Source organism: Capricornis sumatraensis, chromosome 17 (genome assembly GCF_032405125.1).
Source record: "Capricornis sumatraensis isolate serow.1 chromosome 17, serow.2, whole genome shotgun sequence".
Classification (NCBI taxonomy): domain Eukaryota; kingdom Metazoa; phylum Chordata; class Mammalia; order Artiodactyla; family Bovidae; genus Capricornis; species Capricornis sumatraensis.
The window spans coordinates 50306225-50378313 of record NC_091085.1 but is presented as its reverse complement, the minus strand read 5'-3'; the positions used below and the strand labels follow the sequence as shown (position 1 = coordinate 50378313).

The window sequence follows — 72089 nt, the reverse complement described above, 5'->3', positions numbered from 1 at the left end:
CACCTAGTGGGAATGGGGTTTGATTTTATCATGATTGTGCCCATCCCTTCTTTGTCTCTGGACATGGTATATCTTTTCCCACTAGCTGCTGCTGCTGCTGCTTCTAAGTCGCTTCAGTCATGTCCGACTCTGTGTGACCCCATAGATGGCAGCCCACCAGGCTCCCCTCTCGCTGGGATTCTCCAGGCAAGAACACTGGAGTGGGTTGTGATTTTCTTCTTCAATGTGTGAAAGTGAAGTCACTCAGTCGAGTCCAACTTAGCAATCCCATGGACTGAAGCCTACCAGGCTCCTCCATCCATGGGGTTTTGCAGGCAAAAGTACTGGAGTGGGGTGCCATTACTTTCTCCTTCCCACTAGCTATATATTAAATATTTCACACATGGTAGTGCAGTTATGTTAAACATAATCTCCCAGTTCATCCCACCTTTCCCTTGACACCGTGTGTCCAGATTGAAAAAAAAAAAAAAAGAAGCCTTGCAGAATCTAAGCCTGCATGCATACAGCCAGCATTTGATGACTGAAACCTTTATTTTGATGACTGTCATGAAATCAATGAGGGTAATTCTGTCTCAGAGTCCCACTAAAGTGATGTGTTGAAACTGCAAGGTATTAATACAGCTTCATATGCTGTTCAGGGACTCATAACCCTCAATGAAACATTTCCTGAGAGAGATGAGTCCTGGCTTAGCCCCTCCCCCAGCAGCTTCCTACCTACACCAGGGAACCTCTGTTTACTAGAACAAAGGGCATTTCTCTGTTTCATTACCAGGACTGTTTGTGGATTTCCCAAATAACCGACTTATCTTTATTTTAACAAAACTGTGACTTGTGTACTTATCTAATTTCCTTCTTTGCATTGGCTACTAGAAAACTTAGAAGCAAATTTTGGCTCCCTTTCTAAAAAACTCTAGATTCTTATAGCTTGCCTTATGATAATATCATTTCTGGCTTAATCTTATTTCCCTATATTCATTCTCTTTTTGCCCTGTTCTCTGTTTAATTTTAGCTATCTTTTTCATGCTCATTGAATTTATATTATAAATTGCCTGAAATTTTTTTTTCTTTTGGAATAAGGGAGGTATAAACACATAATAAATAACTATATTTTTATCCCACTTCCTGCATGTGCTTTGTTTAGTTAACCCAGTCTCCTTTTAGAGAAGCAGTGTAACATAGGAGAATGATTATTCCCTTCTTGGAGGCAGAAGATTTTTAAATGGTTTTACTCCAATCCTGTCTCTATGTAGATGTTTCGTTTAAGCCATATTTTGAAATTCTCTGAGCCTTCATTTTCCCACCTGTGAAGTGAGATGGTTAGAAATAAATGGCCTAGGTTAAGAACTGCAAGCCAAGGAGTTTGGCTGAGAGGGAAAATGCAACTTGCACAGCCCTCTGGAGAAGAGAGAGAATGAAGTGGCCCTGGCACTTGTCTGGTGTCGTGTAGAACCGGTGCTGGTCTAGGATATGTGGACAACTGGAGTTAGCTCACAGTGTGGTGGCCATTTAAACAGACATCTCTTACAGAGCTGTTAAGAAGAAATTTTCATTTAATCAGAATTATTGTTTCTAAACACAGACTCACTGATGATTCAGTTCCAACATCTGAAGTGGAATGAGTAGTTTGAAACAGATTTTTAAATTCTTTCAAAAAAGTTTTCTTTTTAAAATGGTATCTTCATTATACTTCTATATCTTAAATTCCTCAGAAAATAGCATGCCAAGGGATTGAGAATATGTTTATGAAAAGCAAGTTATTTATTCCCATTAAACAGCAATAGTTTTGCATTCTTTCTGTTCAGAATTCCAGCTAACTGTCCTGCACCTGCACATGGAGAGAACATTCAATTGTGATAGGTCAGGCTCTTGAGGAATCTTCTTACCCCTCCATCCTAGCCTTGAAGATACTTCCTATGCAAACAGAGGAAGGCTCTGGTCACATCTCCCCCATGATACAGGGAGCTGTGCATTCATGTTTATATTCATGTTATCACCCATAACCCTACATCTGTCCCGGGCAAATGAGACAAGAATGCAGGTGAACTGAATGGGTATCTACTTGTTCACACCAGGCACATAGGGAGTGTCTCAGCCTCCTTACCTGGTGACTAGGGCACTGTTGAGGTGCTTGCTACAACACCATCTGTAGCTGCAGGGGGCCGTGATGGAATAAGAGACAGCACTTCTGGACACTGTGGACATCTAGTCATCTGGAACACTGTATCATGTTGGTGTGAAAAAGTCAATGGACGCAGTTATGTATGACGTGTGACTCCAGTAAAAGAGAAAAAGCTAAAAGAAAAAAAAAAAAGCCATCCCTGTGCTCTGCTGGAACAGATCTTTCCCAATTGTGTGAACAGACAGAAGTGCTGGCAGGATGGCAGCATCACACAGCCCCGTCACTGTTGACAAGCAACACTCAGGAAGACCTGCCTTGAAACAAGTGTAAGCAGTCACCTGGGGCCAAGCACATGCTATCAACAGATATTAAATTACCTGTGTGAATTTAACTTTTTTGGATATCAACAGTCTTATGTGAAAGTTTTTATAGATTTGCTTTGGAGATAAAATATACAAGAGTCAAGCGTCCTTACATTTATTTTGTCCATCCAGATCTGGGCCTGGCTGACTCCTTGGTACCATTTGGGTTCATAGATGACACCTCTCGGATGGCCTTGCTTTATCAATTAAATGTCCCAAGCCCTGTCTCATGATGTTGTTTTATTTTATCCATTGTGATCTAAAATTTTCATCTTTCTTAATTTGTCTTAATTTTTATTTTCATTTTTTCTTACTAAGGGTATTAACATTATTATATAGATATTTTCTATTCTGCTCATCACTTTAACTCTTGAGCTTAGAACACTGTTTATTACATAATCACATAGTCACATATAACATAATTGTAATATAACATATTATAATTTTAAATAAAATTATAATAAAATAGTTTAAGTTAACACTTAAGATTATTTCTATTTTGGTACACTATTTTAAAGGATTTTCCACTGTTGGACAGATGATAAACTAAGTGATTTTAACTTCTGAAACCCAGGCTGTATTTTAAATACCTAGGATTTTATGTGATAAAAATTCTGTGTAGAAAATACTTTGGGTGTTTGGATGCATTACTTTTATTTTATTTAATTTTATTTTTTTACTTTACAATATGGTACTGGTTTAGCCATACATCAACATGAATCCACCATGGGTATACATGTGTTCCCCATCCTGAATCCCCCTCCCACCTCCTTCCCTGTACCATCCCTCTAGGTCATCCCAGGGCACCAGCCCCAAGCATCCTGTATCATGCATTGAACCTAGACAGGCGATTCATTTCATATATGATATTATACATGTTTCAATGCCATTCTCCCAAATCATCCCACCTTCGCCCTCTCCCACAGAGTCCAAAAGACTGTTCTATACATCTGTGTTTCTTTTGCTGTCTTGCATACAGGGTTATCATTACCATCTTTCTAAATTCTATATATATGCATTAGTATACTGTATTGGTGTTTTTCTTTCTGGCTTACTTCACTCTGTATAATAGGCTCCAGTTTCATCCACCTCATTAGAACTGATTCAAATGGATTCTTTTTAATGGCTGAGTAATACTCTATTGTGTATATATATATCCATTCATCTGCTGATAGACATCTAGGTTGCTTCCATGTCCTGGCTATCATAAACAGTGCTGTGATGAACACTGGGGTACACATGTCTCTTTTAATTCTGGTTTCCTCAGTGTGTATGCCCAGCAGTGGGATTGCTGGGTCATAAGGCAGTTCTATTTCCAGTTTTTTAAGGAATCTCCACACTGTTCTCCATAGTGGCTGTACTAGTTTGCATTCCCACCAACAGTGTAAGAGGGTTCCCTTTTCTCCACACCCTCTCCAGCATTTATTGCTTGTAGACTTTTGGATAGCAGCCATTCTGACTGGCATGAAATGGTACCTCATCATGGTCTTGATTTGCATTTCTCTGATAATGAGTGATGTTGAGCATCTTTTCATGTGTTTGTTAGCCATCTGTATGTCTTCTTTGGAGAAATGTCTGTTCTTTGGCCCACTTTTTAAAAAAATTTTACATTATTATTATTTTTTTAATTTTTATTTTTACTTTATTTTGCTTTACAATACTGTATTGGCTTTGCCATACATTGACATGAATCAGCCATGGGTGTACATGAGTTCCCAATCCTGAACCCCTCTCCACCTCCCACCCTCCACCCCATATCATCTCTCTGGATCATTCCCATGCACCAGCCCCAAGCATCCTGTATCCTCTATGGCCCATTTTTTGATTGGGTCGTTTATTTTTCTGGAATTGAGCTGCAGGAGTTGCTTGTATATTTTTGAGATTAGTTCTTTGTCAGTTATTTTCTCCCATTCTGAAGGCTCTTTTCACCTTGCTTATAGTTTCCTTTGTTGTGCAGAAGCTTTTAATTTTAATTAAGTCCCATTTGTTTATTTTTGCTTTTATTTCCAGTATTCTGGGAGGTGGGTCTTAGAGGATCTTGCTGTGATTTATGTCAGAGAGTGTTTTGCCTATGTTCTCCTCTAGGAGTTTTATAGTTTCTGGTCTTACATTTAGATCTTTAATCCATTTTGAGTTTATTTTTGTGTATGGTGTTAGAAAGTGTTTTGGTTTCATTCTTTTACAAGTGGTTGACCAGTTTTCCCAGCACCACTTGTTAAAGAGATTGTCTTTTCTCCATTGCATATTCTTGCCTCCTTTGTCGAAGATAAGGTGTCCATAGCTGAGTGGATTTATCTCTGGGCTTTCTATTTTGTTCCATTGATTTATATTTCTGTCTTTGTGCCAGTACCAGAGTGTCTTGATGACTGTGGTTTTGTAGTAGAGCCTGAAGTCAGGCAAGTTGATTCCTCCAGTTCCATTCTTCTTTCTAAAGATTGCTTTGGCTATTCGAGGTTTTTTGTATTTCCATACAAATTTTGAAATTATTTGTTCTATCTCTGTAAACAATACTGTTGGTAGCTTGATAGGAATTGCATTGAATCTATAGATTGCTTTGAGTAGTACACTTATTTTCACTATATTGATTCTTCTGATCCATGAACATGGCATATTTCTCCATCTATATTTTTTTGTTTGTTTTGTTGTTTTTTTCATATTTTATTATTATTATTTTTCTCCATCTATTAGTGTCCTCTTTGATTTCTTTCACCAGTGTTTTATAGTTTTCAATATATAGGTCTTTAGTTTCTTTAGGTAGATATATTTCTAATTATTTTATTCTTTTCGTTGCAATGGTGAATGAGATTGTTTCCTTAATTTCTCTTTCTATATTCTCATTATTAGTGTATAAGAATGCAAAGGATTTCTGTGTGTTGATTTTATATCCTGCAACTTTACTATATTCATTGATTACCTCTAGTTATTTTCTGGTGGAGTCTTTTGGATGTATTACTTTTAATTTGGCTGTTTAAACAGACTCAAGCGTTGAAGCAAATTTGGAACTAGTGAAAGAAAACAGCATGGCTTACTTCCTGGAGAAACTAATAAACTTGCCTTACAGTTCAGACTCTGGATTCTGCAATTTTATCATGTAATATTAATATAATCAAGGTTAAAATCAAAGTCAAATCAGCAAATCATTATCCTGAAAACTGATTTCTTTATAGTATAAGATAACTAAAGATATTCCTAGATTTACAGAAATGAGAAACATGGGACCTGATTCTTGATAAAGTGGAGAATCAGTAAAGATATGTAAAAAGAAAAACCTCAGTGTTTCACCTGTTGTGTGTCCTTTACTTTTTTTCACAGAGCAGTTTACTTCCTGTCACCAACTGTGTACAGGTTTTTCCTCCACACCAAGCAGTTATCTTTTTTCCCTTTGGACTTACATAACTGGTGTTACATCAATGCAGACTTAAAACCCCACCTTGGATGTGGGGCCAGGACAGAAAGAGGGTGGGCAGCAAATTAACCTGAAGACCAAGCAGAAGGGAGGCAACCAGCCAGGGGTCAGGCTGTTTCCGCAGACGGGGCTGCTGTGGAGGGTGGCCCTCACAGGCAGAGTCTCTGTCCCAGAGAAACAGGTGCAAAGACCACCAAGAGCTCCCCACAAAAATCATGAGAGGGGCAAGGACAGAAAGCATCCAAAAGGAAGGAAAAGGAAAGCTGGATACCAGCAGGTGGCTGCCCTATGACTTAACTGGATTCTAACCCTGTCTACCTGGAGATCACATCAGATTCCCCAGGTTGAGACTCAGTCCCACAGGACTGCTCCCCACCCCTCAGACATCAATTGCAATCATAGTTCCTCTGGTCACCCACACCTTCTGTCTGATTTGACTACAAATTGGAGACTCCTATGACCCTGTCCTCAGGTTTGATTACTCGCTAGAGCAGTTCACAGAACTCAGAGACACACTTACTCATATTTACCAGTTTAAAAACACAGATGAACAGCCAGATGAAGAGGCGTATCAGGCACGGTGTGTGAGGAGGGGTGCAGAGCCCTCATGCCCTCTGAGTGCCCCCCACTTTTGCAGCACCTACCCGCACCTCCCCTCAGTCACCTACCTGCAGCTTCTCTGGATGCCATACTATGGGGTGTGTGTGGAGGCTCCATCACACTGGCAAGATCCATCTTTAAGCCCATTCTCAGCCATGCTACCTTCACAAGAGAATTGTGGGGGTGGGGCTGAAAACCCCAAGCATCTAATTATGGCTTATTCTTTTCAGTGACTGTTCCTCAACCAGGACCCCCCCCCAGAGTGGCCTTATTAGAACAAAAGACACTCCTGTCATCCAGCAAATGACAAGGCTTTGAGGAGCTGTGTCAGAGCTGGGTTCAAAGACCAAATATTAGAACAGAAGATGTTTCCAGCACCCTTTGACATGGACCATTTTTAAAGTCTTTATTGAATTCATTACAATATTGCTTCTGTTTTATGGTTTTTTTTGTTGTTGTTGTTCAAGGCATGCGGGATATTAGCTCCCTGACTTGAGATCGAACCTGTGTCCCCTGTACTAGAAGGTGAAGTCTTAACCACTGGACCACCAGGGAAGTCCCGTCCCAACACTCTAATCACTTAAGAAATTACAAGGGTTTCAAGAGCTCTGTGCCAGGACCTGTTATCTCCTAGGATGTTACTGAAGTCTACCAGCTGGGAAACACAAGGCAGGCTATGTAGGAGAGAGAGCAAGGACTTAGAGTGAGAGTCTGGGTTATACTTTGGCTCTGTCAACCACCAGCATGTGCAGCGTCAGTTCTTAGAGGACCAAAAACATATAAACCTTTGTACAGCCCTAGCATGGTGTTTGGCACATAGTGGACATTACAAAAACTACACAATTATTTTCTCTTTCTCTTTACTGAATTTTCTCTCCATTCCTGGAAATCATTTCACACATATTGGCCAATTATTTGGAAGTGACTGATTTAAACTTTGAACTGAGAAGAATTAAAAACACAGAAGATGATTAACTGCACTTGAACAACTTTTACTGAGTAGGTGCTTAGCAAGTTGTTGATGTACTTACCTGCCTATGTGTAAGTATTTGTTCTAAATATACAAGTCATGATACTTGAAATTCCTAATTTGAAAACAAAGTTCATTGACTTTCTTCTAAGGTTAACCATGTTTAGCCTCTCCTTTGTAAGTACTATCAATAGGCTCTTTCTCTGCTAAATAGCTAAGTTTTTAAATTGGTTTTTGACTCTCCTAAACAAAGGGTGATGGAAAGGGAAGTTAGAAACATTAATTGCATCCTTTTTAAAAAAATATTATGACTTAATTTTATATCTTCCTTACTATCATAAACAACTACTTTTTGTACAAATAATTGGGTTGAACATACATATATCATGGGCAGTTAAATGTTGAGAATCCCTTATGTCCATTTGGTGATTATTCTAGGAAAACTGATGCCTGGAACTATATTTTTTATGATTATATATATATATATATATATATAACCCAGATTTGATCCCTGGGTTGGGAATATCCCCTGGAGGAGGAAATGGCAACCCACTCCAGTATTCTTGGCTGGAGAATTCCATGGACAGAGGAGCCTGGTGATTTGTAGTCCATGGGATTACAATGAGTCAGACACAACAGAGTGATTAACATGTTCATATATGGGATTATAAAAAAATATAAATATATATTTTAATGATATATAGTTGATTTACAGTCTTGTGCCAGTCTCTGCTGTACAGCAAAGTGACTCAGATATATATATATATATATATATATATATATATATCTTTTTAATATTCTTTTCCTATATGGTTTATCAAAGGATACTGAATACCGTTCCCTGTGCTATACATTAGGACCTTGTCTGTCCATTCTAAATGTAATAGTTTGCATCTATCAACCCCAAAATCCCAGTCCCTCCTTCTTCCTCTTGCTCCTCTTGGTAACCACAAGTCTGATCTCCATAACTGTGAGTCTGTTTCTGTTTTGTAGATAGGTTCATTTGTGCCATATGTTAGATTACACATATATGAAATTATATGGTATTCGTCTTTCTTTGTCTGACTTGGTTCACTTAGTATGATAACCTCTAGTTGAATTCATGTTGCTGCAATATTTTCATTATTTCATTCTTTTTTGTGGCTGAGTAGTATCCATATATATTTATATATATGTATATACATCTTCTTTATCCGTTCCTCTGTTGATGGACATGTATGTTGTTTCCACGTTTGGCTGCTGTGAGCAGTGCTGCTATGAATGCAAGGGAGTATGCACTTTTTTGAATTATAGGTTTGTCTGGGTAAATTCTAAGGAGTGAGTTTGCTGGATCATATGGAAATTCTATTTTTAGTTTTCTAAGGAATTTCCCTACTGTTTTTTACGGTGGTTGTACCAATTTGCAATCCCACCAATAGTGCAGGAGTGTTCCCCTCTCTCCACACCCTCTCCAGCATTTGCTATTTGTAGACTTTATAATGATGGCCATTCTGACTGGTGTGAGGTGGTACCTCACTGTAGTTATGATTTGTATTTCTCTAAAAGTTAGTGGTGTTGAGTACCTTTTTCTGTGCCTACTGACCATCTGTATGACTTCTTTGGAGAAATGTCTATTAAGGTCTTCTGCCCATTTTTTGATTAATTTTTAGTTTTTTGTTGTTGGGTTATATGAGCTATTTGTATAGTTTGGAGATTAAACCCAAATATTATCTTTCATTCCATAAGTTGTCTTTTCATTTTTTAATCATTTTCCTTGCTGCACAACGGCTTGTAAGTTTGATTAGGTCCTATTTGTTCATTTTCATTTTTATTTCTATTACCTTTTGAGACCAATCCAAGAAAACATTGCTACAATTTATGTCAGAGGATGTTTTGCCTATGCTCTTTTCTAGGCAGTCATAGTCATCATAAATCCACACAGAGGGAAGAAATAGTTCCTTAATTGATCCATGATTAGCAACATGAGTACCCCTTCTCTTTAAATTGGTGTTCTAATAGTGTCTTTTCTGTTTTTTCTTGGGTCTGTCATAATAATTACAACTGAGCAAAATTTACTTATTGATAGCTTTTCCAAGTTTTACCAAACAAACTTTGCATAGTTCCTACTTGTATGACTAAATTTAAATATCAGCTAAAATGCACTTTAATTCTCTCGAGACTCCCATCTATGGGACTAAAGCAAAACATCAACAATAACAATACAAGAACAACCAATGAAAGACTACTTCATATAACAAGTGGCGATTTGTCACACAAAATAAATCAATGAAAATGGATTGTGGAATGGCTGCTATGTTTATAGAACTTTCTTTGCTTGGAAAGGAAAATGATTTTGACAAACAAAAAGGCAACTACTCAGTTCCTAAATGTTCTGCATCTCATGATGAATAAGAGTTTTCCATATGGCTTTGGTTTTCTCCAAAGCAGAGCCTGAGGCAAGGGCTTGAGCAGGGGGAGCTTATATGGAAATTGGTCCTAGGAGGAGGTAGTGAGGAGTGGGGGACATGAGACAGTCAGGGAAGGAGGAAAAGCCCAAACCAAGATTCCTTATGGAGGTAGATAAGTTGAGGTTCTTTTGCGGATGTTTTGAAATGGGTGCAGGGTACCTTTCAAAATTATCTTCTGAAAAATAAAATGCTGGGTCATTTATCCATGAGAATTTCTATTCTGACTCCCTATTTCCTTGTCTGCCACCATCTTTAACTGCTGAGCAAGAAAAATGGGAACAGGTGGTTTGTGGAGTAGGGTTGCGGGTGTTGTCCCAGTTCTAAGTGAAAGAAGGGAATGGGACATTCCACAGCAGATTACAGATGGTCTTTCTAAACCAATACTGCGATGGCTGAAGGAATAAAGGAAATTCTCTTCACTTTCTAAATTGAGCCCAACACCAGTTCTTGCCAATTATTTTCTTTGCTCCATCTCATAGGCTCCCTTTCTTCATCTAATCTTAGACCAAAGAAAGAACCTGAAACATTGGTTTTTAACAGTTCATTTTTTATGTACTTTTAATATTTTTAGGACACATGCTGTGCTGTGTTGTGCTTAGACCCTCAGCTGTGTCTCTTTGAGACCCCGTGGACTGCAGTCTGCCAGCCTCCTCCATCAATGGGGATTCTCCATGCCCTCCTCCGGGGGATCTTCCAAACCCAGGGATCAAAACCAGGTCTCCCACATTACAGGTGCATTCTTTACCAGCTGAGCTAACAGGAGAATGCTTTTAGGACATACCTGTGGACAAGGTTATTTTGCTTCCCAGGTTTTTAGTATTTTTTTTTTAATTTTTATTTTTACTTTATTTTACTTTACAACACTGTATTGGTTTTGCCATACATTGACATGAATCCAACACGGGTGTACATGAGTTCCCAAACATGAACCCCCCCCTCCCACCACCCACCCCATATCATCTCTTTGGATCGTCCCCGTGCACCAGCCCCAAGCATCCTGTATCCTGCATCGAACATAGACTGGCGATTCGTTTCTTATATGATAGTATACATATTTCAACGCCATAAGAGATGGGTGATTTGTTGGGATTCCTTTGGGTCAAAAATTGGGCATGATTCTTGTCTTCTAAGTATGGTCGTCACCCAGCTTTGTGTCCAGTGTTTCCCTTCTGAAATTCATGTGTGCAGAGAGTTACGTGTGTGAGAACACATGATGAGTTTGGAAGACTACCAGGAAACATTGTCTATTCCCATAAGTCTGTCTTCTCTTTTCACTTTCTTTGATGTCTGAGCTTCTCACCATGAGATTTCTTGGAGTTAAAATTATCTTTCTACAAGGTCTGTATAAACTATCCAGTACATAAAATATATTTGGAGCAATAAGTACTGTATTGATTATAGAAGTTTTAAATCTGATCATGAAGAAAAAATTTTCACTATGAGGTAAGCATCAGACTGACAGATTGATTTCCAAGTGGCAACATGTAAGTATTAACAAGACTCTGGCTAGAATACAACCAGTCCTAAAATTGCATTATACTTTCTATTGCAAAAATAAATAGGAATATTTGTGTATGAGGGATTGTTATTGTAGTTACTGTCCTTAGGTTAACTTATGTATTCTCTGATGCACTGAATTCACATCTTTGAATAATCAGTTCTCATGTTGCATCACAAGTAACTGTATTGATCCTACTTAGAAGATCTGAGGGCTTCCCTGGTGGCTCAGATGGTAAAGAATCTGCCTGCAATGCAGGAAACTCAGGTTTGATCCCTGGCTTGGGAAGATCCCTTGGAGAAAAAAAAATGGCTATCCGCTCCAGTATTCTTGCCTAGAGAATCCTACGGACAGAGAAATCTGGTGGGCTACAGTCCATGGGGTCACAAAGAGTTGGATGTGACTGAGTGACTCACACACACACTCATACAAGATCCAAGTGGAATCTTATTTTAAAAAAGAAGAAAATTTTTGCTTCTAAAATATCTAATTTTTCTAATTCATAGTGAAAGAAGTTTCCTTATTTCTTTCACTAGTGTAGGGACCAGTATGTGGAGAACACTTCTCAACCTTAAAGAGAATAGAATAAATGATTTAGCTGTATTCTTTGTAAACTTATAGCTAAACAACCACGTGGAGAAAGAGGAGCTATTAAATATTCTCATCTTCCAAACACTCCAGGCCAGGATACTGGGACCTATTTCTGTCTCTCTTGCTGACAAACTCCCGTCCTGGGAATAAGCAATTGCCAGATGTATCTGTAATAAGGGCTCTGTAATAATGTGGCTCAATGGGCTTCTCTTGTGGCTCTGCTGGTAAAGAGTCTGCCTGCAATGCAGGAGACCTGGGTTCAATCCCTTGGTTGGGAAGATCCCCTGGAGAAGAAAAAGGCTACCTGCTCCAGTATTCTGGCCAGGAGAAGTCCATGGACTGTATAGTCCATGGGTCACAAAGAGTTGGACACAACTGAGTGACTTTCACTCACAGGTGGCTCTGTGGATAAAGAATCTGCCTGTGGTGAAGGAGACACAGGTGAGGTGGGTTAGATTCATGGGTCAGGAAGATCCCCTGGAGAGGGGAATGTCAACCCACTCCAGTATTCTTGCTTGGGAAATCTCATGGACAGAGGAGGCTGGCAGGCTACAGACCATGGGGTTGCAAAGAGACAGCCACAGCTGAGGTAACTGAGCACATACACACACCTGTAAATCTGCAAAAACCCCAAGGGAATATGGGGGTCAAGAGGTGGCTTACATGATTTTCAAGTTCTTATAACATTTTCATGCTGTTTATCCTTCTGTAAAACTGCATTAATGTTACAATTTATTATAGTCTTAAAATCAGAATTTTACTTCCCTGGTAGCTCAGCTGGTAAAGAAGCTGCCTGCAATGAAGGAGACCCCAATTTGATCCCTGGGCTGGGAAGATCCCCTGGAGAAGGGAACAACTACCCACTCCAGTATTCTGGCCTGGAGAATTCCATGCTGTCACAAAGAGTTGGACATGACTAAGTGACTTTCGCTTTCAAGATCTTTGAAACTACAGTCAATTTTAAGCATCTTCATTTCTTTGGATGAAGTTGATACATATACATGTTAATTTTCCCCTATCACAAATTAGTCAGTTGTAGAACTATGGACAGAGGTTCGTGACATTGTACAGGAGACAGGGATCAAGACCATCCCCATGGAAAAGAAATGCAAAAAAGCAAAATGGCTGTCTGCGGAGGCTTTACAAACAGCTGTGAAAAGAAGAGAAGTGAAAAGGAGAGATAAGAAAGCCTTTCTCAGCAATCAATTCAAAGAAATAGATGAAAACAACAGAATGGGAAAGACTAGAGAAAATTAGAGATACCAAGGGAACATTTCATGCAAAGATGGGCTCGATAAAGGACAGAAATGGTATGGACCTAACAGAAGCAGAAGATATTAAGAAGAGGTGGCAAGAATACACAGAAGAACAGTACAAAAAAGATCTTCACGACTCAGATAATCAGGATGGTGTGATCACTGACCTAGAGCCAGACATCCTGGAATGTGAAGTCAAGTGGGCCTTAGAAAGCATCACTACAAATAAAGCTAGTGGAGGTGATGGAATTCCAGTGGAGCTATTTCAAATCCTGAAAGATGATGCTTTCAATATGCCAGCAAATTTGGAAAACTCAGCAGTGGCCACAGGACTGGAAAAGGTCAGTTTTCATTCCAATTCCAAAGAAAGCCAATGCCAAAGAATGCTCAAACTATGGCACAATTGCACTCATCTCACATGCTAGTAAAGTAATGCTCAAAATTCTTCAAGCCAGGCTTCAGCAATACGTCAACCATGAACTTACAGATGTTCAAGCCGATTTTAGAAAAGGCAGAGGAACAAGAGACCAAATTGCCAACATCAGCTGGATCATGGAGAAAGCAAGAGAGTTCCAGAAAAGCATCTATTTCTGCTTTATTGACTATGCCAAAGCCTTTGACTGTGTGGATCACAATAAACTGTGGACAATTTTGAAAGAGATGGGAATACCAGATTACCTGACCTGCCTCTTGAGAAACTTATATGCAGGTCAGGAAGCAACGGTTAGAACTGGACATGGAACAACAAACTGGTTCCAAATAGGAAAAGGAGTATGTCAAGGCTGTATATTGTCACCCTGCTTATTTAACTTATATGCAGAGTATATCATGAGAAACGCTGGGCTGGAAGAAATGCAAGCTGGAACCAAGATTGCTGGGACAAATATCAAAAACCTCAGATACGCAGATAATACCATCCTTATGGAAGAAAGTGAAGAGAAACAAAAAAGCCTCTTGATGAAAGTGAAAGAGGAGAGTGAAAAAGTTGGCTTAAAGCTCATCATTCAGCAAACTAAGATCATGGCATCTGGTCCCATCATTTCATGGGAAATAGATGGGGAAACAGTGGAAACAGTGTCAGACTTTACTTTTGGGGGCTCCAAAATTACTGCAGATGGTGACTGCAGCCATGAAATTAAAAGACACGTCCTCCTTGGAAGGAAATTTATGACCAACCTAGATGGTATATTAAAAAACAGAGACATTACTCTGCCAACAAAGTTCTGTCTAGTCAAGACTATGGTTTTTCCAGTGGTCATGCATGGATGTGAGAGTTGGACTGTGAAGAAAGCTGAGCACCGAAGAATCGATGCTTTTGAACTGTGGTGTTGGAGAAGACTCTTGCGAGTCCCTTGGACTACAAGGAGATCCAACTAGTACATTCTAAAGGAGATCACTCCTGGGTATTCTTTGGAAGGAATCATGCTAAAGCTGAAACTCCAGTACTTTGGCCACCTCATGCGAAGAGTTGACTCATTGGAAAAGACTGTGATGCTGGGAGGAATGAGGGCAGGAGGAGAAGGGAACGACAGAGGATGAGATGGCTGGATGGCATCACTGACACGATGGACGTGAGTTTGAGTGACCTCCGGGAGTTGGTGATGGACAGGGAGGCCTGGTATGCTGCAGTTCATGGGGTCGCAAAGAGTCGGACATGACCGAGTGAATGAACTGAACTAAACTGAACTGAACTGAACTGAGAGCCAAGACTGGAAATGAGGCTTTTGACCTCTAGTGACTGGTGAATTAAACATAAACTGACCATTGAGATAAATAGGAAAAGCCATCTCTGTGTGGTTCTTTGTGCACTGCAGTGGTGGATAGGGAGGATGGAGTTTCTGCTCTGGCTCCATGGACCCCAAAGCAACAGTTAGAACTTAAGCCAATCAATAATATTTTCTAGAAAGAATACTTTCTCATGGACATGCTTTGGACTCCAGTTATGTGATTCCTGTTTTAAAATTACCTGCAGACAAAGTGGGTTGACTCCCAGTGCCCTGTATTCAGTATGCCCAAGTGTCAGTAAATTAATAATACGCATTTAAGTTCTAATACAGTAAGCAGCCAGACTGCTGCTAATTATTAAATGAGATTCAGACCAGGAAAACTTTGAAGAGGGGCTGAAATTTGGGTTTAAGTGTGAATCCTGTCTCTGTTGAATAATGGATTTCTTTCTCCAGAGACACTCAAGGTCCATCTTTGGCTTTGGCGTTGTAAAAATATCCAAATCGAAGACCAAGAGAATAAATGTTTGTTTTTTAACAAGCTCATCCTCTTATACATTCTAACACTATGCAAATGTGTTCTTGGAATAGAATAGTTAAATCTTCGGGTTTTAAACTTTGCCTCTCATCGATTTATTTACTGCTTGTTGCTTTGGATATGAAAGCAGAACTTACCAAGTCAAATACTGTTGGCAGAATACTCAGGTCTATAGCAAACAAACTGCCCCAAACATAAATCCACTCTACAGTCTGCCAAAGTTCAGCTTCTGTACCAACTGAAATGGAAGTCCCACTAGGAGATGCAAAGGGGCTGATTGGCTGGGGCAGGGTGGGCAGGGTACATAAAAGGCAGCTGTGGACCATCTGGGGAGGTCAGTCTCATCATCCAGCTATAGTCAGCGCTCTGGGCTTCCCTGACAGTCATCATGAGTGGGTGCCCCTTCTTAGGAAACAACTTTGGGTGAGTATTTACCTCTATCCTGAGTATGGTTAAGCTCTTAGGAAGGTCAAATATGAACAATGATTTCAGAATTTCAAGAGCAAGAGTGAAAACTGTCAGCCTTCTTCCACTGTTTAATCATCTACTTTGAAAAGTTAAGAATAAGAGAATTCTCGTTGCTCCTGTTATTCGGTACTGTGCTTTCTCAAACTCTATTTTTTCCCCTTTTACTTCTTTCACCTGCAGATATACTTTTAAACCTCTCTCTGCACAAGGCAGTGAAGAAGACAAATCACAGGCCGGTGTGAATAGAGCCAGTAAAGGAGGACTTATCTATGGGAACTACCTGCAAGTAAGTGGCAGGGTCCTTACAAGGCTTATCTTTCATTTTTAGGCCCTAAACTCAGCTACATGACATTTTCATGTTTGGGATTGTTTTGTGTTTGTTTTTGCAGTTGGGCTTCCCTGGTAGCTCAGCTGGTAAAGAATCTGCCTGCAATATGGGAGACCTGGGTTTGATCCCTCTGTTGGGAAGAGCCCCTGGAAAAGGGAATGACTACCCACTACAGTATTCTTGCTTGGAGAATTCCATGGACCGTATAGTCCATGGGGTCGTAAAGATTCTCAGTCACCCAACAGTTTTATGGATCTAAAGATATCTCTTTTTATAGAAATGTATGCTTTTTAGAGCATATATTTTTGTTAGAAAATTCTAAAGACTTGCATGTAAAGATTCACCTGCCCAACAAAAGTACAATAACGGTAGAGAAAGCATAGATAACTGGCTGGCATTGCATGGCCTGTTCACGTGAGACCTGGTTACTAAATCCCAGCCTAGAATTGTAAATGTAGCCAGACAATTTCTCTTTTAAATTATTTATTGTGAAGTGGAAATGTTGAAGACATATGTTTAGATGAAAGAAGGGTGCTACAAAGAGGTATTTGAACATTATTTTTATTTTATTTCTCTCTCTCTCTTTTTTTTTTTTTGCCACTTGGCATGTGGGAACTTAGTTCCCTGACCAGGGATTGAACCCTCACCTCTTGCAGTGGAAGCATGGAGTCCCAACCACTGGACCACTAGGGAAGTTGCTGGAGATTATTTTTAAGATGTGAAATGATTAGAGTCCTTGGTGACTTTGTTGATGGGTTTCTAAGGATGAGCTGATAGGCAATGTTAAGACCTTCTTAGAACTGACTCTTTAGGGAATGAAAGAACAGCAGACACACAGTAGGCTAAGCAAGTTATAGAGCTCTTATGGCACTGGCTTCAAGAGACGGAAGGGATGTGATTTCTCAGTGAAGGTAATAGTATGTTTTAGGATAGATTTCTGGGCTTCCCCTGTGGCACAGTGGTAAAGAATCCACCTGCCAATGCAGGAGACTCTAGAGACTAGGGTTTGAACCCTAGGTTGGGAAGATCCTTTGGAGGAGGGCATGGCAAACCACTCCAGTATTCTTGCCTGGATAATCCCATGGACAGAGGAGCCTGGTGGGCTACAGTCCATTTGGTCGCAGAGAGTCAGACATGACAGCACACACACATACACAGATATAATTTCTTCTGAAAAGAATAAAACTCATAAATTCAACCCACTCCTTGTGAAGAGACATTAATTGTTTAAAAGACAGTAGATTGGTTCCTGAATATTTGGGAGACATTTTTTAAATCATACCATTTTCTATTTATTAAAGTTGGTAAAAATCAAGTTTTGCAATTTCAGTATCAGTCTTTTTGTAGTATTTTTTTCCAGTTTTATTGAGATATAATTGACATATAACTTCACATAAGTTTAAGGTGCCCACATGTTGATTTGATTACACTTACATATGGCATAGTGATTACTACCAGAGCATTAACTAATGCCTGCATCATGTCACATAATCACTTTTCTTTTTTTTTTTTTGTGGTAAGAACACTTAATATCTAGTATATGGTGCATTGTCGTTAACTACAATCACTATGGTGTACACTAGATCCTAACTGTAACTTATTCATCATGTAAATAGAAGTTTCTACAAAATCAGTTTTTCTATTTTTTTTTTTTGTTTGTTTGTTTGAAGTTGGAAAAAGTTTTGAATGCACAGGAGCTTCAAAGTGAAATAAAAGGAAATAAAATCCATGATGAACATCTTTTTATCATAACTCATCAAGGTAAGTTGCACACAGGGTTGAACAGTAACTATTCGTAATAGTTTCCCACTAGTAATGAGGAAAGTTACAATGCTTTAAACTGTAGAATGATGGAAGAGTAAAGGATCACGTTTCTTAGGATGCTTGCAAATACTTTGCCGTCAGATAAATTATCATAGGTCCTCCTTTTGGGATTTATTACAGTCTTCTTTCTGTTACCTCACTAATTGGATCAGGTAGGACTTTGTCCTTAATCCAAAGAGACTTTTTATCTCTTGGAATTCACAAAGAATCTGAAAGTTAAGATATCACTACTTGTCAACTCAGAGCTATTTTCAAGAAATAGATCACTCACATTTACTGTAGCTTTACATGTCCTACAGAAATCTGGTACTAAACAGGACTATAAATGTTATCTAAAATGTGCTTTCATTCTCTCCAGACTTCTAACCTCTGGGTAGTGGTTTTTTAATGTAGGAGTCCATGACTTTGGAAGTTTAGGAAGTCTCTGAACTCTTTGAATTTTGTGCAAGATTTCACAAATATGTGTCTTACAGAAGTCTGTTACCCCAAAATATTAAGACTTACTCTAAATCCTTTGTGTCATAATACTGTCCTCTGGTTGATCATTGCCCCGTGTCTCATGCTGATCAGTGATGCATTTCTAGATGTTTCTTTGTTTTATCCATTCTTTCTGTCTTTTCCTCAAATGATTGTTTTCTTCACTGACTGGCTAATATAACCAACTTCTTTGAGAAAAAAAAAAAGGAAAATAATTGGCTTAATATGTTACTTCTTCTGTTTTTTATGTTGACATTCTGTTGGTGGCTTATACCAAGACAAAATCAATGAGGGCAGAATGACAGCAGGTCAGCATACATCTAGAATCAGAAATCTATTTCGAATCCCATCTCTACCATTAAAGATGATGTAACCTCAGTCTGGTTTCTGGACCAGTAATTCTCTCCATTTCCCCATCTGTACAATGGGAAGAATGATTACATCTTCTCATTCACAGAGCTCCTGTGAGGATGACATGAGATAAGGTGTGTTACACACTTAGTTCAAGGTACAGCATGCAATGAGCTCATAGTAAATGGCAGCTTGCATCATTTGATGGAGAAACTTTCCTTCCATCAGAACACAAGGTCAGCAGGTCATGGGACCTGCTACCCAGAGTTAAACTTGAAAAATTGATAAATAAACTGATCAAAAAATATTTGATTTGCTCTTTTTGTCTAAAGATGGAAATTAGATTTCTAAAGTCTCCTTAGCTCTAATTTAAAGGTATAATTTTATTCCTTTCATTAGTACAGAAGCATAGCCTTTGCCCAAACAGAATGCATGAGCAATCATTAAAATGATTCATTTCCATGTTCCCCTAATGACTACGTTTGCTGTTTAATTTATCTATTTATAAAACAATCACCCAGTGTTTATCTTATCTCAAGCATTATGCCAGGAGCTGAGGGAAACTGATGAATATGACAGAGTTTCAGCCTGTTCATAACTTGTCCTCCCTGTAAAGTCTAAATCTCTAGAAACAGAATGTTGTCATACTCCTTAGGTTGTGTGCATGCATGCTTAGTCACTCAGTGGTGTCCAACTTTTGCAGTGTTATGGACTGTAGCCCACCAGGCTCCTCTGTCTGTGGGAGTATCCAGGCAAGAATACTGGAATGGGTAGCCAGTTCCTTCTCCACAGAAGCTTCCCGACCCAGGGAACCCTTATTGCAGGGATCAAACTTCTGTATTGCAGGCAGATTCTTTTCTGTTTGAGCCACCAGGGAAGCCCATTCATTAAATTAATGAATTATTAATATCTCACTTTATAGATATTCAGTATTACTTCTGTTTCTCCAGACACTTCCAGCTTCCACATGGGAAGATAAGATTATTTGCTGTATCCCAAAAGACATTTACAATATTTTGTTGAAAGAAATCAGTTCAAAAATAACATAAAGCATATAGATAACATACCTGACATATTAAAACATTCATTAAAATGAGGCTATTTTAACTTGATCACTAATACTTGTTTGTAGCATAATATAGGGCTATGTTGGCATTTATAGACTTTTAAGTTACATTTTTATTTCTCTTTCAATGTGTTAGCTTTGTCTTTCATATAATTACAGTCAAAAGGCTCCCAACCGATGATGATATTCTCTTTGCAGCTTATGAACTCTGGTTTAAGCAGATCTTGTGGGAATTAGATTCTGTTCGTGAGATCTTTCAGAATGGCCATGTGAGTTGCTATGTCACAGTATTGCTTTCATACTTTTCTTTGAGAGTGTAGAAAATATTATTAATGGGAAAAGTTTAACACCAAATGGTGGAATTAGTATTTAAGAGGAAAAAAAGTTTCTAGTGTAGAGAGTTTAGTCTTCCAGGGTAATTATCGCCATGCCCTTGCTTTAAGATGCCTTTCAAATTTTATTTTCAAGTCCCTTGTTTAGAAATCATTTTTTTCCGCTGCAAAAAAGTTGTTACAAATGACATTGGATTGCCAGGACAGCTAATGTAGATTCTTTAGTCAATAGCTACCAGAATTGTATTTCTAATGAAAGTTTGCTATGGGAAGATAGGAGCAATGATGAGGGAGGTTAGACAGGAGGAGAGGTGGAGATAGGGAAAGAGAACAGACAAGATGAGGAGGATGAGTCAGAAGAGGATGAGCAGGAAGAGTCAGAATCCTGGTGACGTTCCCTCAGTCTCCCTCCCAGCTCAGAGCCCCTGTGCCAAGGGGGCTGGGAAGGAGAGAACATCCATCCTCAGACAGTGAACATCATCCCCATCCACCTCCATGGCAATTCCTGCCCTTGGTACAGAATAGAGGAACCCAAGTGTCTGCTTAATCCTTAGCCACAAGTTTCCACGTTCTCCTAACCTTTATTTCTCAGAGCAAAACTAAGAGAGACATTTGCTTTGAAATCAGTGGGAGCTGTGTTCTAGAATTTACTTAAATTGTCCTTCCATAGAATCTCTCTAGTTTTAATGAAAAAAAAAAAAAGATTTTAATGTTGCAGACACTCCTTGCAAACAATTCAGAGTTGCCATTAGTTTAGCATCTACCTAAGGCACATTTTAATGCAAATGTTCCTCTTTAAAGTAGAGATAACATCCACAGGAGTGTATTGTTACTTTTACTCTATTTAGTGTCTCCCAGAATTGAGGATTGATTACTCAGTGTCCTGTCTCCTAACACCCAGGTCAGGGATGAGAGGAACATGCTGAAGGTGGTCACCCGCATGCACCGGGTGGTGGTGATCCTCAAACTCTTGGTCCAGCAGTTTTCCGTCCTGGAGACCATGACAGCCTTGGACTTCAATGACTTCAGGTGTGCACGCGGCTTTGCCAGCATGCAGGGGTTACCCTTCCCTTCTGATGGGCTGGAAAGAACGTGCCTGCTATTTTGTGTGGCGTTAAGGAGTCAGTCTTGCTGACAGTCTGTCACTGTGAGCACTTGGGAGCCGTCATCTCAAAGCATTTGAGTAGCTATTGAAAATATTTCATCTCTTCCTTTTGCATATGAACATAACAGGATCCATTAAATTCAATTCAACATGTGTACCCTGGTTTTATCCCAAAAGGATTTTAGACAGTTTAGCAAAATGGCTTAAAAGGCTGATATAATACACATACTAAATTTTTTTTTTAATTAATTTTTTTTATTTAATTTTAAAATCTTTAATTCTTACATGTGTCTTAAACATACTAAATTTAAATGATTAAAAACCAAAAATACAAGAGAAACAGGAATGATATATAAAGAAGCATGTCACCAAAACTGACAGTATAAGTTATGGGTTGAACTATACATTTTATTTTTTATGTGTTTTAAAATTTTTATTTTATATTAGACTACAGTTAATTAACAACGATGTGTTAGTTTCAGGTGTTCAGCAAAGTGATTCAGTTATACATGTACATGTATCTATTATTTTTCAGATTCTTTTCCCATTTAGGTTATTATGGAATATTTAGCAGTCAAACTATAAATTTTATAAGAAAACTTTTTCATAACTAAGATTTGAGAACAAATTTTAAGAGCATGGGGTGCAGAAGCAGTGTCCTCTACATGGTTGGTAATCAAATGAAAAGAAGTGGAATTCCTTTTTAGTATATACTTAACAAATTGAAGTCTTAGTACCAGTTATAGAGAGAACATATAGAGGGATGTGAGGGTTGTGCCTGGTGGGAGTAATCACATTTTGTGATGCCCTGTTTTGTGCTAGGCAACACTCCAATCATTTCACTTGTAAAGTCTCGCAGTGCTGAACTTTGAGAATTGAACTTTAAGGAGAAACTGAAGAAAATTTACAAAGGAACTTTTAGCACTACTGAATAAGAAGTATTGCTCAATGTTCATCTGTCTTTGCCTTAGGAGAAAACTTAGTATACACACATGCATGTACATCTATGCATGTGTATATATAAGTACACATGTGAACACACATACACAGATATAAACACACATTGGTACACATACGACCCTTCACAAACTATACAAACATCAGCCTGCAGAGAGGATGATGGCGAGGAGCTCGTCCTGATTTGGATCAAGTCCAAGTCATGGGTTCAGCCCTGGGCTGTTGTGTCTGTGCCTGGTGACACCTGCAGAGTCACATGATCACCACCTTCCCCCCTCCCCAAGAAGGCAGTGTTACAGTGATTTACGATGTACACCTCCCCCTGCTCTTCTCTCCCGGGACCTGTTCTCAAAGAGAGTACTTATCCCCGGCGTCCGGCTTCCAGAGTCTGCAGTTCCGCCTGTTAGAAAACAAGATAGGGGTTCTGCAGAGCTTGAGAGTCCCTTACAACAGAAGACACTACCGCGACAACTTCAGAGGGAAAGACAACGAGCTTCTGCTGAAGTCCGAGCAAGAAAGAACGCTTCTGCAGCTGGTGGAGGTGCGTGCGCAGACGTAACGTTTCGCTCAGCACGTGTCGTTCACTGAGCTTCTGCACGGTCCGAACTACAAAACTCCTGTCGAAATTGGGTTGCATTTGTTGTAAATAAGAGAAGAATGAATTTATAAAAATACTTCAACTGGTAAATTCCACTAATTAAAATATTAAGAACTCTCTTGAGAATTTCAGATATATTTCTATAGTCAATGATAATGTTAACATTTAATAACCTCTATATCTTATTAAAGCAATCCTTTTAAACATTCCTGCTAAGCAACTAGCCTTGGGTTAGTTGATTTTTAAATTGGGTATGGTTATTTAGTGAGATTTACTTTAAAATATTCCATAATTGAAAAGTTCCGCAAGTTGAGTATGTTTCTTAATTAAACTACATCACTAAGGTTCTGTCCTTCAGAATTTCCCCCAGTCATATCTAATTCTCTGTGGGTCTGTACATGGTCCTGAGGAATTATTAGTTTCTGCGCAAGAAAATTATTAAATAAGGATTTTACAGTCTTGATTTCCTGGACAAAGGCTTTTACTTTGCAAATTAAACCTTTATTTTAGCAAATTATGCTCTGCTCACTAATCCCCTGGGCATTGTAAACACAGATTTAGGTTAATATACTGTTAATGCCACTAAAGAGGGCTTCCCTGGTGGCTCAGACAGTAAAGCATCTGCCTGCAATGCGGGAGACCCAGGTTTGATTCCTGGGTTGGGAAGAGCCCCAGGAGAAGGAAATGGCAATCCACTCCAGCACTCTTGCCTGGAAAATCCCATGGATGGAGGAGCCTGATAGGCCACAGTCCATGGGGTCGCAAAGAGTCGGACACGGCTGAGAGACTTCACTTCAATGCCACTTAATGGCTATAGAAAAAGAATCACAAAGTTAAATTCAAAACTAAGAATAGGATACATGAGAGCTCACAGAGATGCATGGACTCATTTTTATTTCTAGATTAAAAATCCTGTGGAATCTTGAAATAATTGAGTAGCTAGCTGATTTCAAAGTTGCTGAGTACAAAGTATCCTTGCATTTAGATCAAATCAAATTATATATGTTATGATTCCTTCAGCTCCTAAGACATAAACTATTTTGAGAATAAAGCAGTATACCTCATTAAAACAACATATACATATGTTCATAGATCTATAGAACAAAATTGGAATATCTGTAATAATTTGTTAATAAAAAGTAAAATTTTAATATGATTGCCTTCTACATTAGGAGAAAAAAACACTGCCTGTTTTATAAATGAAGAAATTGAAGGGGAGAGGGGATGTAGCTCAGTGGTAGAGCATTTGACTGCAGAAATTGAAAGGAAAGAGACATATTTACATACAAAAAGATTAAGGATGTACTGACATTTTCCTCAATACCAGGAAAATTTTCTATTTCAAGTTCACAGATGTATGTTACAAAACATTTACATATTTTAAATTTTACAGTGTATTCACTTGAAAAATATTTACTTCAGGCATGGCTGGAAAGAACCCCAGGTTTAGAGCCACATGGATTTAACTTCTGGGGAGAGCTTGAAAAGAACATTGTCAAAGGTTTGGAAGAAGAATTCACAAAGATTCAGGTATTTGTGAAATCATAAGTAAACATAAGTTTACTATAGGAGAAGTTTTGGGAATTTTATTTTAATTTTATTTTCTTTTAGTCTTTCATTTTCCTTATATTCTTTTTCTTTTACATGTGCATCTGCTTGGAATATATTGCACAAGTGATTTAATTTTATTGATGCATAATAAAAAAATGAAGGAGTTTATTGTAGGTAAGATTTTGAGGAGATAAGACTAACAGACATTTTTCATTTTTCGTGAAAGTTTCTTGTTATGATTGCTTTTAGACAGAAGTGGGCTCATAAAGGACCGGTCAACCAATACATTAAGTCACATAACTTCCCCTTCACTTGTGTGTGCTGAGTTCTTCCTATTGGCTAAGTTCTTCCTCAGACAATGGCAAACTTCTCTCAGTTAAAACAATACTGTTGATTCCTCAGATTCTCTCATGTGGCGGGCCCTCTTGTTTCTTCATGACCAAATTTTTGGAAGAGTTGTTTCAGTTCTACATCTTGAGAGGCTGTGTGCACCATGCAGTGTTATCACCGTCATGGGTCAAATTCCCCTTCCCTTCTTGGTGACCCTGCAACATACCCTTCTGCCGCCTAGTTCATTTGCTTCTCTCCCTTCATTGGCAAAATGTAAAATATGAGTATTTACCTCACAGGGATATTGTGACCATTACATTGGATTCATATTTGCAGGGTATTTAGAACAGCAGTGAGGGTAATCATTTCTTTTTCTCCATCTAGTTCTCACCCTGGTTCAGTCTGTCTTCCTGTCATTCACAAATGACCCCCCGTATGTAAATCCAATGGCCATTTTCTCTTCACGTTATTTCACTTCCTACTGGCTTTAATACTAATGACTACCTACACTTTCTTGAACATTTCCCCCCCGCCTCCCCCCTGTGGTTTTGGTATCAACAGATTGTCCTCACCTAGCTTTCTGACCCTTACTTCTCCAGCTCTTTCATGGATTCATGTTTCTTTCTGAAACCAGTAACTGATGGGGATTCACAGTACATGGGCTCAGGTCCCTTGTATCCTCTTTTTCCTCTTCTACCGGGTGAACTCATTTACACCTGCTGCTGCGGCATCTGCTTAGACACCAGTAATTCTCAACTGTTTATCGCTAGCTTATCTGGCTCTTTGAATTTCAGATTCCATTCTTCTTTCCCAGATAACTCTTTCCCAGTCTTCAGGTCTTGGTTCAAGGAAAACCTCAGCAGGAAGGTCTTTCCTGACTTCTCTGCTACTATAAGTTGTGATGGTATGACGTTGCTCCTTTACTTCACTGCCCGTGGTTGCAATTATTTAATTTTTTTTTTTCAAAAAATTGAGGTATAGTTGTCTTACAATGTTGTATTAGTTTCTGCTGTAAAACAAACTGAATCAGCCATATGTATACAAACATCCCCTCTGTCTTGAGACTCCAACCCCCTGCCCCCTGCCATCCCACCCCTCTAAGTCATCACAGAGCACCAATCTAAGCTCTCTGTGCTATACAGCAGCTGCCCACTAGCTATCTACTTTATAGTAGTGTATATATAAGGCTTCCCAGGTGGCACAGTGGTAAAGAATCCACCCGCCACTGCAGGAGATGCAAGGGCAGTGGGTTTGATCCCTGGGTCAGGAAGATTCCCTGGAGGAGAAAATGGCAACCCACTCCAGTATTCTTGCCTGGAAAATCCCATGGACAGAGGCTACAATCCATGGGGTCACAAAAGAGTCAGACATGACTGAGCGACTGAACACAAACATACATAGTGTATATGTAATCCCAGTCTCCCAATTTATCTTGCTCTCTTGCCCTCTGTTTCCAACTCTCCATGTCCACACATTTGTTCCCTACACATTTATCTCTATTCCTGCCCTGCACTGTTTATAATAGCCAAGATCTGGCAACAATCTAAATGTCTATCAACAGAAGAATGGATGAAGATATGGTACATTTAAAAAATAGAGTATTACTCAGCCATAAAAAAGGAACGAAATTAGGTCATTTGTAGAGAAGTGGATGCACCTAGAGTCTTTCATACAGAGTGAAGTAAGTCAGAAAGAGGAAAAATAAAGTATATTAATGCATATATGTAGAGAAATGATACAGATGAACCTAGCTGTATAGTTGTAATTTAACAAGTTTTCAGTGTTTCAGTCTCACCAGATAGAGATCAGGGGACTCAGTTTTTGCTCACAATTTTTTCTCTATCACTAGCCTGACATTTACTGAATAAATGAATAGTCCATTGGCCATAGAAGGCACACACATTCTGACCACATGATATGCTTGATTTGGTAAATGGAAGTCAGCTGGAGTAACTGATTTTTGCTCCTAGTAATGAGTTCTAAGTAGTGCATGTGTTGAAGGCAGGAAAATGCAAATTTCCTTAAACAAATCAATAAATATCAAGTGAATAAAAATATAACAGTGAAAAATATCTAAGGAATTGTATTTATAGAATATTGCACTGAAGATAGAATTTCAGTAGAATTAGTAGTTTCTCTGACTAGGAATTCTTAACTTTTACTAAGTGGAATTAGTTTACTCCCTGTATTAAATAATTGTTGTCTAAAATTAGACATTATTGACCCCTCATAGTCACTCTAGTTTTGCCCAAGTTCATTTATCATAACATTTATGAAAAGAGTATTTGAGTTTAACAAAACATTTAAACTTAAACAAAATGGTAGAAGCAGTGGGCATGAGAGAGGGCCTGGCTCATAACTTCCAAGCTGTAGTCTTAGATGATACAGTGCATATCCTAGGGACATCTTTTCTGCACCTGGGCTAGTCTATTTCTCACAAGCAGTATTTTCTAAAATAAGAATTTATTTTCTCTTGGGAATATTAATGCAGCTTTTCTCCCAAAGGCTAAGGAAGAGTCAGAGGAAAAGGAGGAACAAATGGCTGAATTTCAGAAGCAGAAAGAGGTATTACTGTCCTTATTTGATGAGAAACGTCATGAGCATCTCCTTAGTAAAGGTAGGCATTTCTCTTCAGAGGATCCTTTCCTTGGAACATAAGACTGTGAGACCAAAATACCAAATCCTACTTTGGGGGGATAAAATGGATGATATTTCCATTCATAGAAGTAAGGATTTAAAAATTTATCTTGCAAGTTATCTTTATCAATTTTTTCTTTTTTAAAAGTGACAAAATATATTTAACAAACTTTATAATTCTATAATTTAGTTGCATTATTTTCAATGAGATATTCATAAATGATACAGGAACTAAGTATTTAGAGGAAAAAAGGTCACATCCTTTTGTTTGTGGCTTTTTATTGCATGATTTCTAACTCTATTTAAAAGTTTTGAGAATTTAAAGTGTGTGTGTATATACATGTATGTATTATTTTGTCTTTTAAGATCTAATACTAAAATAATGTTTTAAATGATAGTTTTCCAAATTCAAGCTAAGGGATTAAATATTTAACTAACATTCACATTATTTTCTAAAAACATGAACAATTACTTACGGTGATGATGCCAAATTAACATGAGTGCCTTAAATTACCTATTAAATTAAAACTTGTTCCATGTCTTGCAGGAGAAAGACGGCTATCATACAAAGCACTTCAAGGGGCCTTGATGATATATTTTTACAGGTAAAAACAAGCCAAAAGAAGAGAATTTGAAGCAAAAAATTGAGGAATAGATATAGATAATGTATCCAGTATAAAGCTTATACATTGCAATCATAATTTTAAAAAAGTCATTTAGATTTGGGGAAAGCTTAGAAAATAATTGTGAAGTTTCATGAGGTTTTTCTTTATTTAAATAGTAAGAGTCCAATGTTATCCCTGTCATGGGTTAAACACACACACACACACACACATAAGTTAATCAAATATCCTTTTCATTAAATTCTGTGACATTGTGTCCTAAGGACCCGAAGTTGAATCTGTCTCAGAATCTTAGCCATCAAATAGCTTCTGTCATTTAACGACATTGTTATTCCTGTTTTATAAAATGACAAAGAATGAAGTAGAAGCACCATAGAAATTGCTGTTCTGTTTGCTCTGCAATTTCAAGTCTAATTGTCATCACTGCCCACCATGTCTAAGGCCCATCTGTGTTTCATAAATTGAATGTGTCAGAGCAATAGATGCCATGCTTGTATAAAGCAAAAAATAAAAAATAAAAAATCTATGTTTACTGCATGTCTTACTTGAATTCATTTAGTTTTTTAATCCTCTCTCACCTATTTTTCAGACTGGCAGCAGCATAAAAAACAGTTTTGACTGTTTTCCTCAATTCTTAGTGAATATATGCTATTCAGGCTTATGTATCCTCTGCAGAAAATACACCGAGAGAGTTGACAAAGGAGATGAAAACTGAAAAATATATATAAATATATATAATTTTATTTTATTTATATATATTTATTATGTATATATGTATTAGAGGAAACTTTAACAGGCAGTCTGTGTTTTTACAGTTTAATATCCTTGCCTGGAAGAAGTTTCTGGCTATATTGACTAGAAAACCTTAGATGGTGTTTGTGTCTGCCTTTTATGAGAATGGGGGTGAGGTGTGACTCTGGTTATTTCATGTACTTCAAGGAATGTTCTAGAATCTTTAAACATACACTGCAAGATGAATTGTGTTATCCCCTAAGCCTGGGAGGGTTATCTAAGCTGTCACAGCTCCCCAGAGGCATAGGGGATGTTGGTTTGGGGCCCAACAGATTGTAGAGTATGTATTCTTTCTGACACATTGGACTTGGCTGGACATGTTTATGGTCCAGATGATGGTGGTTTTGTTCCCTAGGGAAGAGCCCAGGTTCCAGGTCCCTTTCCAGCTGCTGACTTTCCTCATGGACGTGGACTCACTCATGACCAAGTGGAGATGTAAGTTCTTCCCCCCAGCCTGACCCACAACCCTGCTCCCCTTCAAGTCCCCATTACCCCTCTGTCCTCCACTTGTGTATGTGTGTGTGTGCATGTGTGTGTGTGTGTGTGTGTGTGTGTGTGTGTGTGTTGGGGGGGATGGGATACATTGTGAAAAAACAGCTCAGAAATTTCTCTGAGGGCCACCCAGCCAGTGCACATGGCAGGCAGTTTTCAGGGCTCATATGTCCTTTGGGGGCCCAGGAAAATGTTGTGTTTGATCAGGAAGAAAAGTGAAGTTGCTCAGTCGAGTCTAGCTCTTTGCGACCCCATGGACTGTAGTCTACCAGGTTCCTCAGTCCATGGAATTTTCCGGGCAAGAGGACTGGAGTGGGTTGCCATTTCTCTCTCCAGGGGATCTTCCTGACCCAGGGATCGAACCCGGGTCTGCCGCATTGCGGGCAGACGCTTTACCGTCGGAGCCATCAGGGATCATCAGAAGGAAAAAGTAAACTTTAGGTCAAAGAAAATGTTTCAATTTATAATAGTAATGTATTCATCTTTGTGTCAATACAATTTGAAAATATAATGCCAATAGTTTTGTTTTAATGGAGGAAGGGCCCCATGAAGGCGATAGGAACAAGGGCTCATAGAAGTCACCGTGTGCCCTCACCCCCGCCCTGGCATCCAAAAGCTAATCCTAGGGAAGAATGGATGCTCCGCCCAGCCTGGACCAGGCAGAGTGCCAGGCAACCTCCCCTTGTGCCGCATCGGCTGGCACGTGAACCTCCCATATGGAACGATAAAGGGGAGCCTTTGCTCAGAGGCAATAATCGTTCCGACCCATCCCCCTCAGCTCCCTGGAGCTAATGTGTGTGTTCACCTAGATAACCACGTGTGCATGGTGCACAGGATGCTCGGCAGCAAGGCGGGCACCGGCGGGTCCTCGGGGTACCAGTACCTGCGCTCCACCGTCAGGTAAGCCGGCGTCCCCCTCACCTCCGCGGGGCCACCAGCACCTGTTTCTCCACGGAGATGTGCCTTATCTAGGCAAGTTATTTACACTTGCTCCTGTTGCTCCTGTCTGAACTGCTGGCAACACATTTATCCTTAAATTAAGGAATTCCTACAGGAGCTTTTGGAGATCATTGTAAACATCCTTATTTCTGGAAGGTCATCAATTGGATCCTGGGATGAGATGGGGCACCATACCAATGTCATCACCTGTGAGGGAAGGAACCAAGTTAACCCAAGGAGAAATGTTTTCAACTCATTCACCCTCAGGTTTGGGCTAGACTAAAATAGGTATCATTAATGTCACCGATGTCCTCTTGGCCAGATGAATGACACAGCTTGTTTACTGAAGTGACTTTTATAGTATTAAAAACCTTTACGTCTCCAGAGTGCCCTTTACAAGGAAAGAGGGCAGTATTAACTGAGCACTCAAAACATGCTAGAGAGATTTCAAGGACATTCATTTTCTTATTTAGTATTCCCAATGTTATAGATAGATGCTGCTGCTGCTGCTGCTAAGATAGATAGACACATCTGAGAACTGGAAAACTTATATGGCCCCTTGGGAAAGGAGAATCAGCTCAAGAATAAATGAGGTGTTCACATTTAATCTCTAAAATTCTTAAAAAAAATTGTAGTTTTTTGAGGTATAGTTGATTCACAATGTTGTATTAATTTCTGCTGTACAGCAAAGTGACCCTGAAATTCTTTGTAGTTCACCTATTTTCATCCCTAATCTTACCACCTGATTAACTAAATTATAAAATGCACAGTTTCAGTTTTCATTATTTTTATACATCTTCATTTTCCCAGGAATAAAAGTTAGATTGAATGATTCTAAAAATTTATTAGTTTGAATTTTTATAATCATTACACATTTTCTCCTTTCCTGGAAATAAATTCTGTGAGCATGAAACCATAAATGATCACAGAAAATGAGCACACCCATCAGTGGTGATGGGAATAGTGAACACAAACCATCTTCCTAGTGTGTCACTTTCTCACTTTAAATCATCACAAATTCCTGGTGAGAAGAAGGCATTGTGGTTTTTATGTGATGAAGTTGGAAACCAAAACACTAAGCTTTGGACAACTTGACCAAGGTCACATGAGTTGCAAATTACAGCAAGATATGAACCCAAATTTGATTTTAAAGACAAATGTTCTTCTGCAAGTGAAAATAGTTGGCTAACAAACACAAAAGCAATTTTAAAGTGAAACCCACTCTTATAGGCATTTATTATATAATCTAAGATGGTGTTTCAATATATCAATGCACTCATGTCTGTTACTTGGCAGCTACTTTACAGGTGGCAAATATTTTCCTATGAACAACTGGGAATTTTATTTGCTTTCAATTAATTATTTTGCATCCCACCCTTTAAAAATCAGAAACAGGAATACGTCTTTATCTTCATGAAATTTGCATGACAGTAATAACTCTAGGTTTTGTTCTGGCCCAGTCTGGTCTGGATTGCTGAAACACATAATATTGCTTTATAGACATAAACTTTGGATATGGAATAAAAAAGAAGCAATCAATACTAACATTATTTGATATATATAACATGTAACATATATAATATGATAGAATATAGAAATTTATTTGAAACTTTTAAAAATCTTTCATATCAATAATTCTAAAACATCTGTATATATGTGTTTTTTCAGTGACAGGTACAAGGTATTTGTAGATTTATTTAATCTCTCAACATATCTGGTTCCCCGACACTGGATTCCGAAGATGAACCCAGTCATTCACAAGTTCCTTTACACGGCTGAATACTGTGACAGCTCTTACTTCAGCAGTGATGAATCAGATTAAAATCATCTGCAAAAATCTGTGAATTTGCTTCCTCAGTCCATTTAAAAAATTTTCTATGAATTTTCATGACTATACAGAGTCCTAATGTATTATATGTACTTACCTATATATACATATATAGCATATATTAAACATATAGCACTGTAGCACTGATTCAAACCTAGAAATAATTTTATCACCTCATGTTTGTGATAACAGACTAAACATTAAGATAAGAAATTCAGTTAAATTATAACATTGTACATAGTGTGTTTTCCTGTTAAAAACAATGTCCTAGTACTTATCTTAATGTAACCATGTAATGTAATGGTTATCTCATTTCAAACATTGTAAGCTTGTAAACTTCAGCTGTTTCAAATATTTTATGCAATAAAATGTGTCATTCTGTACAAAGAGGTGTTCAGTCAAACATTTTGCAAGTATTAAGATTGTTTGTTGACATATATTGTTTTGGAAACATTGATTGCATCTGTTAGGACTCTTGGTGACCAAGGACAGAAATCTATCTGAAACTTAACTCAAAGGGGTTCACTGGGCAGTTACTCCAGGAGACCCTGTATGTGAGAAAAGCTTGGGAAGCTTGGAGCCCCCAAGGATGGATGCGGGCCCTGGAGACCTCAGTTCTTGGCACCTGGGGGGAACTGGGTCTCACCTCTCTTTCTCAGTAGGGGTTGGCCTTGCTCTTCCCTGTTATGGACCAGTTCTGTCCTCAGGCTGCATCCATGAATCAGCACCTCTAGACTCCCAGAGGGTAAAGTGCTCTTCCCAGCCCCAAGGCTCATGGTCTGGGAGGCAGAGCACACCCTGAGGCACGGCAGAATTGAGATGACCAGGGGTATTCTTTCTAGAAGACAGGAGACACAGATAAACTAAGAAATGACCAAGTTTATTTGTCATGAAAAGTGTGAGACCCAGAGTTTAGATCAGACAGGAGTTCCTTTCTTCTCTTTCTAGCATGGCCTGGCAATACTTGGTAGAATTTCTGTTATGAAAATATTATAAAAAAATTTGGGATGTAGAGTAATATTGACCAAGTGATTATCTCTGTAAGAAGCAGGTTCTTGATTCTGAACTATTCTTTGGTCTCAATTGCAACTTTTTCTTATAAAAATCATACTGTCCAGTTTATCTCTAAATTACATATAATTGCTTTTGCCTATATGTGTGTGTATATATATGTAGTACCTGATGGTGGTTAAGCTGAAAAATCCAAAGACAAATAGCATGGTGGCTGGTGGTAGTCCCTTAAGTTTGACAGTAAATGCACCTATTAATTACCTATTTTGATACAACGAGGTTAATCCCCAGTTTCCTATCTGTTTAATGGGGATAAAGTTTACAATTTTTGCTTTTTCTCATGAAGTAATGAAGAAATATGTTAATGGATGTTCTGTCACCAAGATGCCTTGGAAGTTTGAAATAAATGTTGTCAAGACTTATTCTTTTAATAAGTAATCTTATTTAATTATTTTTATCTCATTTCTTGGTGTGCTAGGTTATACAGCTGTAAGGGTTTTTTCAAATGATGTATCACTAATTCTTATGTAAATGTCAAATCCACTTATGTACTATGTCTGCGTACAGTTGTGTCTGACTCTGTGCTACCCCATGGACTGTAGCCCACCAGCCTCCTTTGTCCATGGAATTTTCCAGGCAAGGACACTGGAGTAGCTTGCCATTTCCTACTCCAAAACCACTTATAATGACCCACTTAAACTTGCTTTAGTTTCCACATTGCACTTTTAATAATTCTTAGATAAATCAAGAAATCAAGGCTGCCCAATTCAGTATTCACTCTGAGATCCCAGTGAAATCACATTCAGGAACATATTGATGTTTTTCATTATGACTTCTACTAAATACATGATGATTTCATTGCTCTGCTCTTGGCCTCACTGGGTGAATGCCCAGCAGCTTGTCAGAGCTAGACCACAGCACACACCCACGTGGAATAGCAGCTGGTGAGGCTGAGAAGCCAGTGAAAGAGTTAACGTTTAGGCAGGCAGTCCAAGGCCCTTTAAGACGTGGTCTTGCTCAGGCTGTCCTTAAGCCTTGTGCAACAATGTATCTTGCCTGAGATACATATTTAGGTCTGGAACTAATGATCACACAGCACAATGTCTTACTCATGGAAATGCTTTTCTTAGGCTCTAAGTTAATGATTATAATTGTGACAGATCTTGCCTGGGAACCTGTTTCTCAAGACTTATACCCCTGATTGCACAGCAACAGTGTATCTTGCCTGGAGACATTGCAGGGAACTCTTCTCCCTGGCTAGCTAATCTTGTGCCAAAGTTATTTCAGGATGCGTGCCTTGGGAAAGGGTCTGGTGAACTCTTGCAAACTTGAGGTATTCTTTTTATGTATTCTCAGCAGGTAGTTGAAAAGTATATAAGGTCCTGCTTAAACTAGTGAGGCAGGTACTCTCCTGCCCCCTTCCATTGCCTCTTCCTGGAAGCTTTCTTTATCCCTGTTACTTTAATAAAATCTACACAAAGCTCTGAGTGAGTGAGACTGTCTTTGGTCCCAGAGTTAAATCTTTTCCTTCAGAGACCTGAATCCAGCAGCACCATTTACTGTGAGCTATCAACAGGAAGTGGCTTCTTTGGGAAATCTCTTTCAGAAGAGTTGATGTGTGATCTTTTAGGCATGAAGAGACCCTTAGAAGGCTTAAACGGGGGTGGGGGGGGATAACATGATTGTGGTGTCTTTTAAAACTGTCAACCCGGGAACACAGAGTAGATGGATTCACATCCTGTCCACCACAAACACCTTGGGGGACTGATGAAACAGTTTCCCATCCTCAGGTGATTCCTGGTCTGGGGACCACACTTGAGAAGCCTTGGATTAAAGGACACGGACTTAGTGGGTCAACTCCTGGGCAGTGGGGGTGAGAGATGCTAAAGAATATGCACTGAGGGGAGGATGGAGAGAGGAGATGGAGAAGTGGCAGGTGATCAGGTGATGGATCAGGTAGAGCCGAACTGGTAGAACACTCAAGATTTCCCTCAATTTTATTGATGGGTCGATGTATAATGCTCATGATGTTACCAAAAACAGAGACTCTAAGAGGTGTGGGGAGTTGTTTTGTTTGTGTGTGTGTGTATGTGTTTCTCTAAGGAGGGAAAGGAGATGGTTTACAGACATTTCAGTTAAGGTGTCTATGTGTATGCATGCTAAATCGCTTCAGTCATGGCTGACTCTTTGCAACCCTATGGACTGTGGCCCACCAGGCTCCTCTGTACATGGGATTCTCCAGGCAAGAATAGTGGAGTGGGTTGCTATGCCCTCCTCCAGGGATCTTCCCGACCTAGGGATAGAACTCTTGTCTTTATGTCTCCTCCACTGACGGGAGAGTTCTTCACCACTAGCACCGTTTGGGAAGCCCAACATGTCTATAGGAAAAATTTAAAAATCAATATATATATGGATTCAGAGCTGAGGAAACTCCTGTGTGAATATAAAACACATGAACACTGTGTTCACAAAATGTAAGTCATACAAAAGGACAGAGTCTTCTTAAGTCCGTCAAATATAGATTGTTTCACTATTAATTTTATAAAAATCCACAAGAGCTGAAAAGTGTGCATCATTCTGTAATTAAAGATATCATTTGTAAAAGAATATCAGAAAATCATTTACATTTTACAAGAATTAGTATATCATCACAAACTAGGACAATCAAGACATATTCCTTTCTGGTACAGTTGGATATTTACAATATTAATCAAATAAAATATCAATTTTCATTCTGAAGCATTTCTCAACCTGAGTCAACACATATTCACTTGAAATTGTTTCTGTCTGGTGTAAGGAAAAGAAATAGTGTCCTGTTGTGGATTTTCTTTTTCTAATAAGGAGACTGATAAAGGCCAACCATGAGAGAAAAAAAGTGGATGTCTCAACTGTGTTCAGTGGTTGTTGCTACCTTTACAATTTTGCTTCTCTTGAGCTTGGAAAGTGATCATGAATCTTAGAGAGGAAATGCTTAAACATGTAGTATTTGATGCAGCTGTATTAACTCCTGTGATACGACTGTACTTGTATCAATCAGAAGAGCAGCTTTCATACTCTGAGGTTCTTACACAGCCACACTGACTAAGCGAAAGAGGAGATGACCTCAAGAACCAGGGATGAGCTGAAAGCCCAAAGGATGCACAGAAAAGCAGCTAGGAAGGGAGTCTGAAAAACATGCAGAAAACTGGAAAAACAGGGGCTGGGGAGCTCCCATTTTGGCTAATACAGTCTCAAATTACTGAGACTGAACTTTGAAAGGAGTGGTGCCTCCACATGACAGAGGAGCAGACAGGTGAGGTCCTGACATGGATAAAGCCTTAGAGACAACTGGAATCAAATAAATGGTTATAAAATAGAAATAGAAGGTAAAAAATGAGACTTCTTTAGCCAGGGAAGCCAGACCATGAGGAAGATTTAAAGTTTCACAGTTGAGAGTAAGACAAAATGTGAGAAAATATAGGAAGGCCGACTGCTCCTCAATCCAGGGAGAACCAAGCAGGAAATAAAAAGTGCTGGAGGGATGTCCCTGGTGGTCCTGTGGTTGAGACTTGGTGTTTCCAAAGCAGGGGGTGCAGGTTTGATCCCTGGTGCTGGAGCTATGGTTCTGCATACCATGAGGTCAAAAAACCAAAACATAAAACAGAAACAATATTGTAACAAATTCAATGAAGACTTTAAAAATGGTCCACATTTAAAAAAAAAATGCACTGAAATCCTACTGATAGTGAAAATTCACAAATAACAGTTTGTCTCTCATGCAAGGCTACTTGAGGTTTTCCCATTACATGGTTGCCATATGGGTTACTTTGTTTCAATCAATTGTTTGTCTTAAAAAGTGATTGTCTTTTTGGCTCTTTCTACATGACCTCTGCACAGGTCAAGGGGTGAGCACCATTTTGGGGGATAAAGCAACTGGCATTTCACAACTCTTATGAAATTCCCTCTGGCAGGCTGGGAACACCTCTATGACAGGCACACGCAGTTCTAGGTTGGCTGTTCCTGTGTGTAGGGGCAGCTGAGGCTGGTGACTGTATCCCATAAAGGAAAAGGACTGTTTATCCTCTCTTTAATCCTGTTTGAAATATGTCATTAAAAACAAACAAATGACAAATAGAAACAGCAATCAAACGAAACCAGATAATAGACGCTTCAGAATGAAGAGACCTAAAACACTTCCTAATCTGACCTTCCTCCCAGGAGGAAACTGTTCCCAGTCTTCCTCCCGGGCCATCGTGCTGGTCTTCTTCCATCTGGCTTGGGCAGTTCGTCTCTCTCTAAGAGAATTTTCATTGCTTAGTTTCAACATGACCAGGTCCTAGAACCTGGCTTTGTGGGAAGTTGCAAAAGCATAATGATGAAACGCCAAGAATGAAGTGTCAGATCTCATTATGAACCTTCAGTTTTGTATTCGACTCTCAATCTGTCAAACATGTTACACGAATACAGCTGAAACAGAATCTGCAATACCTAAGGAAAAAAGGAAAATCATTGGTACTACTCTATTTTTTCTTTACATGCTGTTTTTTTTTAACTAACATGAATGAGTTTATTATGCACCACTATGATTTAACCCTTCATCACTAATTTTTAAAATTTATTTTTAATTGAAGGATAATTGCTTTACAATATTGTGCTGGTTTCTTCCACACATCAATATGAATCAGCATAGGTCTACATATGTCCCTTCCCTCTTGACCATTCCTCCCACCTCCCACTGCTCTAGGCTTTTACAGAGCCCCAGTTTGAGTTCCCTGAGTGATACAGAAAATTCCCATTGATTATCTGTTTTACATATGGGAGTGTATATGTTTCCATGCTACTCTCTCTGTTTAAAAAATATGCAATGCTCCACTAATTCGCATGTCATCCTTGCACGGGGGCCATGCTAATCTTCTCTGTATCGTTCCAGTTTTAGTAAATGTGCTGCTGAAGTGAGTACTACATGTCTTTTAAGTATTAAAACAGTTTTGATTTGGGTTCAGAAAGTTAATATCTACCAAGAAAACAGCTTACTGGTTCTAGTTACCTGTCCATATAAACATGGCAACCTCAAAAGTAGATAGAAATGCTTAATGTTTTTATTTCAAGAAACTATTTAAAAAACTCAAAACAACTCATCAACTGAACAGATGAATGTATCTGAAATATGGAATGCACTCATATATACTCTAGAGGCAATACAATAATTTATAGGATTATTTTACATATAACTTAAAACCTTTACATTCTAAGACTTGAACTTTAACAAAATTTCAATCAGTCACAAGTGTGCTATGCTTCCTTAGCATGAAAGAGCACAGATCACAATGCCATGGTGGAAGCGATGAAACATCCTATTTAAAGACTGGATTTGTGTGATTAGCTGTGTCTCTAAAATTTCTTGGGGCCACAGAATTGCCACCTGCCTTCGGTGGTTGTTTATGAGAGTAATGTGATCGTATCAGGGATTTAACTTTCAGGAAACACTTTCAGAAAGGATGTGGGCTCCTATGTAATGACTAACCAGGCAGGGTGTGCAGACTTAATTGGAGAACAGAAAGAAATGACCCCAACCACCCTTTGTGGCTGGTGGCTGGGAGAAGTGGGGGCAGGGAACAGAGTTGTGATCGACGTGAAGATGAACCAGTGTTTGAATTATGTTCCTGCAACTCTCCTTCTAGAGCTTTAACAGCAGCCGCCCCTCAGCCCAGATGCAGGCACCGCACTCCACAGTCAGAGATAAACCGGAGGTAGCAAGGGTTCAGGAACCACATCAGCCGTCTGCCTGCAAAGCCCCTCAGGGACGCTGAAAAGAGAGGTGTGGCTGGGGTCTGGTGCTCTGGCTGCAACACTCCAGTTACCAGTTAGTGGAACAATGGCGCTGTTGTCACTAGGTTGAATCAAAATATAAGCTCTCACCACTTAACCACTGGTGGTCCAGTGGTTAAGAACATGCCCTTGCAATGAAGAGGGTTTCGGTTCAATCCCTGGTTGGGGAGTCAAGATCCCATTTGCTGTGGAGCAACTGAGTGTGCATGTCACAGCTACTGAGCCAGTCTGCTCTGGAGCCCACGCTCTGCAACTAGAGAAGCCACCACGTGCCACAGCAAGACAAAGCCTGCAGGCTGAATAGAAGACCCAGCGCAGCCAAAGTAACATATAAATATATATATATATATATATATATAAAGAAGCAAAAAAATATATATGCTCTCAAAATTTTCCATAACTCTTTTTTTTTTTTTAACTCAGAATTTATCGTAAGAATTTCAGTAAACTATTCCTCAGCTAAAAACTCTATTTGGTCCTATTCAAGAGGAGTGGCTTAAATTAGCATATTTGTTTCATTGCTCTAATTTCTCTTTGCAAATACTGCATTTTGAACTAGAGAACTGTGCTCCAGTGGTCTACGGGCAACAGACCACTGTTTCATATTTTATCCACTTCAGTAGCAATGCCAAATCAATTATAAAAACATCTAAAAATGACTCTTTATCATTTTATCACAAATATTACAACCTGGGGCATACCACAACTTTTAAAAAGTTGTATATTTGTTGGAACTAATGAGAAATTAGATAACTGGTCTCATACATAATATAGTTTGGATCAACTCAATTCAGAAAACTTGCTGATTTTCCAGATCAAAAGTTTTAGAATAGGGTTTGAATATAGATTTTTAGAATACATTTAAAATACTTCAATAGCTACTTAAATTTGTTGTTCTTTAATAAAAATGTTATTATTCAACAAAAGAGTGTGTCTGGTATTTTCTTAAGCCTCTCAATTCCAGGGAACAGGATTTTTTGCTAGAATTTTATAGGTGGCAAGAGGTATATTAAATCTGAAACAACACTAATACTCAGATTTTCATTCAGTTTGATACAAAGAAAAAGTGATTCTTGATGATCCTAAGGTAGGCATTATAATGCATTAAATAGTCATATACTTATAAAAGCAAATTTGGAAAATTTTGGAGAAGTTCAGCTTCTTAAGTGGGTTTTTGGAAGTGGTTAGCTTTGGTAAATTATTGCTGTATCTTATAATGTTCTGCTCATTACATTGGTTTTTACTATAGTCCCTTTTAAAAATATGAATATGTGTAGTAGTGTCTTGTTTAAAAAAATACTGTTTTATTTTTATCAGGTAGTTGAAGGATGACCATAATTACTGTAACAGTGGTTTGAAAACCCTGGATGAATACTATGGATGGGACAGGCTTATAATTTTAATCTATTCAGTCTCTTTCTTGACATTGAGCCAGGAATTTTCAATATCAGTTCAAGACTCACCGCAAATATTTCCTCCCATTTTCACACGGACATAGCCATCCATGCCCCATGAAGTTCCCCAGGAGTTCCGTACAATCCAGTATGGGATACTTCCTACAAAATATAAATCAGACCCTGGAGAACATAGCTGTGGTGAAAGAATGTTCATTTAAAGCTCAGGTGGCACAGTGGTAAAGAAGCTGCCTGCCAGTGCAGGAGATGTAGGAGACGTGGGTTCGATCCCTGAATCAGGAAGATCCCCTGGAGGAGGAAATGGCAATCTACTCCAGTATTCTTGCCTGGGAAATCTCATGGACAGAGGAGCCTGGTGGGTTATAGTCCATGGGGTCTCAAAGAGTCAGACATGACTGAACACTTCCTGAAAAGTAGAGTGGTTTTAAGAAAACAAATATACAAAAAAAAACCTAAGAAAATGCTAACAAACTAGCCAAGTAAACTGAACTGTACTAGTGTCACACTGCAATCAATGGAAAAGGGGTTTGAATTCATTTTGTTTGTTACATTTAATACGTAAAATGAAAACACACATATATACACATTTCCAAGCAATTTGAAAAAAGGAAAGGAAAAGAACTGATAAGTATGATGAAATAATAAGCACTTCTCTTTTCCCAGAAATTATCCTAAACATTGCAGATGGAGAATGTCCAATATTTAGATCAAGAATTTAGTGTTATTTTAACACGGCATCTGCCAAAAATTGACCAGGTGATCTGCAGGGCGTGTATGCCTGGAAGTTTAGGGCAGAGTTATAAAGCTCATGAGAACTTAGATGTAAGAGGACCAAGGTTCAGCATTTTAAAGGATGGAATCATGTGTCAAGCTGGAGTTCAAGCTGCAAAGCAATCAGTCACGTCTCACCAGCACTCACCTGTTTTATCAAAGCCCGTTACAAGGACGGCGTGATTTGATTCTCCACTGGAGCAGTGATGCTGTATGATGCCTCCCAGGTAATCTTGCCAGCTCATGGCATCCACCACCACTACCAGAGGTCCCAAGGCAAGAAGTGCTTTTGCCATTTTGTCTTCTTGGCCACTATCAAAAGAAAAACAAATTTAGTTAAGAAGTTTAGCTTCCAAGGTAAAACCATTTTACAAAAGTGATGTATTTAATCTATATGGCAAGGAGTAGGTTTGGTGGCAATTATCAAGTTCTCAACAATGGAGGCTGTAAGAAGTCTGGAAGACTGGCAGTCCAGGAGTGCTATGGGGCTCCAGGACACCAGGATCTGGGTTCTTCTTATATGAGGCTTCCATTCCCAAGATCACTTCACGGTCCAAGAAGGCTGCTACAGTGCCAGCCGTTTCACTCATATATTTCAGACAGTAAGAAGTAGGAAGGGGAGGTGCGATGTCCCTGTTGAGATCTCAGAAGTGATCACACATTCTGCACACATCTGCATGTGTCTCATTGGCTAGATGTCAGTCCCATGGCCAAGGTTAGTTTTAAGAAAGTTGGGAAATTAAATTTTATAGCTGGTGGACAAAGTACCATGCTAAAATATAAGGATTCTCTTAATAAGGAGAGTGGAAAGCCTGGATGTGGTGATATCTCATCACCTCTGCCACACCAAGTAAAAATCAAGAGAGCAGACAGCCTAGGTTAGTGAATATCAAATAAAGAAAACTACAGAAAAGAGTTACCCAAAAATGTGGGGGGCGGGGAGTGTAGTTATAGGGCGGGAGGGATGTTAAGATGCCAGGAGAACTAGGGCCAAACTGGAAAGAGAACAGGGCATGCAGTTCTGCCTTTCCACCTGGACCCGAATTGATAAAGTCTGATGTTACATAACATGCAGCCTTCATCAATCTTAAAAGTACATAATTAAACCATTAATTGCGTTTTTAAAGGTCAGCTTTGTGGGTGCAGGACACTGAAACCAAGTTACCGATATTTCGGCCCATTAAGATAGCATTTGATAGTTTATTGCTGTAGCAAAGCATGGAGGATTAGTGGCTAGAAAGAGTAGATAAGCCCTCATCCTGCCAGCTGGAGACCAGTTTCTATCAAGGGGATATTGTGTCCAAAGATGAGGGAAAAATATGAGTGCCTACCAATGGGATTTGCTGAAATAGAAACCACAAGTTCATTCTAAACAATCACTCACATTATCTGTTAAGGAGACAATGTTTTTGGAGATTTACAAGCAGGCATTTCTAATTTTTGCTGCTGTAAAAATAATTGGTTTTCATTAAAGAGAGTCAAAATTATAAAATTCTGGAGGAGAACATGATAGGGTATGGGCTTTGAGGTTCCACAGAGTTGGTTCAAATTCCAGTTTCATGCCACAGCCACCACATCCACCTTCAGAATCAACATAAAGACACAATTATAGGCATAGATTTCATAGCCTGCCTAACCCACAAATTATACCCCAGGTTTATAATAAACACTGTGTCCTTCTTTCGTTTCTAAGTTATCTAATAAATTAGTTTTCTTCAGCATAGGTTTTAGTGTATAATGTCTATTTTATTTAAATTTGCAGAATGTTTTGTAATGCAACTATGAAAAATATGATGCTGCTGCTGCTGCTAAGTCGCTTCAGTTGTGTCTGACTCTGTGCGGCCCCATAGACGGCAGCCTGCCAGGCTCCGCCATCCCTGGGATTCTCCAGGCAAGAACACTGGAGTGGGTTGCCATTTCCTTCTCCAGTGCATGAAAGTGAAAGGTGAAAGTGAAGTCGCTCAGTCGTGTCTGACTCTTTGCAACCCCATGGACTGCAGCCTACCAGGCTCCTCTGTTCTTGGGATTTTCCAGGCAAGAGTACTGGAGTGGGTTGCTATTCTGCCTTCTCCAGACCAACACGATAATCTCCATATTAACCAGAAGACAACTGCCTCCACCTTTTAGAGATAACAAAAGCTATCAAGTAAATTATTCCAGTAAAATCAAAGATCATTTTACAGAGATGGTGTGAGGGAAGGAGAAGGATGAAAGAGAGAAGTTTGAGAGAATTGCAGAAGGTGGTGAACGCTATGGGGTCATGGAAACAGTTTAGTTATGGTCTCTGCTTGAGGAAGGACCAGGAAAAAGATTTCATAGTTGCTGGAAAACAGGAAATAGGAGGGCACCTGTGGTCTAGACCAGCAGGGAAAGGCTCCAGGGAAAGGCTCCATTTAGCCCCAGAGCTGTTGTCACTTATCTTTCAGAAAGGTGTGGGCCAGAAACAAGTTACAATATATTCCAAAAAATATCTTTATATCCATTTTAGCCCAATATGGAGTTACTATCATATTACCAAACCTTGTTCCATGAGCTATTACTTTCTCCGATCAGTAAGAGACAAATCCTGCAGTCTTTAAGAATTCTCCTAAATGTTACTGTCACAAAGATTTGGTGATTAGGGCGAGTCCTACCTGTTACAGACCCTTGATGAGCGCATGGATTTACACTTCATCTTCCCTATGGCATCCTAGTTTTCCTGTCCATAGTTATACGTGACAGGTTCTTTCCCTTTTTATTTATTTAGTCATGGTCATATTCTAGTTTGGCTTCTGAAATGTTTTTCCTGAGGTCTGATGAGCAAAAATGCAGGAGGCAGCCTGTGTATGAATGATCATTCTGCTTTAAGGCTAGATTATGCTTTTTGGATTCAGAAGGGTTTTCTATGTAAATATATATTTTCAGAGTTAGCAGACAATTTTGTGAACTTTTTGGCTGATAGCTATGATCTGGGCTGGTGTTGTCTGGGAATACTAAAAAACTAAGAGAGCATGATGATAAAAATAGAGGTCAGGGGAAACTCCTGGGAGATGATGTACACCAACACGGGTGGGGCATCATTTTTGACATGCATATTCTGCCCATCTCCGGAGGTCCTGGTAGGACTGAGGGCCTGGTTACCCCCAGGACTAACTTGTTTCCTGAGAACACTCGGCTCTCTGGTTCTGCTTCACACCCTAGTCCTCCCAGCTTCCTGGGATTACTTTCTGTGTGTTTGTCTCACGTGGACCTGCTGTTCTCTATTTCTGTCTTAGACTTTCCAACTTCCTGCCTGGCAATTCCATTCTTTCAGTCTTTCATGGCAAAAATCCTAGAGTCCTCCCTGACATTCTTCTCTCTTATCCTCACAAATATCCCTCAATACGCCCTGTGGGCCTTTATTCTCTATCCCATCTAATATGTCTAAGACCATTCTTCCAACACTGCCCCAAGATCACCCCCTGATGACCTCTGTCACTCATCCCCTACAGTCTAGTGTCTCTCCATGACATGACACAACACGACAGGACAGGACAGTCACAGTGGCTTCCTCACTGCTCTACAGCTATGCCAGACCCGTGTCTGCTGCAGGGCCTTTGCACATACAATCCCTTCTGCCAGGAGCTGTGTTTCCCCAGGTGCCTGCAGGGTTAAGTCTTCACTCAATGTTACATCCTCCAGGAACCCCTTCCTGAGACTGCAACCCCCTACCCCTGTTGTTTTCTCTTCACCTCATGGCTGTTTAGTTCTCTTTAAAGCTATTTCATCTAGCAGACCATTCCTATTTTTATTTCTTTGGTTTACTGCTTGTCTCTATCACTAAAATACAGTCCAGAGGGCAGAGCTTTTGTCCGCTGTGTTCACTGCCAAATCCCCAGAACCTGAAACGGTTCAGTAAATATCTGAATGAATGAATAAATCAAAGGAAGGTATTCTTGCAAAGAGAGTCTAATGTGGTTAGCTTGGCGCTGTGTTCTTAGAGTTTCATATTCTGTGTGATGGGGGGGTGGGCTTTCACAGTGGCCTCTGCCTTCTGATCCAAGGACAGATGAATCTTGCAGTCACCTTCGCTTTGCCTCTCTCTCTAAAGTAGACCGGTGCCCATTATTCCTTTATTTCTTCCTAACTTTCTCAATCTGCTCCTTGTGACAGGGATGCCTTGACTTCTCTCTGATCACACTGTGACCCTCAGGAGGTTCCTGTGCACACACTCATCTTAGACTCTCCAGGAGCTGGCAGCTTAGGGGCTCACTTGCTCATTTAGAAAGTCTATGATCTTCACCCTCAAGGGAGGTGGGGACCACTGTGCTCAGGGGCCCTGCCCGTTTATCACGATTCTGTGCATCCTGCCCTTGGGGACTGAGCTGTCAGGTGACAGTTGCTCCGGCAGCTGGGAACTGAGGGGACGGTCAGCCCGTCCTCAGACACATGGCTGCTGGTGTGGGTTCCACTTCGTTCAAGGATCCAGAGTCACTCATGATTTCTTTCAGATTCCATAGGGACATGCCATCTAGACCCAGAGATGCTTTTATATTCAGTGAGTAGTAGACCAGTCTTTACTTTAGCCAAATTAAAATTTTTTTTTTTTTGCTTTCTCTGTTTCAAAACCCTGTGCAAAGCTTCCTTCACACTTCTAAATAATGCGTTGGATGGTTCTGTTTCTCATCTCTGAGCACCTATTTTACACTAAAAAAAATGGTCATGATGGGTCTTTAGCTGGCTTTGAGTGCCATGTGTTTTTAAAGCATTTTTAAATGATTGTTTCCCTTGAACTCACCCCAAGTCATCATGCCCTTCCCATTCCCACACAGGTCCCTCCCTCACCCACCCCTGCATCCCATCATGCCTGCAGGATGAGCTCGTCACCTGCCTCATTATATACTCTGTCTACTTGCCTCTAACAGGAAAACTTCATTTTATGTCTTTGTTACAGTCAATGACTTGAACAATATAGGGAACAGAAAGGGGGTTCAAAAATGCTTCTTGGTAAGTAAGACTGCTTGACATTAGCTTCAGACTCTACAGAAAGCAAGTTTTTTTTATTATTATTAATTCAAGAGTAAGACTGAAATGCGCTAAGGGTAATTGTGACACTGAAACTTGGTAGGAGGTGCTAAGTATCAATTATACCTTCAAAGGAATTTAAATGTGTTGATTTAATTGCCTTATTTCTGTTGGTAGAGATATGGAAAAAAAGTAGATCATATTTAAGAAACAACATCCACAGACCTCCATGGTGACTGCCAATTCATCTCTCTAATAAAAGTGTTAGTCGCTCAGTTGTGTCTGACTCTTTGTAACCCTACGGACTGTAGCCCACCAAACTCCTCTGTCCACGGAATTCTCCAGACAAGAATACTGGAATGGGTGGCCATTCCCTTTTCCAGGGAATCTTCCCGACCCTGAGGTAGAACCCTGGTCTCCTGCATTGCATGCGGATTCTTTACCATCTGAGCCACCAGGGAATCAAGTGTATTTTAAAACATTTAAAAGTATGCAGCATTGCTGCCAATCAATTTATTAATTCCAAGTAGTCAATAGATAATAACTTAAGAAATAGAGAGAAACCCACAAGAGAAGGAGACATTTACCTGAAGTCATATGCAGAATAACCTTTGATTGAAGATCCAGAATGTGAGTCGGAAAAGTAACGGCAGAGGCCATTCTGGGCTTGAAATGGGTATTCTGAATCTCTCACCAGCTTGACTTGCAGCTGAAAGAAAATAATCATCCAACATGATCTATGTCACATGGTTGTGTCAAAGATCAAACAGAACTTACTACAGGGAGTCTAAGATTCCACTTGGTCACATTATCTGGGTTCTCTGAGTTATGAAAATCTTAAGTTAAATCTTTAAGTGTTTTTTATGGACAGCCTAAGTAATTAAACTCTGTTTGTCTTTGTCTTTTGCTCCTGTTTTCTCTATATCTCCTGTTCCTGGAACCTCCATTGATTCGATAATAAAGTCTGGTCATCTTTCTCCTGAAGGTTCAAGAGCATAAACATCTTCCTTCTACAGCTCTGGCTCTGGGTTATCAAGCCTTTGAGGTCATGCATTATGCTCACAAGCATCCTTCCATCCACTTTCTGTACCATTCATCTGGCGATGACTCCAGACACAGCAAACGAAGAAGAGAGGGATGCTCAACTTTGGGAATTCTGTCCTGACAGCTTTTCACAGTACACAGCAGCACCTTCATCGCTGGCTTTACACCACTGCTGCCGGACCAGGACAGTGTCAGAGGGTGTGTGCTGGGGGTGGGTGGGAGGTGGGGAGAGGACCAGGGTGCTGCCCATCTCAGCTACTGACCTGGCAACGGGGTCTCACCTCCCAGGGCTCAGTTCTGCATCTACACAGAGGCACCCAACCAGCTGACCTCTAATCCCCTTTTAACCTGGGCATTCAGAAGTTCTATGGAAATGAATAACCATACACTGTCATTTAAAAAAAAAGATGGGTCATCTGCAAAAAAAGCAATTACCAAGTAATATTAGGGAGTAAACATAAATATTTTTCTGAACAGAGATTGCAGGTAAGATTTTTCACACTTTGGTTTCTCTCTTGATGGCTGACCTGCTGCTGCTGCTGCTAAATCGCTTCAGTCGTGTCTGATTCTGTGTGACCCCATAGATGGAAGCCCACCAGGATCCCGTGTTCCTGGGATTCTCCAGGCAAGAACACTGGAGCGGGTTGCCATTTCCTTCTCCAATGCATGAAAGTGAAAAGTGAAAGTGAAGTTGCTGAGTCGTGTCCGACTCAGTGACCCCAGGGAGTGCAGCACCAGGCTCCTCCATCCATGGGATTTTCCAGGCAAGAGTCCTGGAGTAGGGTGCCATTGCCTTCTCCAATGGCTGACCTACACAGAAGCAATTCTTATTTTGGGGGGTGGAGGGCTTAAACAACTGACATTTATTTTCACACAGTTGTGGACACTGGAAGTTCAAGGTCAAGGTGCCAGCAGGGTCAGTGTCTGGTGAGAACTTTCTCTTTGAGGTGCAGACGGCCACCTTAGCACCATGTCCTCACACAGGAGACAGAGACCTTGCCCTCTTCATTCTCTTCTTCTGTCACAGTCCTATCAAATTAGGGCCCTGGGCTGTTGATCTCGTGTATGCATGCTAAGTTGTTTCAGTTGTGTCCAACTCTGCGATGCTATGGACAGTGGCCAGCCAGGTTCCTCTGTCTATAGGATTCTCCAGGCAAGAATACTGGAGTGGGTTGTCATTTCCTCCTCCAGGGGATCTTCCCAACGTATGTATCAAACCCACATCTCCTGTGTCTCCTGCATTGCAGGAGGATTCTTTACTGCTAAGTCATCAAAGCAGCCCCTTAAGACCTCACTTAACCTCAATAACCTCCTAAAGACCTCATTTCTAGATATACATAGTCAGATATATGGGAAATCTTTGGATTAATTCAAGCTCTGGTTAGCTACATTTCCAAACTTGAAAATATTATTTAGTAAATGACAGACTGAACGCACAGTAAACAAGCAGCTTAAAAGACTGCAGAGCCACTCACCTTATTGAGCCAGTACAAAGCGTTGAGCGGGGATCCTCCATTGCAGCCGTAGTTGCTGTAAGAACAGTCTATCACCTGCTGAACACTCAGCACCTCCAAGGGCTGCCCTTTTATCGCACACACAGACTCCACTGCACCTACCACACTGAAAGCCCAGCATCCGCCACACTGAGATAGAATGATGATAGAAACAGAGATGGAATGATATTTGTTATCTAACAATGTGCAAATCACGTCTATCGACATCTCTGACAACACAAATGATCAAATCATGTGAGCAGAATCCGGAGGCCTACAGAATATAAATGCTAATCCTGCTGATTTTCAATTAAATTCTGTTATAAGCATCAAAATATACTATTTATTAAAGGTAAATTGGTAGTATCACTATTGCAAGTTAGACATTGCAAAATAAAAGTGAACTTTAGAGATTAGGAAAACACTTGGACGTTCTTTTTAAAAAAACAAGTCAGCACAAACATAGGTAACTGACTTGTAGTTGCCAAGGGTGGAGGGGGTGGGGGAGGGGTGGACAGGGAACTTGGGATTAACTGATGCAAACTATTACTTATAGGATGGATAAACAACAAGTTCCTACTGTACAGTACATGGAACTATATTCAATATCCTGTGATAAACCATCATGGAAAAAATATGAAAAAGTGTGTGTGTGTTTCTCCCCTGACACTCTGCTCTGCCCTCCAACACCTCCCCCTCCAAGGGCAGAAGGCAGGGAAAAGGTGAGCAGAGCCGGGGTGCATGGTGCATATTTGTTCTCATTAACAGAGAAGCATAGGACCTGGATGAATGACTTGTTAGCCCATCAGGATTATGAATGCACAGGTAATGTCCCAATTATAGGAACCCACAGCAATCGTTCCTCATTGAAAGACTAACACTTTTTCTGACTCTGGGTCTCTAGAACAAAGGAATGAAAGGGAACGGAATGAAGATTTTTCACATAAGAAAGAAGAATTGCAGGAAAGGCAGAGGTGAGAGTGGGATTTGAAACTGGGTGGAACCACCTTAATCCTGGGACCAGGTGCTGCAGGAAAGAGAGGAAGGGCAGCTGGTGGTCCTTGTGGAGTGAAGTTCTGAGGGATTTCATGTGGCCTTATCTACACCTCTAGCTCCTGGGCATGTGGAGAGTACAGCATTCACTAAGGGATGCTACTGCAGGCTCTGCACCCTTTGAAAAAGGTAAATGCAGGTTGCTCCAGGTCACCCACCTACTGCTGCCCCAAGAGGGTGGTGGCTGCTTCAAAACATCTTTCCTTTAGTACAAAGATTCCTAAATGAAAGTTCTACTTTAAGACACAGTGAAGTGCTTCCTGCATAGACTGGGTTTCAGACTGCATCACTCTTCATTAGAATCCAGTAATAAAGCATACGATATAGTGGTAATTTCAATCCACAACAACAAATGCAGAATCTGAGAAACAAAAATGATCTCATCTTAATGAGATGGTCACTGGGGAACTGTTGGATCCAAAATGCTGGCCTTACAAGAGGATGCTGAGTGACCTGTTGAGGTTCCCACTGCAGACAAACTGAGACCACATCCCTGCAGGGACCAAGTTCTCCTGGTAAGCTGACTTCCCTGTGCCTAGCAGGGGTGCAGGGCACACACCTGTCCTCAAATGTTTGCCAGCAAGATGGCTCATTGCGGGCCATAAGCACCCCACCAGCATCTGGGGTTCTGCTTTCCGTCTGATTCCAGATAATCTTCACAGGCACACGCAGGACTTCTGCAAGGTAAATGGCTGCATTTTTTAAATTTATCTTTTCATTGAGTATAGTTGATTTACATGTAATATTAATTTCTGCTGTATAGCAAAGTGAGTCAGTTATATATAAACACACACACATTCTTTTTCATATTCTTTTCCATTCTGGTTTATCACAGGATATTGAATATAGTTTCCTGTGTTGTACAGTAGGACTTAGTTGTTTATCCATTTTTATATGTAATAGTTTGCATGTGCTAACCCCAAACTCTCACGACATCTCCTTACACCCCTCCTCCCTGGCAAGAGGAAGTCTGTTCTGTGTATCGTGAGTCTGTATCTGTTTCATAGATAAGTTTATTAGTGTCATATTTTAGATTCCACATATAAGTGATATCACATGGTGGTAAATGGCTGCATTTACTGCAGGACTTACACATTTCTTTATCATTTAACACAGGTAAAACTGTGCTGTTACTTTTACTACTTTCTTGTTCTTTTTCTTTTTAACGTGTCATGAATTTTTAGTGCGGAGTCTTAACCTCATTTCTCCTACAATCCCTTTAATTTCCATTTTATGATTTTGCACAGTTGGTAATTTCCAGGAACGTCTATGTCATATCAAAGCAGATCTGACAGCTTTTTTAAGGACCACAGATAAAACATGTGTGATTCTGCAGGGGTGGGGCTGGGGGCAGGGTCTCTGAGGGAGCTCAAGGGATGGACCCAAGGGTTCAGGGAGCACTGAGGGACCAGGAGCCTGATTTTGAGTCGTTTCCCTTTGGAGCTACTTAACTTGGTCAAGTTCACCTCCTTCAGCCTTCCACCCACTGTTCTGCAGAGTCCTGGGAACCGTGACACCGGGCAGCAGCCCCGAGTCTGCGTGCTGAGTGGGGGCCAGGCAGGCAGGGAGGGACACCCGCAGAGCTTTGCCCCCCGAGTGAAGCTGGGCCTAACAGCGCCTCCTCCCTCTGGGGGATGGGGGGCGGTGGCCTCCTGGTCTCATCGTTCTGTGATGACCGAGGTGTGAATTTACCTACTGAAAGGATGGTTCCATCACAAGTTTGATTGAACTTGACCCCAAAAGTGACTCCCATCCTAAAGTGATTAAAAAGAAAAAAAAAAAAAAAACAAACCTAAGACATACCGTCTTCTGGTTTCTCACTTGGGTGACGACATGCTTATCCCTCCAGTCAAATTTTAACGGCAAAGACAGGTTGGAGATGGACGTGTACTCTTCTGCTGGAAATCGGGGAAACCTGGAAGGGCTGCTTCTTAAATAAATAGCTGAGGACCCACACAAGATGCAAAGACAACCAACATTATATTACAGGGATTCCTTTCAGAGGGATGTTTCAACAGAAACAGTGGAGCTTCTGATAAAGTCTGCTTTTTATTCTTTACCATAATTGGAATGGAGTAGACAAAAGCTAAAAAAGATGAGAATTCTTCCAATAGGGCTGGGTTGTTACATGAAATGGTTTGACAGAAGTTGGTCAATAAAAAATGAATATAATTGACATCATCTGTTTTATCATAACCAGGGGGGTCTTGAACAGAAATAGCATAGAAAACTGGAGGAGGGATGAGTTGTTATTCTTCAGAGCCACAGGGAAATGTCTGCATTTATGGTATTTCGTTCTTAAGTGATTATTAGAAGAAAGTGGCCATGAGCTTATTTCTCCAATGTCAGCACCAGGTACTTGCTTGAGACTTTTAAGCATTTAATCACTGTTAACTATTACTCAGTTTACTAACTTCACAACTGAAGATTCTCAAGAATTAAGGAAAAAAATTAAAATCAGGAAACTAATCAGCTAATAACCCCAGAGCCCATACCTTTAAACTCTTCAGGAAACAAATATGAAAACTGGTTTATTCCATAGACGGCGGTGGAGTTTTCATGAGGAAATAAAGAATTCAAGTATCGCTGTCTATTAAGACTTTCCTAGAAGAAGAAAAATAAAAACACACTAATTTCTATCAACTATGTTACCTTTTTGGAGCAATGTGCATATAACTGACTTAGAAATAGTTTTCAGATGCAAAAGTAAAAGCTTGATTTATTTCCTGTGGATCACAATGAAAGGTTATCTAAGATAACAGATTAGATTTATAAGTGTTTTGTATTAAAAATACTATCTGACTTCAGGAATAATTTCTGAGGCTGGGAAAGGAATGTCTTATCCATTTATAATTCCTCTTTACCAAGCATTTGAAAGCACTAAACATGCTTATTTAACATAGTGGAAAAAAGAAAATAAATTGCAAATAAATACCAGACACTAGTAGAAATTGTAACCACTAAATGCTTATGTGATCTATATCTTTATCTTAGCACAATGATTGAAGCATGAAAAAAGGAATAAATAACTAATGGATAAATCAGTGTGGTTCTATCTGGGCTTTACAGAGATCTCTATTTCATTTGGGTAAAAGGCTTTGGGAAAGAGATTCAATCCTGGAAATGTCCCAAGAAGATGGCTCGGTTTGTCTGTCTGAAGAGAAAATTAGATCCTTGTTTACAGACTCCTCCACTTTGAATTTTGTGATAAGTATGTTAGACTCATCTTTTACACAAACAAGCTTCAATTTGCTAGTACTAACCAACTCTGAAAAGCAGAGACATTACTTTGCCAACAAAGGTCCGTCTAGTCAAGGCTATGGTTTTTCCATTGGTCATGTATGGATGCGAGAGTTGGACTGTGAAGAAAGCTGAGTGCCAAAGAATTGATGCTTTTGAATTGTGGTGTTGGAGAAGACTCTTGAGAGTCCCTTGGATGGCAAGGAGATCCAACCAGTCCATTCTAAAGGAGATCAGCCCTGGGTGTTCTTTGGAGGGAATGATACTAAAGCTGAAACTCCAGTCCTTTGGCCACCTCATGCAAAGAGTTGACTCATTGGAAAAGACTCTGATGCTGGGAGGGATTGGGGGCAGGAGAAAAAGGGGATGACAGAGGATGAGATGGCTGGATGGCATCACCGACTTGATAAGACATGAGTTTGAGTGAACTCCGGGAGATGGTGATGGACAGGGAGGCCTGGTGTGCTGCAATTCATGGGGTCGCAAAGAATCAGACACGACTGAGTGACTGAACTGAATTGAACTGAGCTGAACTAACTCTGTGGAGTAAATACAACTTCAGGAGACCACCATTCCTTAAGTTTCTATCTTCAGCTACTCTAAACTTGCTTGTTCACTTATATGTTTATTGGGTGTCTGTCTCATAAACCTGTAAGCAAAATGAGGGCCAGGCTGGTCTTATTCATTGCTGTTTCTGCCTCACTGAGCACATGCCTGGCACACAACAGATGCTTAATTAGCACTTTTTGTTGAATAATGCATAATTATATTTTATATACATCATGCCCTTGATAGCTCTAAGCTATGTTTTTTACATATGTATATATAATTATTTTTCAGACTGTTTTCCATTATGGGTTATTACAAGATAATGAATATAGTTCCCTGTGCTATACAGTAGAAACTTTTTGGTTATCAATTTTATATATAGTAGTGTATATCATTAATTCAAAATTCCTAATTTATACCTCACCCAACCCCATTACCCTTTGGAAACCATAAATTTGGTTCCTATGTCTGTGAGTCTATTTCTGGCTTATATATAAGTTCATTTTTAGGTTTCACATACAAGTGATATGGGTATTTGTCTTTCAATGTCTGACTTTCTTCACTTAGTATGATAATCTCTAGGGTCATTCTTATTGCTACAAATGGCATAAGCTGTTTATTTTTAAGCAAATCATTCCTGGGATTTATCAAGATCGTATTTTCCTTACTGAGCATTTGTGGAAAGATTGCTAATCTATGAAATTATCAACAGTTATCCAGTTTCAGGCATTCAAAAGATAATCTTGATGAAGCAAGGCTTTGATTTTAATTTGGGAAGAAGATGTATACATCTAAAAATAGAACCGAACTACAAAGCGAGTGTGTGACAAATATAAGCCAGTGACTGTAACCTGCTGAGCATTTCAGAGGGTTGCTTGGTTCTAAAGACATCTCCTGAACTTTACTGTGAGTTGGCGGGATGAGGGAGGACCTTTATGGACGCACAGGAAAGTACATGGCAGCCACGGGGGTGGGCCTCACAGACAGACTGCAGCGAGGAGGCCCAGGTTCCCACAACCTGGCCCATGACCAGGCACTCAGGTGTCCCACTAGGGGAAGGGGCTCCCCTGAAGGCTGGTTTGTGATTAATGCATCCCCACGGATTCCTGACCCTGCCCTGGCCTGCAAGGTGTCCAGGGCACATCCCCCAGGCCCTTTCTCCCTCTTTTCTCCACTTAGAGCTTTGCTCTAGTCAGATGCTCTCCCTGAGCCCCTCCCTGCACTTTCTCAGTCCTGACTCCTGTGATAAAGAAAAAAGAAGAAAGAGAAGACACATAAATCACCACTATTGGGAATGAAAGAAGGGTGACAAAGATGCTTCAGGCACTAGAAGAATCATATTTTGAGCACTTGAGGCCAACAAGTTTGATAACCTATGCAAAATGGACAACCCCCAAGGAAGACATATATCACCAAATCTGGATATAACAAAAATAGAGAATTTGAACAATTTTTTTTTTTATCAACTAAAGTCATTACATTCCTAGCTGAAAATCATCCCACAAAGAAAACTCCAGGCCCAGATGGCTTCACTGGTGAATTCCATATAACTAAGAAATGCCAATACCAATTGTACACACACATTCATGGGAACCCCTTGCAACTGGTTATATAAGGCCTGATTCCAAAACCAGACAAAAACACCTCATGGCAAGAGAAATATACACCAATAGCCCTCATGACTGTAGATGTAAAATCCTTAAAAAAAAAAATCAGCAAATCAAATTCAAAAATTTATAAGACAATAGATCATGACCAAGTGAGGTTCATTAAAAGAGACTACATTGGTTTAGTATTTGAATATCAATCAACATAATACACCCTACTCATGGAATAAAAACAGGATCACCATATATTTTCAATAGATGTGGAAAAAGCACTTGACATAATTCATAATCCTTTCATAAGGACTCTCAGCAGTGAATGAAAGGAAACTTGATCAACCTGACAGAAGGAATTGATGAAATGCCTACTCTGACCAGAGGCCAACTTCTGACAGAATCCATTTGTGTCTTATTCCCCACTGAATCAATCAGAAAACCTAGACCATCTCATTATCAACTACAAATTGGCACCTGCCACAGGTGCTTGCCATCTTCCTCTACAAGGATTAAATCATGTGCCATTGCAGCTGCTGACCTTCAATACCCCCTGAAAGAAGTTCTGTGTGAAGATCAGAAATGACGTGCCCTGTGCTCAAGGAAAAGTTGGCAGGACAGCTCTTCAAGAGGTATCTTCAGAAGCCGATTTTATGAGCCCAATTTCTGCATCTCCTACACGATAACATCTGCTCCTCATGATTAGCAGAAGCCTTCTGCAAAAAATATGTGCTTGAATGCATGTACTCCCTTTTCACTAAAATTACATATATACTGAAATTACATATATACTGAACTCCCCTGCTACCTCTTTGGAGCAGTTTCTCAGAGCTATCTAAGATGCAGTCTCCCATGCTATAGTTCTCATTTTGCCCCAAACAAAAATTAACTTATATTGTGCTTTTTATTTTTAAAGTCAGCATATTATACATGCATCAGTCATGTCTGACTCTTTGTGACCCCATGGACTATAGCCTACCAGGGTCCTCTGTCCATGGGATCCTCCAGCGAAGAATACTGGAGTGGGTTGCCATTTCCTTCTCCAGGGGATCTTCCCCACCCAGGGATCGAACCCGGGTCTCCCACATTGTGGGCAGACGCTTTACCATCTGAGCCACCAGGGAAGCCCACATTATATAGTAAATGTTAAAGTACTAGATAAATAGATGGACAGATGAACAAATGAATGAATAAATTTTGAGCCAAGATTTCAAGTTTCTGGTATATTTTAATTTTGGCAGTATATGCATTAAGCTAGAACCATTAGAAATTACCAACTGAACAAGAGTCTTTTACATCAATTTCACCTCTTAACGTTTCAGTTAGATAAAAATTGTGGTTTAAAGTGTTCTGGATAAAGTTTATTTGGAGGAAATAATCCAGATCTTCAGGGGCTGTTAATAGCAAACTGTGGCTCATTCTTTAGGATCATTCATAATAGAATGATCTATTTAAAGAAACATGCCTCCAAGTATGCATAATTTAATTTTTTAAAAACTGGCACATGTATCATTAAGGTAAGCATTTTAAACGTGAAGCTTCTGAAATTTTAGGCAAAATCACATGTGTACTGGCATATAAACATTATTCTGAAGTGAGTACATACAGCTATCATTGGTTCCCTTAATGGGTTTGTAGCCCCAAAGTGGTCAGGAGACCAGCTGCTCTTGGTCAGATAGGGAGCATGAGTAAACGTCAGTGCACAGCTGGGTTCCAGCCTGAGGAACAGGCTCAAAAAGAGCAGGGGCTTCCTGAGCACCACAAGCTTCTAAGGAGTGAAAAGGTGGGGACTGGGTGCTGTTTCCCCCTTTCCTGTCAGTTATCCTGAGAGGCATCCCATAATCATCCCAGGAGGGGCCTGGTCTTCACCCAACAGTAACTGAATGACAGTTTGTGAGCAAGGATCACAGATGCCACCTAACTTCCATTCATGGAATATTCGAAGTGAATTTAGGAAACCTCCTGGCCCTCTGTATTTGTTACTTTTCACCCTAAAACCTATTGGTTCTCCCTAGCACAACACAGACTGTACTTTATAACTCTTATTTTAATTTTTAAACATTAAAAAAAAATTTAACTTGATTATGGAGCCAGGGAATTTTCTAGAATCTGTACATAATTTACCCCAGATAGGTAAGCAGAGAATTTCAACTTAACTAACTCCTAATCTGACATAATTTTAAGGAGTAAAGTTTTCCAGAGTTATACTGAGCATCAGTCACAACACATGTTGGTCTCTCTTGTCGGGGCGGAGGGAGGCTTCCTAATGCTCAAGCAAGGCTGTTTCTACCTAGTCTGCCCCAGGTTCAAACAGCCATCAATGCTCAAACACAGTTTCCAGCAGTGGAAAGGAGTCACCAACATCTCATGAAGTCAAGTCCCATGAGGGGCAATTGCTTTGGAAATTTTTCAGGCTCTCTCCACTCAAGATTTTTAAAATGTGCTCAGAATCTTTATCACTCTGCCCTCCTCCACCTAAAACAGAAATTCTATCTTCCAACAAGCACTCTTGTACTTCTCACACGAGCTAGCTGTATTTCCTAGCTGCCATTGTCTGGGAAGGGCCTCTAGTATGAGTAACTATATAACATGAACAAATGCACATATATCTATGAATTATACAAATAATACATATTTAAGATTATTCTTGCCTCCTTGTGATTCCAATCCCCAAATATATTTTTGAGGAGGATGGCAGTGCTTTTATTTCTTCAGTCAATGAACACATCACCAGGATAGGTAGGACTGATTATTTTCTCCCCAAAGGGTTTACTTCACCATCACATGTCACTAAGCTCAGGGCAGGAAGAGAATACAGCACAAAAAATTTGTTCTCAAGCAATTATACCAGTGCTTCTGGTTTTGAAAGCTAGAGCAGTAAGTAGGAAATAAAAAAATATATATCTTGGTTTGGGCAAAAATACAAATAGACTCAGGTGAGGTTGGCACTTCCCACACACTGTGGCTTCAGGGGACCAGCAGGAGAGGTAGAAGGGAGCACAGCCTCAGAATCCCTGGCAAACCTCAAGAAAATACCAGGAAAAAGAATAAATACAACTCCAATAAGCAGCAGGATTACTGACTTCATACTTCCTGATTAGGAATGAATGAACTTTCTTTGACAGCAAAATTAAACCATGATAATGACCTCTCACAATTTAAAACTATTAGATAGTATCGGATACTATTAATAGAACACACTGAGGTCCACTCTAAATCATTCTCTCTTGCAGCTTCCTTGGTTTCAGGAAAAACATTGATAAGCTCAGCTAACTGGTGTGCTCCTGAGTTTTAACGCTGGGGTGCCATCTGAGATTATGAAGCCTTTTCAAAATAATCTGAAAAGGAAATTAAACACTACACCCTTCTCTAAATCAGTCTCCACCAAGTCAGGTGAACTTTTAGGGTGGGTAGTTCAAGGAGCCCGGGTTCAGGATAATCATAAATGGGCAGGATTCCCTGAGCTCTGGATAAAATTCTGATTTGAGGAGGAGGTGATCAGTGTCCCCCTCCGGAAAACGGCCAGGTTTCTTCCGCCTACTTCTGGTTCCAGTCCCTGAAATGCACAGTCTGGGGAGGCTGAGAGAACGCCCGGGGGCCTTGGACATAATCAGGCTTCCCTGGTGGCTCAGAGGTTAAAGCATCTGCCCGCAATGCGGGAGACCTGGGTTAGATCCCTGGGTCGGGAAGATCCCCTGGAGAAGGAAATAGCAACCCACTCCAGTATTCTTGCCTGGAGAATCCCATCGACGGAGGAGCCTGGTGGACTATAGTCCATGGGTCGCAAAGAGTCGGACACGACTGAGCGACTTCACTTTCACTTTCGACATAATCGGTGGGCAACTTGGGACGTATCATATAAACCCTCAGGCACCCATCCTTCCTGGAGGACCAATCTGTGGGTCAGCATGCCCTGGGAAACCCTGGGACGGAGTCCGGTCTGGAACCCGGGCGCGTCACCGGACTGAGTTTAGGAGACCCCCTAGGGATGGCGCTCGAGTGCCACCCCCCCTCGCCCCCACCCCTGGAAAGGACGGCGCAGGTATTCTCTGGGGGTGCTCGCGTGGCCCCTCCAGCCCGCTCAGCCCGGGGACAGGGGGGCGTGCTCGCGGTGGAGCTCAGGTGCCCCCTCTCCCAGCCCCGGGGCCAGACAGGGTAAGCGACCCCCGCGCGTGGCACTCGCGTGGCCCCTCGGCCCCAGGACATGACGGGACTTGAGATTCTCCCCCACGCCCGCCCCCGCCCGTGCCGGTGTGGAGCTCAGGTGCCCCAGCCCCACTTCTCGCCCCGGGAAAGGACGGGGCAGGTAACCCGCCTGGATCGGCTCGAGCGGCACCTCGGACCAGCCCAGCCTAGCCCCGGGCTGGAAAATACGGGAGACTCCGGGGTGTGGAGCTCAAGTGCTCCGCCCTCCGCCCCGGGACCGGAAGGGGCCGGCGACCCCGGAGGTGGGAGTGGGTGGGGCTCGCGCGGCCCCTCCGCCCCACCCAGCCCGGGGCTGGTAGCGCGGGAAGGGACCCGCGGGCGTGCGCGGTACCCGGAAGGCGGCGGCCGGGTGGCGGCCGAGCGGCGGGGTCAGGGCGGCGCAGGAGCCCAAGCAGCAGCAGCAGCAGCAGCAGAGCAGCCAGAGGCGCCACAGCTCCATCCCGCGCTTCCTCTTCGGTTTCGAGCTCCTCCCTGCCGGCGGGTCCGGGGCGGGGCGTGGGGCTGAGACGGCGACGCCCCCTCGTTCCTGGCGGCTCTGAGCCCGGATGTCGGGTAGGCTGCAAACTGTAGGGTTCACGCTATTTTCAGTGCGAGCACCTGCCCCGGACCGTGTGCCCTGGGGTAGTTTCACTTCTGCTAGAAAAGAGCCTCTTTACTCGGGAAGTGTGACAGTGCAGACAGCTGTGTGACCTGCACTTCCTGCGTCAAGTCGAAGTTTTATCTTTTTTCTTTTCCATCTCAGATGAAAGGATGCAGGCAACAGTGGAATCCAAAGGACCTTAATTCTGTTTCTCGTTGTGATGAGCCCTGACTTTAGGAACCCAATTCCAAAATGCTTGTGAATTTACACAGACATTCTTTCAGCAGGTGTTTATAATTGCGTATCAAAACACAGTTGTGAAAATAATACACCACGTTTTGACGATTTAGATCATAGCCAGTTCAAAATTTGGAAATCAGTTTCTGAAGATAGCACTTCTTACATTTGTGTTGAAATTTAAATAAAGTATTTCAAACGCTTTGTAAGATGCCCAGAGCATTTTAAACGCTTGATTTATCAGCTATTTTGTTTTTAAGGTAGCTTTTCCCCTCTTACTATCATTACGCTGCTTTCCCCCTGTTCAGCTTAGTTCATAGTAACCCATCCTTCACGTTTTCTTCTCTCTTTCATTTATTTATTTTTTTCATTTATTTTTTTAAGTCATTTCACTTCATATCAACTTAATCCTTGAGAATGGACCGTAGACACAACAGAAGTAGTGTTCAAATCAGTTAACATCCCAATCTGGCAGCATTTCCAGTTAAGGATTTTCTGGTGAAGGTGGAAGGTCCCCTTTAAGGATGAAAGTGGCTCTTTTGCTCTCTCTCTCTTTTTTTCCCCCCATTTCTATGCCTTCAAACCTTAACCTAATTGTAGGAATGAGATCCTTAGGCATCAAAACTAACTCCTGACTTATGCTCTCCTGAATGCACACCATACCAGCCTGACCTATTGATTCTTCTAGATAAAAAGAGATAAGAATGAAGACTTCATCGGCTAAAGAGTGGCTCCCTTTCTACCCAGAACAGCCCCCTGAGCAGTCCTGCTGGTGGATCACACAGGCAAGATAACATCTGAAGAGTCAGCCAGCCTGCAGCTATGGAGGACCACGCAGAACCCACCCTCCTGCTTCCCTGACTTACTGAGATTCTCTGCTCCCATCCGTTTTTCCCTTGAAAACGTACCATGACTGCTCAAAATCTTTGGAGTTCGTCTCAGGACATGAATCCACCATCTCCCCAGAATGCCGGCTTTTCTGAATAAAGCACCTTTCCTTTCTGTTCACACTTGCCTCTTGGCTTTTGAGCTGCAAGCAGCTGCGACCTGAGTTCAGTAGTAACAAGGAGACCAGGCCACTTGTAACGTGCATTGTCATCGGTGTCCAGGATGGCTTTTGGAAGGGCACAGATTTGTTTCTCAAATTTAAAGTGCACGTTGAATGCAAATTCTAATGCAGGAGTTCTGGAGTCGGTCCCGATTCTGCTTTTCTAACCATCTCCTGGGCCTGCTGCTGGTGGCACCAGGGTTCCTGTTTGGAACAGCAAGCAGTGTACCAAACTTGCTGCTGTTTCTCTGCTCCCCTAACTCAAGAGGGACATGAGGAGAAGGCTGGGGTATCTTTCCCAGGGAAAATTCGTACTTTCCTGGTCATTTTATCTCTGCTCATTTCCTTGCACAGTGAATAGTACTGAAACAGAGCAGGGCCCTATGGTTCTTGTTCCTCATGACCTCTGTCTGCCTTTGTCTGTGAAGAAACTTGAGCGAAAGAAGAAGTTTAATCAGAGAAGTGGGAAAATGCAGACCCAAAGGAAAACAGCCTGACAGGACAAAGCAATAATAGTTCAGTTAGTAAGCAAAGTCAAGGACGTTTTGTTCCTTCTCAAGGGCTTTAGATTGGGGCTTGCCTTGTAGCTCAGTCAGTAAAGAATTTGCCTGCAGTGCAGGAGACCCGGGTTCGATTCCTGAGTTGGGAAGATCCCCTGGAGAAGGAAATGGCAGCCCACTCCAATATCCTTGCCTGGAAAATCTCATGGACAGAGGAACCCGGTGGATTGCAGTCCATGGGGTCGCAAAGAGTTGGGCACGACTGAGCGACTAACACACACACACTAAGCCATAGCCTGTGAGCTGTTCTAAAGATATGGAAACCCCCACCAGGTGAGAGAAGTTAACTGCGTGATGACCAGACTGTAGCCGTGACAGTAGCTGCCACAGTTCTGAGAACTGGCCTGAAGAAATGGAAACAAACTGACCCTGAAACTGAAGATTAACTGTAGCTAAAACAAGCAAGATGACACTGGTCAGACCTTCAATAACCAACTTCAAGGTGATGGTCAGAGCTAACTGTGCTGTTTCTGTATGTAGCCTCCTCCCTCCATCTATAAAATTTCTTGCCCCCTGACTGTCGGTGTATGTGTGTGTGTGGGGGGGGTAGGGTGGAGGGGGTGGCCTTTGGACAGGCATGTGCCCTCCCCAAAGGTTGCCAGAATCCAAAGGCAAATTCCTTTTCACCAACCTAGCCTCCTTAATGGCTTTTGAACAGTGAGCAGCTGGACCACTTTTGGTTACAGGTAGTGAGTAATACTGTCTTCCCTGGCTTCAGGGCAGCTACGTGATTTGCAGGGTCCCGTGTAAACAGAATGTTAGTAAGGACTTTAGGATGGCAACAGTAGAACATTAAACCAAGGATGAGTCTCTCTCGTACAGGGTCCTATGGGGCTCCCCAGGCCACACACCCACACAGGCAGCTTCCTGGGTCTTTCTGCTATAATCTTTTCTAAACGACTTTCAGGAGTCTTCTGAATTGATGTCACGGTCAGCCCTCTTAGACTTTTTAGACTCACTCTCTGATTTACATCTTTAGTTTTTACCTAGTACAGTGAGTCATGCTATTCTCTGATGGAAAATTGTTAGTAAAGATAATGTATGTTAATAATGTATTAAAAGTAAAGACATGAAAACTTTTTTCTACGCATATATGATGAGATGATTGCTCTCGGAATGTAGATGGTAAAGATTTAATTTAAACGGTGAATTTACAGGTCAGTGTTCATAGCATCCCTGACAGTTCTGCATCCAGACCTTCCTTGTAAGACACTCAAGCTAATATATATACAGTGAGTCCCCTATATACGAACCTTCAAGTGGCGAACTTTCAAAGGCATGAACATGGGTTCACATGTTCAATCGCAGAGACTAGTTCACATGTCTAGTGTACATCGTCGCCTGCATGCATCCTCTACAAGTGGTTGTGCTTTTGTGTACCTTACCACAGTACTCTATAGAGTACAGTGGGGCTGTATCTTTATTTCAAGTTCAGGATGTCCAGAAGCAAGTGTAAGAAGAGATCCAGAACACAGGAAATGGCAGGGGAATCTTCTTTATCGGAGCAGGCACTGTTAGCTTTTGAGGCACAAGGGCCTGAATGTAGAATGGTGCACAAAGGTTGCAGCAGCCATTCAGAATTCAACCCAGTGCTACTGTGTCATCTATGACGAGGAAAGAAGAGCTGCTACCCAGACCTTACTGGGCCATTTTTTTTACAAGAGGGTGGGAGAGTCAGTTCCTAGGCAGGTTGATAAGAAGTCCGGGGTCCCTGAGGAGGAGGAGGTGGAGGAGGAGAAGAAGGAGGAGGAGGAGGAGGAAGGGGTCTCTGGGGCTCTCAAGGAGAAGATAGGGGTCTGTAATTCTCAAGGAGGAAAGGACAAACATTTTTTCCCCTATATTCCTTAATAAGGATTATAAAACAATAATGTATCCTGCTTGAGAGCATGTTTCTCCTTCCTGAAAACCTGACTAACCCTGTTATCTTAAAATGTATATTGTGGGAGTGGGTCTAGTAAGATCTTTACAAACTTGAGACATATTTTTGATTTATTGTGATCAGTTAAAAAACTGTATAACTTCCTTGCTAGCACTAGTAAAGGGGGGCACTCTCCCTCCCCCTTCTGATGTCTGTGTCAGAAGCTTTCTCTGTTCCTTTTTATACTTTAATAAAACTGCTACACAGATGCTCTTGAGTGATCAAGCCTGGTCCTTGGTCCTGAAGCTAAATCTTCTTCTTTGGAGATCAAGAATCTGACACTGTTGACTGTAAGCTATCAAGGGTAGACAGAATTGAATCCATCAAGGAACCAGACCTACGGCATCAAAGGGGAGTGAGTGACTTTGCAGCTTGCCCTCTGTTGCTGATGACTCTTCACCTCTACCATCTCCCACCTCCTCTCCCTCCTCCGGTCAGTAACTCTTCTCGCCTGTTCACTCAGTGCCAGCCCCTGTATGCCAGCTGTTGTACTGTGTATGTGTGTGCGTGTGTTAGTCCTTCAGTCATGCCCAACTCTTTGCGACCCATGGACCCACCAGGCTCCTTTGTCCATGGAACTCTCCAGGCAAGAATACTGGAGTGGTTTGCCATTCCCTTCTCCAGGGGATCTTCCCAACCCAGGGATTGAATCCAGGTCTCCTGGATTGCAGGCAGATTCTTTACCATCCGAGCTACCTGGGAAGCTCTGTTGTACTGTACTACTGTACTTTTCAATATACTGTAATGTAGGATTAAAAATGTTTTTATTTACAGTACAGTACTATATAGCCAATTGTATTAGTTGGGTACCTAGGCTCACTTTGTTGGACTTATGAACAAATTGAACAAGCATGTTCTTGGAAAGGAACTTGTTCGTATTTAGAGGAGTTACTGTGCGTGTATATGTGTACATATCTGCAACATCTTGCCAAAAAAAAAAAAAAAAACCTCAAAGGAACTTTTTGGTCAACTCAATATAAACAAAAGTTTTCATTCAGATCATAGCTACTGTTTATTGACAACCTACTGAGTCAGAAAATTTTAATAGAATAGCCACCTAACCCCAGGAATATTGGTATGGGGGGAAAAAAAACATTTAAATTTACTTTCTAAGCTCACATCAACAAATATATGTTGAGCACCTGTTAAGTACCAGACATGGTTCTGGTTGATGAGGATCTGTTAGTAAATAAGTGATTAAAGTAATAAAATTCCCTGCCCTCATGGAGTTGGTGTCAAGTGAAGAAAGATACACATAAAAACCAGTAAATGTGTTACAAGGCAATGAAATGGATACAGAGAGTCAGAAGTGTGAGCAGGTGGGGCTGCAATTTTCAGTAAGATGTTTGGGATGAACCTCCCTAAGGAAGAGAGTAAGGAGTGACAGTGAGATGCTCTTGAATCTGGGGAAAGAGAAGCAGATGGAAGGAATGGTCCCTGCCCATCCTTGAGGTGGGACTGTGACTGCACTTTCCCAAAACATCAAAGACAGCATAAGCGGAGAGGAGAGAAAGTGGGAGAGAGCAGAGGATGAGGCGGGCAAGAAACTCTCAGGCTATATGTCTCTGAAGGTTAAAGGGGAATCAAAGTTATTTATCGAATGGTTTTTTGAAAAGTGATTGAGAAAGCTTTTATCTTGAAAATGAGTTTCACTCAGACGCTTAGTTGTGTCCAACTCTTTGTGACCCCATGGACTGTGTACGCCAGGCTTCCCTGTTCATCACCAACTCCCAGGCTTGAGCAGACCATCGAGTCAGTGATGCCACCCAACTATCTTATCCTCTGTTGTCCCCTTCTCCTCCTGTGTTCAATCTTTCCCAGCATCAGGGTCTTTTCCAATGAGTCAGTTCTTTGTATCAGGTGGCCAAAGTATTGGAGTTTCAGCTTCAGCATCAGTCCTCCCAATGAATATTTAGGACTGATTTCCTTCAGAATTGAGTGCTTGGATCTCCTTGCAGTCCAAGGGACTCTCAAGAGTATTCTCCAACACTACAGTTCAAAAGCATCAATTGTTCAGCCCTCAGCTTTCTTTGTAGTCCAACTCTCACATCCATACATGACTTCTGGAAAAACCGTAGCTTTGACTAGATGGACCTTAGTTGGAAAGTAATGTCTCTGCTTTTTAATATGCTGTCTAGGTTTGTCATAGCTTTGCTTCCAAGGAGCAAGTATCTTTTAGTTTCACAGCTGAGTTCACCATCTGCATGCAGTGATTTCGGAGCCCAAGAAAATAAAGTCTCTCACTGTTTCCATTGTTTCCACAAGTATTTGCCATGAAGTGATGGCAGTGGATGCCATTATCTTAGTTTTTTGAATGCTGAATTTTAAGCCAACTTTTTCACTCTCCTCTTTCACTTTCATCAAGGGGCTCTTTAGTTCTTCTTTGTTTTCTGCCATAAGGGTGGTGTTATCTGCATATCTGAAGTTATTCATATTTATCCCAGCAATCTTGATTCCAACCTGTGCTTCATCCAGCCCAGCATCTCGCATGATATACTCTGCATATAAGTTAAACAGGGTGACAGTATACAGCCTTGACGTACTCCTTTCCCAATTTGGAATCAGTCTGTTGCTCCAAGTCTGGTTCTAACTGTTGCTTCTTGACCTGCATACAGATTTCTCAGGAGGCAGGTAAGGGGGTCTGGTATTCCTATTTCTTTAAGAATTTTCCACAGTTTGTTGTGATCCACACAGTCAAAGGCTTGCTAATTTTTAGAATCAGTCATGTCCAACTCTTTGCGATCCCATGAAACTTAGCACGCCAGGCCTCCCTGTCCATCACCAACTCCTGGAGTTTACCCAAACTCATGTCCATCGAGTCAGTGATGCCATCCAGCCATCTCATCCTCTGTCGTCCCCTTCTCCTCCTGCCCCCAATCCCTCCCAGCATCAGGGTCTCTTCCAATGAGAACTCTTCGCATAAAGTGGCCAAAGTATTGGAGTTTCAGCTTCAGCATCAGTTCTTCCAATGAACACCCAGGACTGATCTCCTTTAGAATGGACTAGTTGGATATCCTTGCAGTCCAAGGGACTCTCAAGAGTCTTCTCCAACACCACAGTTCAAAAGCATCAATTCTTTGGCACTCAGACTTCTTCACAGTCCAACTCTCACATCTATACTGCATCTATGTGGGAGGTAATTTTTCTCATTAACTTTGTAGAATAGCACATAGCACTTCCTTCATTTCTGTGTTAGTTGTTGCTACACAATAATGACCCCAAACTTAGTAGCTGAAAGTGCTAACCTTTATGATCTCATACAGTCTCTGTGGAGCAAGCAGCTAAGAGGGACCTAGCTGGGTGGTTTGGGCTCAGGCTCTCTCATGCGGTTGCAGATGTCAATGAGGAAACCTGCCATATGACTAAGCAAAGGATGTTGTCACCTTCAAGCCTTCACATTACACCCACCCTGACAGTGAGCCCTAAGGAAACACAGGATGGAAAGAGGGTGCCTACCATCCAGCAGTCAGTCCTGCAGCCAACCTGCATTGAAGCACCCCAGGGTGACTCAGGCTGAGAAAACACAGGATACTGGCCCCCGACTGCTGAGGTGTACATCAGAGGAATGATTCGGTGAGCCCAGACTCTTGCATCTTCCCTAGAAAATGCAACATAGAAAAGCTCTGAATTCCTTGAGATATTTGGTTTTCTTTGACGAACAGTAATTTTAGAAGTTCCTACTACCTGGTGTTTGTTGTAAAAGCTCCTGTATACCCTGGCTCCTCGCTTGCCTCTTTGAAGAGGTCCTTCAGAGTGATCTGAGAGGGCTGTCCCAGGTTTACGTCATCAGGATGTCTGCCAAATAAAACATAAGTCTCAACTTTATGGTTGTGCCTTTTCTTCCCAGTGGACACAGACCAGCTGTTGGGAGCAGCTGAGGTTGTCTGAAAGCTTCACAGGGCTGGGGTTGAGATTTCAAGCTCACATCACTGTTGATAGGAGTTCTCAGATGTCCTCAGGCTTTTGGACAAAAGCCTCAGGTCCCCACCACTTGAGCTCTCCCCAAGGCTCCTTGGGGCCTGTAAGCTGTTTTCCTCCAGAGTGAGGATTGGAGGTGTGGGGAGAACAGGCAAGGGAGTGACTGAGATGAGGCAGCAGTGTCTTCTGGGACCTGACCTTGAAGTCGCTCAGCATGCTGCTGCCCAGGGTTACCTAGACCAAGCCTGGTCCGGGCCGGGGTTGGGGGGCCGGGGAGGGGAGAGGATACAGACTGTGAACACCAGGTGCTGGGCCCCTGGCGTGTCTGGGAAGCCAACTGCTAAGGCCTCATCTGAATACAAGCGGTCCTACAGCCCACATGGTCACCTGTGTGTGTATGAAAATAATCATGACAATAATCCAGCTCTTTGTCTGCTTCACAAATACTTCTCAAGTTCTGTGATAGTCAAATCATTATTTATTATTTCTACGATCTTGTCATAAACCTTCTGGGTTTTCTTTCTTTAGCTTATAATCATTTTACTTTATTTTAAAATGATTTTGCTATGCAGCACAATTTGCAATCGCTGAGACATCGAGGCAACCAAATGTCTATTGACAGAAGAATGAATGAAGAAGCTGTGGTACACATATACAATGAATATTACTCAGCCATAACAAAGAAGGAAATACACCATTTGCAACAACGTGGATGGGCCTGGAGATTACTTATCTAAGTGAAGTAAGCTAGACAAAGACAAATATCACAGGATATCACTTATGTGTGGAATCTAAAATATGACACAGATGAACGTATCCACGAAAGAGAAGCAGGCTCATAGACACAGAGAACAGGCTTGTGGTTGCCAAGGGGGAGGGGTGAGGGGGGGAGAGATGGATTGAGAGGCTGGGATTAGCATATGCAAGCTATTATGTATAGGATGAACAAACAACAAGGTCCTCTGTGTAGCACAGGGGACTATATTCAATATTCTGTGATAAACCATGAAGGAAAAATATGGAAAAAAATATCCATAACTGAACCTGTGCTGTAAAGTAGAAATTATCACAACATTGTAAATCAGCTAAATTTCAATTAAAAAATAAAAATAAATAAAATGACTTTGCTATGGAGTTGTTTCATTTGCTTTTCTTTTTTCTTTTTTTTTAACTTTATAATATTGTAATGAACACCCATGTTTTTTATTTTCTAAGCATTGTTCTAAGTACTTTACAAGTATTACCTTTATTGAATCCTCATGCAAACACTTGTAGAAGATGGTACTATCCTTATTTCTGCTGTGTGTGTGGGAAACTGAGACACAGAAAAGTTGAGGTACTTGCTTGAGGTTGTGCATCTGACAACTGGTCCATCTGAATCAGTGGAGTCTGGCTCTCATCTCCGCTATGCAGCCTTTCCAGTCCTTCATCCTCATTTTTGAATGCTTTATTAAATTCTGAACATTCTTGAGAGATGCATTACAGTACTCATTGAATGAGTACTGTGATGCATGAGATTTTGTAAATTTAAATCAGCTAAAGTTTGTCAAGCATAAACTGAGGAAGCTCCTAGTTTTAAATGGGGAAATGTTTCAGTGGATATTAATTTTATAAGAGATTAGTACTTTAGTGATGTTTTTCATGATATGGGAAATTATGTAACATCTAACCTCATGATTTCAGGATTTCAGATAATGAATATACTGATGAAAAGGATGCTTACCCACTACTTATCCTTACAACATCTCTGCAAGGTAGGAATTCCTCCCTCCACAGATGAAGAAACTGACTTGCATAGTGAGAAAGAAAATTATTTAAGACCCTAGGTAGTCAGTAGCTGTGATGAGATGTAAATTAAGCTCTTACTTCAGACCCATATTGCCCTCAGTTATTCCAAGGAACATTTGTGGTTGTTTCTTCTTCTTAGTTTTATTTTGTGTTGACTTTTCTTTATTATTAATATTTTTGTAGTCTACTACAAGTTTTCTATATTTTGATATGATTACAGAACAACATGACACTCGATAGTGTATTCGAGTCCTTGTATCACCTCTGGGTTGAAGAGCTGCTTTTCTCCTTTTTAACTTTTCTCTTCCCAGTACACGAGGGGAATCTATTCCTCCAGCCAATTAATTAGCTAACGTCTGGATTGAAATATTTTATTTCCTTCGGCCTTGAATTTTGCACTGAAAGATTTATTAATGCCACAAAACCCTCCCCCACCATGCATCCCCTTACGCTGTTGCTAACTGGGTTCATACAGTCATCACAGTTGTACTGACATCCTGCATTGGCTGCATTTCATGGAAGTGAAGTCGCTCAGTCGTGTCTGACTTTTTGCAACCCCATGGACTAGCCCACTAGGCTCCTCCATCCATGGAATTTTCTAAGCAAGAGTACTGGAGTGGGTTGCCATTTCCTTCTCCAGGGGATCTTCCCAATCCAGGGATTGAACCCCGGTCTCCCACACTGTGGGCAGATGCTTTACTATCTGAGCCACAAGGGAAGTGGAACTCCATAAATCCTGAATGAGAAAATACATTATAAAAATCTCTAGGTACCAGACTTTCAAATTTCCTTTCAGGCCAGAGAAGAGAGATGCTGTCTGAACAGTCACTGCTGATGGGTCAGATCTGTAGGCTTTAGAAGCAGTTAATTCCATTTTCTCATCCACAGGGAAACTGCAACTGGGGGCTGCCAAAACTGTGGTAAAACAAAGGACAAGGTGGTAACTCCACCCACCAGCTTCTAACCAGGAGGGAAAATGTCATTAGTGAAAAGCCCTAATGTATATCTCCTTTCTCCAAACAATTAATGAAATGAAATATCCTGAGAAACAACTGAAACCTCAAATGGTTTCCATAGAAACTTCAATCCATTCTATGTGGCTGACATTTGAGTAAATGTGAGCAGAGAAAACCTTTAGCTTTGCTGCGCTGCTTGTGCTATGGTGACAGCTAATGGGTTTATCTTAAAACCATTATTAACTGCTCATAACAAAATAGTAGCAGTTCTCTTCTTATAGACTTAAGGTGATTCCATGTGTGCTGTGCTGTGCTAAGTCAATTCAGTCAGGTCCGACTCTTTGCAACCCTATGGACTGTAGCTTGCCAGGCTCCTCCGTCCATGGGTCTCTCCAGGCAAGAATACCAGAGTGGGTTGCCTTGCCTTCCCCTAGGGGATCTTCCCGACCCAGGGATCAAACCCGAGTCTCTTAAGTCTCCTGCATTGCAGGCAGGTTCTTTACCACTAGTGCCACCTGGGAAGCTCTGGGTGATTCCATAGTCTTAAGAATGTTAGAAAAACCCAGGACTCATAGGTATCAACAATACATTTCACATGACAGTAGTACTTTGCAAGAGCCTAAACTCCCTTTCTCTTTCATGTAACCATTTTAAATATCAGAAATGTGTCCTTTTCATAATCTAAGAAAAGTAATTCTAGTATTTTTTATTCTCCGCATGACATTAGTACTTATGTACTTTATGTTTTAATACTTTTCCATTCCCTGAGGTTAGGTGGAGCCAGAAACAATTACATACCTTTTGACTTTTATTGCCTGTGCAAAAGTCACATTGCTGCAAATATAAGATGTGAGAAAAAAGGAAGACTTACAGGGAGGGACACACATTAAAAAAATAAAAAATACTGTCCTCAGGTGGAATTTGCATAAATTAGGGTGGCTCTTACTGACCATAAATCTAGCATTACACTCAACAATCACAGAAAAATCTATAGTCTAGGAAGTATACGAAAAAGAGAACCACTCGGAGCCGAACTACCGAGGCAGTTAACTGCAGAATGACACAGCTTCGTGACTTTGAAGGATTCAGTTCAGTTCAGTTCAGTCGCTTAATTGTGTCCGACTCTTTGCGACCTCATGAATTGCAGCACACCAGGCCTCCCTGTCCATCACCAACTCCCAGAGTTCACTCAAACTCATGTCCATCGAGTTGGTGATGCCATCCAGCCATTTCATCCTCTGTCGTCCCCTTCTCCTCCTGCCCCTCAATCCCTCCCAGACATCAGAGTCTTTTCCAATGAGTCAACTCTTCGCATGAGGTGGCCAAAGTACTGGAGTTTCAGCTTTAGCATCAGTCCTTCCAATGAACACCCAGGACTGATCTCCTTTAGAATGGACTTGTTGGGTCTCTGTGCAGTCCAAGGGACTCTCAAGAGTCTTCTCCAACATCACAGTTCAAAAGCATCAATTCTTCGGTGCTCAGTTTTCTTCAGAGTCCAACTCTCGCATCCATACGTGACCACTGGAAAAACCATAGCCTTGACTAGACAGGCCTTTCTCGGCAAAGTAATGTCTCTGCTTTGGAATGTGTTATCTAGGTTGGTCATAACTTTCCTTCCAAGGAGTAAGCATCTTTTAATTTCATGGCTGCAGTCACCATCTGCAGTGATTTTGGAGCCCCCAAAAATAAAGTCTGACACTGTTT

The 72089-nt window shown here is 40.8% G+C and overlaps 2 protein-coding genes and 1 non-coding gene across 3 annotated transcripts; 1 reads left to right on the top strand and 2 right to left on the bottom strand.

Annotated features, from left to right (window-relative positions):
• Nucleotides 1-15835: 15835 nt before the first annotated feature.
• On the top strand, nt 15836-34664 carry TDO2 (tryptophan 2,3-dioxygenase). Its single transcript, XM_068990047.1, has 12 exons — nt 15836-15934; nt 16160-16265; nt 17978-18068; nt 20224-20294; nt 21259-21386; nt 22774-22960; nt 24440-24547; nt 27404-27515; nt 28083-28140; nt 29306-29385; nt 30252-30342; nt 32050-34664. Exons 1-12 carry the CDS (start codon nt 15900-15902, stop codon nt 32201-32203), a joined length of 1221 nt encoding a protein of 406 aa, XP_068846148.1. The 5' UTR covers nt 15836-15899; the 3' UTR covers nt 32204-34664.
• A 1260-nt stretch (nt 34665-35924) lies between these two features.
• CTSO (cathepsin O) lies at nt 35925-59726 on the bottom strand (the record flags this gene model as incomplete). Its single annotated transcript, XM_068989607.1, has 8 exons — nt 35925-37687; nt 40492-40584; nt 41363-41526; nt 46785-46906; nt 48717-48884; nt 51591-51730; nt 52283-52391; nt 59712-59726. Coding segments are annotated over 8 exons (846 nt in total), but the record flags the coding sequence as incomplete, so codon positions are not given.
• On the bottom strand, nt 38053-38159 carry LOC138094206 (U6 spliceosomal RNA). Its single transcript, XR_011146235.1, has one exon. It is a non-coding gene; the product is annotated as a U6 spliceosomal RNA (small nuclear RNA).
• Nucleotides 59727-72089: the final 12363 nt, after the last annotated feature.

Coding starts and splice junctions, on each gene's coding strand:
- TDO2 (XM_068990047.1), top strand. CDS start 15,900: ATGAGTGGGTGCCCCTTCTTAGGAAACAACTTTGG. Junction 21,387..22,773: donor TTGGACTTCAATGACTTCAG/GTGTGCACGCGG, acceptor CTGTTCTCAAAG/AGAGTACTTATCCCCGGCGT. Junction 29,386..30,251: donor ACTCATGACCAAGTGGAGAT/GTAAGTTCTTCC, acceptor GTGTTCACCTAG/ATAACCACGTGTGCATGGTG.